The sequence below is a fragment of the Lygodium microphyllum genome, chromosome 6 (assembly GCF_053477565.2).
Source record: "Lygodium microphyllum isolate KBCC chromosome 6, Lygodium_microphyllum_v1.1.10, whole genome shotgun sequence".
In the NCBI taxonomy this organism is placed as follows: domain Eukaryota; kingdom Viridiplantae; phylum Streptophyta; class Polypodiopsida; order Schizaeales; family Lygodiaceae; genus Lygodium; species Lygodium microphyllum.
The window spans coordinates 154,239,088-154,311,176 of record NC_141140.1 but is presented as its reverse complement, the minus strand read 5'-3'; positions in this window follow the sequence as shown (position 1 = coordinate 154,311,176).

The following is a 72,089-nucleotide window of genomic DNA, read 5'->3' as shown; positions in this document are numbered from 1 at the left end:
GTTCTAAAGGTGTAAATAGTTGCAAGATATCACATTACGTGTAAATATGTGATTCATTACCTCTATGTACTATAAGGTTTGCAATAAACCTTTTCTTTTCTTGCTAAAGGCATGACAAATGACAATTTGGAGAATAAATTGCATAAAACCTACAAGGATTTACATCAAGGAACTATGCCTACAATCTTTTGTTTAATGCAATTGAATTTCAGACTTTAATATGATATGCAACCTCTTCTAGTTACAACTTCGATGAATGAAGTTCATGCATGACGAATATATAACATGCAACCTTTTCTAGATACAACTTCAATGAATGAAGTTCATGTATGGCGAATATTATAAGACTAATGTTGACTTAATCCATTCTTCAAGCATCTTCGCATGCAAGATGCAAGACCATGGTTTCATTTCCATGCTATGCAATTTTTTGGACAACATCTAACGGATGTTAACAAATTTTCCTCATGCGAATCACAACAAGAAAGTTATTTCCTAAATGCAATATACGCTTGTTCCTTCTTACAAGGAAGACCAAGGTGAATTTAAACAAAATTTTCATCCTTTTAACCTATGCAATATGCGTTTAGGTTTGTCACTTTAGAAATGCACGAAAAGGGCAATATGCGACTAAGCTCGTAAGACGAATAAGTAATTTACATTCATAATTACTTTGGAAATGCAAGCAAGAGCAACATGCAATTAAAACTTGTAAGATGAATGCGTAATTTTGTATTCATAACTTCTGCATGAAATTTAAGCGTGCCCAATGCGGAATTAAACTTCCAAGAACCTGGGTTTAAGGACTTGTGGTGATGTCCATGTGTAAGCTTGGATTCGAGGCTTTTGCGGGTGCGCCTTGCGTCTTTGGCTTTGGAGCCATCGTTGATGCAGTGGGCTTGAATTCCGTGATTTGTCCTTGCCTTTACATGATCTCCGAACTCCCTCCAAGATTGGAAAAACAGCCTTAAAATCTGTCTACTTCTCCCTTACGCAGGAATACCCCTTTACAGGGTGTGGGTTTTAAGAACTCGGGAAAAGAACCGCGTACACAAGGCTTATGAAAGCCTTATCCTTAGAAGCTTCTTTAGTCTGTCACATAGAATGTGACATGGAGGGGAGGGGATAATGATTGGAGGAGACGACGACGACGAATGGGAGGATGATGATGGCGATGGGTAGGCGGCTGCAGCGCAGCACTCAACGGCAGCAGGTGGACTTCACGGCGGCAGCCCTTAGCATGGCGATGGCGACAGCACAACTGAAAGGTGTCACAACAGCCCTCTTCTCTCTCCTTGTTCGTGCCTCCCCCCAAGGCTAAGGGGGAGGTTATATAGTGTGTAAGGAAGGGGGGGAGATCCACCACGTGGAGGCTTCATGCCTTTCATCCCTCATGCATCCCCACACCACACTCCTCCCTCTCTCCACTTAACTCACTCCTCCACACACTCCCTCTCCCGCTGCCATGCATCGGCTCAGGAGAGGGGTAATTAATAAAAAAAATTACACTACTTTAATAATTTATCCACTTGCCTCTATGTAAGGGGTGTCTCTTGTGCGGCTTGTGGATTTTAAGGCCCAGCCTCATTTGCACAATGCGGATGGGCTCATTATTGCGCGGGTGGGGTAAGGACTTTGTCATTATCATTAATTTGTTGTGGGAGATGACTTTGCATGGCTTTTGCACGGGCGTGTGGTGGTCAAGGTTCTTCAATATTTCGAGCGGAAATATTACATTCTCTCCCCCTTAGAAGAATCGAGATATCCTCATCTCGAGAAGAACTGGGGGTATTGTTGGTTGAGAGTACTTTCATCCATCCAAGTGGCATCCTCCTCGGGATAATCTTTCCATTGTACGAGACATTCTCTCAAGGTTTTGGATCTCAATTGTCTCTCCCTAACATCTAAGATCCTGTTAGACCGTATCTCAAGGACTCCTTGGCTAGGCATTACAACTTGTTGATCATCAAGTACATGGCTAGGGTTAGGTACATACCATTAGGGCCAAAAACGTTTCAAAAATGGCACTTGTAAGAAAATGATTAAGTTACTAATTAGTTGAGGTTTTAAAATAATGAACCCTCCAAATTTGGCCATTGAGACGTGATTAATGAGAGAATTTATTATTCATTTAAGAGGTTAGCCATTAAATGCCTAAGGACGTTAACTCATGTCAGAGGTCACTTTTCGGCCATTATTCTTTCTTTTTGAATATTCTACTATCACGTTTCCCACCAAAATCACGCTTCTTTTTTTGTCTGCATTCATTTGAATCATCGTTCTCTCCTCTTCACTTTGTTTCTTAGTTCTTAAAGCAGATTTTACTGTGTCGTAAAATTTCTCACCAAAATCACGTCCGGTTCTTACCAGCAGTGTGCATTGGTCTCCCTTTGTCTCCCTTCGTCTCCTTTCACAAAATCTTGAGAAGGTGATCAACAATCAAAAGAGTCTCTACACAGAGGGTCAATACCACTTACTTGCCGATTGAGCTATAGAGATATGGTCCTCCATGGACCTGAGATGAGATCATCTCGTTAGTTTTCAGCAGACCCAACTAGGTTGGGACATCCAAGCCGCATCTTTACTTCGACCCCTAAGATATCCATTCTATAAGATTTTGTTTCAACTAAATCCAAGCTTTTTCTTCAATCTCTTCAATTTGATTCATAAGAAAATGGGTAAAAGAGTCCCATGGTGTTGATGCAAATTGGTAGGGATAGATATACTAAGGATAATCCTTAAGCTAATAGAATAGAAAGTGAAAATTTTCACTTTGATCTTAACACTTGAAAATAGAATATCTTCATTATACAGTGTTGTAATATCAACTTTTTAGCAAGGACTAATTGATAAGACAAGGATAATATATTATAATTAGAAGAAAGGAAGTACTTTGATTTTTGGGAGATAAAAATATTTACCTAGTAATAGATTAAAAATGTTTATTATTCAATTTTGTCTCTTAAAATATAAAAAACATTAAACAAGTAATAGATAGAAGTATTAGTGATATTGTGTATCATATCAACCTTAGGACTAAGATGATTTTATGTATGCAGGATGCTTCAAAGAATATGAAGGATACAACTTCTTACTTGATATTAGCTCTTGGGAGTATTTTTCTCATCATACCCTCAACTATGATTAGCACTATGGGGTTTCAAGTTTCAATATCTTCAATTGTGATTCTTATTAGCACTATCAGATTTCAATACCTAAATGATGGCTTGATGTCATGGGATGATACTACTCATGCTATCATATTCTAGCAAATCTCTTAAGATCTCTTCCCTTGATTTGTAAGAAGAAATAGAAAGGACTTGACTCTATTTCTTTCTCTCAGAACTCTGATTCTAATGCAGACTGATTTTATAATTGAAAGCATCACTACATTATTGATGCTTTATCCTTGTATATATTTTTTCAAATGTAATATATCTCAATTTCACAAAAAAAAGACCATCAAAATAATCTTTGTGATTATAGATTTCCTTTACTCTATAGCATTCATGATCTTATTTATTTTTAAAAAATAGTTTAAAGAGTATTATATGATGTTATACAAAGTTCTCTACATGAAATAACATGAACTTTTGACAAGTCAATGAAGTTAGATAAATAAATAACATGAACTTCCTTGAGCAGAAGAGGATCTAGATTGATTTGTTGGTTGATAAAGTACTCTAGGGGAGATTGGAACCTTGACAATTGTCTGCTTTGTCCTTGTCATTATTGTTGCGCCTGAGAATATAACAGGAAGAGTAAAAAAAAACTATTCGCTGGTATGGTCGATACGACATGGAGAGGATAAGTTGATATGACGCGAGAGCAACAAAGCCAAATTTTTTCGCAGGGTCATATTCGCGCCGTATCGTGGAGCAGCTCATACGGCGCGAGCGTGGCAAAAAACATAATGTTTGGTACTATACTTCTCGCTCCATATCGTGGATGACTTGATATGGTGCGAGAGTGGTACAACAAAATCTCAGTAGGGGTCCTCCTCGCTCCGTATCGTGAAGGAGTAAATATGCGCGTGCAAAGTACACCTCCCTTGTAATGACTTATTTTTTGTGAGACCTTAAACCCATAAAAAAAATTCCAAATTTTTTCATAAGTTTATTAGGCTCTGAAAAAATTTTAGAAAATTTTTATGATTTTTTTGAGCTCGTTTGCTATTTTAAAACTGTTTTTAAGCAAAAAAAAAGGGCCTAAAAAAGATCCCAAAAATCACAAAAAAACCACCCAAAAATAGCATATCCGATACGACGTGAAAATGGGGTTTCGCGCCGTATCGGACATGCTATTTTTGGGTGGTTTTTTGTGATTTTTTGGGTCTTTTTTAGGCTCTTTTTTAGTATTTTCGCGTCGTATCGGATATGCTATTTTTGGGTTTTTTTGGTGATTTTTTGGGTCTTTTTTAGACCCTTTTTTGCTAAAAAACAGTTTTAAAATAGCAAACAAGCTCAACAAAATCTTTAAAAATTTTAAAATTTTTTCAAAGCCTAATGAACTTATGGAAAATTTTTTGAATTTTTTTGATAGGTTTAAGGTCTCACAAAAAATAAGTCATTACAAGGGGGGTGTACTTTGTACACGCATGTTTACTCCTTCACGATATGGAGCGAGGAGGACCCCTATGGAGATTTTGTTGTACCACTCTCGCACCATATCAAGTCATCCACGATATGGAGTGAGAAGTATAGTACCAAACATTATGCTTTTTGCCACGCTCGCGTCGTATGAGCTGCTCCACGATACGGCGCGAATATGACCCAGCAAAAATTTGGCTTTGCTGCTCTCGCGTCATATCAACTTATCCTCACATGGTTGACTTTATGACTTTATGAATTATCCTTACATTGTTGCTGCTCATGCTCATAAGATCACCCTAATGAATAAAGATTTTAATATGATTAGCAGAATAAGGTACCGAGGATGATGTTTGCAAGAGAAAAATCGATGTACTTGGACCTGTTAATTATAAGAGAATGGGTGAGGTGTATGGGCAAATGGTTATCAATGTTTCTTGCACTTCTGAGGAAGAGGACTATCTTAGCATATCTCATGAGGACAAGTCCATGCTAGTTGTAAAAATGATATTTAATTGTTAGATTCTGTAATTTATTATTGCATAAGGTAAGACATTTTGACTCTAAAAATTTTTAGTATATAGAATAATTGTGCTATTGATTGCAAATAACACCCCTTTATTTTTGCTATTAGCTTTAGGACATTGATTGCATCTCTTAGCCAATAAATATCTAAAATTATGTGTATTGTTGATCCACTGTTATCAATGGAATTTTTTTCGAGATTTCGTTCAAATATAGCAATGTCTTTCAAAGCTTTTGATTCCATCACAACTACCATATTTTTTTTAATTACATCGGATACACTCACCAAAGAAATTATCCTCATAAACTCTCTAAGTGGTATCCATGGCCAAGGAAGAATGTGGGTTGAATGTAACACTGCTTGCTTTTTGGTTAATTATTTATTTTATTTGATTGTCTATTTTAGTTACATGTTTCCATTTGCAATGCTGGCAGGCTCCTGACTACCTTCTTGGACACCACATATGAGGATATTGTTGATCCTAGAAAACCATATAACTCTCTCTAACAAGAAGTACCATTGCAAAGTTAGAAAGTAATACATATACTTGTGGAAAAAGAGTGCTTTTCAAATGTCTGCAGGACAATAGATTCAAAGATACTCAAGATAGATGGAGTGAATGTAAGTCTCTTTCATATTGTTGGTTTTTTTAGGGACCCTTTTTTACCAACTTGTTACATTTTTTCTTGTAGTGCTAAGATTACCCTAACTCATATATGCGATGGATAAGGGAGCAATGTATTGAGTTGATTTTGGATAGGGTAATCACACTAGTTGATTCCGATTCCCCTCCACAAAGCCACGAAACATGCATAATAAAAGAACCCACAATCTGATCAGCATAGATAATGTCTGTGAACACCTTATGAATCGCATGGAAGGTTCCACTTAAGCTTTCCATAGGTTGCCATTCCGTACTTGTTGATAGAAATATATCTACAACCAAGAATTCGTTATTAGTACTTGCTTAAATGAAAAAAAAAAACATTATCAACTCAAGTCTTACAATGTGTTTGCTGCGAAACATACTCGTTTGAAGGCAAGTGGATATCCTTCGCCATGTAAACATGTTGCAGTTTGATAAACCACCCTTCATGCATAATTTTGAAAGAAATGATACGTCCCTTCCAGTGATGTTTAATATCCTCTCGTTTTTTTCTTTTCACCTTGTGAGAGTCCTTTTGCAAGAGGGCAGCATGGCAACCTAATCGTTTATACTAAAGATCTTTGGCTCCCAATTTTCATCAACTCTGTGGCTATAGACAGTGCAAGAGTTTACTAAATGAGAAGAGCGCCTTCTGGATGCCATACTTAAATTAAATTTGCAGAGAAAGAAGTTCATCGAGAAAGATGAATGAACTAAAAAGTAGAGAAAGAAGCTCACTGAGAAAGGTGAATGAACTAAAAAGGAATATTAAGAAGACTAATGAAAATATATTGGGCGCCAAAAAGTTTTCGACTTTCAAAAAAATCATCATTAACTTCACAGCAACTTTATTATGTCATTTGTCAGATTTTATAAGTAAATAAGGACTTCGGGACTACCAAAACATGTCAGACATTGGAGATTTTGGCTAAAAAGGAGGAGAGAATCACGAAGTGGACTCTACTATCTCCAAAAAAGAGGAGACAAGAATACCATATTCTTGCACACGTGGCAAACTCTCTTTGGCCCTTTTCTTAATCCCGTGATTAACAAAAGTGCATTTTTTGAAGCGTTTTCGGCCCTAATGTTCTTCAGTAGGCTGATATGAAATACATTATGAACCTTTAGGTTCTCAAGGAGTTGAAGTCTATAAGCATTAGGCCCTAGGCACTTGAGAATCTTGTAGGGTTCACAATACCTTAGACTTAGCTTCTTGCATTCACCTAAGGATAGGGAACTCTTCTTTGGGTAAAGTGAATGAAGACCATATCTCCTTCAGCAAAGGTTCTATCTTCACGTTTCAAATCCGCGTATGCCTTCTATCTATCCTTGGCGGCTTGGATGTCTTGTCATATTGAGGATGTCATCCATATCTTCCAGCATTTGCTTTGAAGATTCAACTCTTAGGGTTGGATCTGAGAAGTTTAAAGGACTTCGACAGTCGTGCCCATACAATGCTTGAAAAGGGATCATCTGAATGCTTTGTTGGTAGGAAGCACTATAGGCAAACTCAACCAGTGGCAACCAGTGGCAACCAGTCGCAAGTATTGAATTCACTTTTGGGTTCACGGCAGTAGTGTGCCCTTAGCATATCCTCGATGACTTGGTTGACTCACTCCGTTTGACCATTGGTTTGAGGATGGTAAGCTGTACTAAAATAGAGTTGAGTCCCAATGGCTTGAAAGATAGCTCTCCAGAAGTGTGATGTGAAGAGAGAATCACAATCACTAATGATTCTTCTAGGTAACCCATGCAGTTTGAATATCTCCTTGATGAACAACCTTGCAATGTCTGAGGCTTTATAGTTTGTCTTAACAGGAATAAGGTTTGCAACCTTAGTGAGCATATCAACCACAACCATAGTGGAGTATCCTCCCTGAACTTAGGGCAGGCCAACAACAAAATCCATACTAATAAATTCCCATTTCATTTGAGGAAGGTCAAGTGGTTGCAACTTCCCTAGCATTTTGATATGTTCAGCCTTAATACGTTGACAAGACCAACACTCTGTGACATATTTGAGAATGTCACCTTTAAGCCTCTCCCAATAATAGCTCTTTCTGACTGCATTGAGGGTCTTGGCATTGCCAAGATGTCCTGAAAAAGGGGAGTCATGAGCTTCCTAAAGTATTTTCTGCTTAAGTGATTGGCTTGCCAATATACATAATCTTGTTCTATAGTAGACAAGTCTAATATTGATAGAAATTTCTAGATACTTAGCCTGTAGCTTCGGGTCTTGATCCTTGATGGGGATCTCCCTTAGCAACTTCTGATAGGTTGGATCATGGCATGACTCTTCTTTAGCTAGCTCAAGTATTGGGTTGTTTGGCATGGATACCTTTGTAGCTAGAGATGTAGCTGTTTTGATGGATCTTGCAGGATTAGAGAATTTAGAAATGCCTTGCAACTAAGTGCATCAGAAACTACATTCTTCTTCCCAAGCCAGTATTTGATTTCGAAATCATACTCCTCCAACACTTCAATCCATCGACGTTGCCTCATGTTGAGCTCATTCTGGGTAAAGATCCACTTGAGACTTTTATGATTCATCACTAGGATAAACTTGTTACCCAATAGGTAGTGTCTCCAAAGCTTGAGAGCATGGATGATAGCTAACAACTCCAAATCGTGGGTAGCATAATTCTTCTCATGGCTCTTTAGTTTCCTTGAAGAGTATGCTACAGGATGACCTTCTTGCATAAGCACACATCCTAAGGCAAGTGTGCTATCATCAGTTATCACTTCAAACTCGTTACTAAGGTTCGGAAGTTTCAGGATAGGTGCTGATACCAAACTTTGCTTTAGTTTATCAAAGCTAGATTGTTCAATAGTTGACCATACAATTGATGTTTGCTTCTTCTTTTTGGCATAAAGCTTGTGTGCCCTCATTGTCTCAAGGACAATGCGAAGCTGGGGTTCATGATCTTCTTCCTGTTTGGAGTATACTAAGGTATCGTCAAAGAAGACGAGTATAAAATCATCAAGATAAGGTCTAAAGATATCCTGCATTAACCTATTGAAGGTGGCAGGTGCATTCATCAGCCCAAGTGACATGACTAGGAAATCAAAATGTCCATATCTTGTGTTGAATGCCGTCTTTGGGATATCTTCTTCCTTGATCCTTATCTGATAATACCCAGACCTAAGATCAATCTTGGAGAAGATCTTCGCACCTTGAAGACGGTCAAGAAGTTCATCTATTCTTGGAATAGGGTACTTGCTCTTAATGGTAGATTGATTCAACCCTCTGTAATCAATACATAGCCGAAGTGTTCCATCTTTCTTCTTCTAGAACAGCACTGGAGCTCCCCATGGCAAACTACTAGGATGAATGTAGCCTTGGTCTAACAGTTGCTTGAGTTGCTCCTTCAACTCAATTGTTTCCGGGATGGACATTCTATATGGCCTCTTTCCAATTGGTGCAGCTCCTGGCACTAGCTTGATTTCATGATCAACTTTCCTTTGTGACGGAAGTTCTGTCAGCTCTTCAAGAAATACGTTTGCGTACTCCTTTAGCCATGAAGGTTCTTCACTAGACTCCTGATTCTGATCTAGCTTATTAAGCTTAATCAAATAGACAGATAGTTCCTTTCTAACTCCCTTTATTATCCGAGATGCTTTGGCCAATTGAATTTTCAGCTTTCCAGCCTCTCCTTGAGTTGTGACCAATTCCGCTTTAGAATTTCGAAAGGAAACTTGACCCTTTCCATAGTGTATGTGGGCATCATTAGGTTTAAGCCAATCCATTCCGAGCAAACACTCATGGATACCTAGGTTCATAACCCTGAATCTGACCGAAGTCAACTTTCCTCCCAGTAGGAATTCCACCTGAGGATGCACTTGGGCAATAAGTTTCTTTACGTTAAAAGTTGCTAAGCGTTCCTCACATTACATTTCATGCCCAATTCGGTTTTTAGCCAAGTGACCTAATCACTTAACTTTTTTTTATCAATACTCACAGTCAAGACAATCATTGATAAAAAGAGTCTTATTTCATTCATATGGGCAGAGCCCTTTCGGAGTACAATTATTCTTGGAAAAATGGAACAAGCAGATACATTAATTCAGGGAGAATAAGGTTGTGTTACATTCAGCTGTGAGAACTGGGTAATAATATGGATTTGGATAATGGATCTTCAGGAATTGATAGGTCATTGGAAGATTAGGGTATCCTTTCCTTTGGTACCTATTTTTCTCGTAACGTCCCAACACCTTGATTCTATCAGCAGGGATTATTCGGGTCACTTCTTTGTATACATACGTGTTCTACTTGAGCTTCCGACCTCTGACATGGAGGGTTGCGTTTGCGTGAGCCTCAACAAAGATGAACAGGTTCATGATCTGCAGGTCCTCTAACCACTTGATTCTCTTTAGGTTGGTTCGAAGGTACGCAAATCAGTGGGCAGCTATGTAATAGATTCCTGAATCACCCGTCCATCTCCATTCCATGTACAAGGGTGAAGGATTGTAGATGCGGGGAGGCATGCATCCGCGGCCATAAACATGACCTGGAACACCAAGAATCTGTTCCATGCTTCATGACTTTGCAAGTTAGCATTGATAAGTAAGTAAGGAAACGATCTTAACAGCAACATTTACTCTACTTTTCCTTATTAAGTTTTCTTGTAAACATTAGTTCCTCGTTGGTTCGCTCTAATACCAATTGTAACGTGTCCATCTCTTCTCTTGCAGGACACGTCTTAGCAGCCCATCGGAAAGAGAGTCTAGAAACTGCCGCCCCACACTCCCACAGAATGTTACAGGGTTTGTGATCTAGGTCTTCTTGAGTCAGCCACGTAGCGAAAGCATTCTGGTCGTTCCCACTTAGGACCGACCTGAATCAAGGTTTCCCTAATGGTCAAGTTCCTAGAGATTAACTAGCATCGAACCCCAAGTGAACTACTTTATGCAAAAATGTCATGGATTCATGCTACACTTGGTTCAAGGAGAATGGGAAATGAGAGGAATGCAAAACTCGACCTCTCTGCCCATAAGGCATAGTCCCATTTCGTTCCCCTAAAACAACATAAATTCGGTTTCTAGTAACCTAGACTCTAGGTCAATGTTCCTTGCTATTCATTTCCTTTGAGAAAAGTTCCTGGCCAATCGGGACCACCCATCCGTAGGACGGACCCATGGCCACATCCACCGCACTTTCCTCAGGGTTGCTTTAGTTATCTAATTACCTACCACTTTTAGTTGGATACGCATAAAATAGCTTCCTTAATTGGCCAATTAGTCAATAGTTCCTTCACGTAATCTTAGCACTTGACATAGAAAAATAGTGTCAAACAAGTTCCTTTTCAACAAGTTATCTTATTTATCTTTGGAATACATCATATAATAATCCAGCCCAAAGGCGAATCCATAATCCGGCCACAGGCAATCCATAATCCGCCCGAAGGCAATCCAGCAATCCACAGGGATTACTAATCCAAGTTTTCACCCATAGACTAGTATGCGAGCCTTGAGATCCAATCCCGAGTCATGTCGGCCTCTTGTGCAGGACCCGGAAGGCAAGGGTTTTACGGCCATAGCCCCCTGGCACCCAAGCGTCCTTCTGCTCATATAACATGTCCACCTCTTTGCTCGTAGGACACGTCTTAGTAGCCCATCGGGAAGAGAGTCTAGAAAGCATCGCCCGGCACTCCCACGGAATGTCACAGGGTTTGTGATCTAGGTCTTCCTGACTCTACCACGAAGCGGAAGCATTTCGGTCGTTCTCACTTAGGACCGACCTGAATCAGGGTTTCCTAATGGTCAAATTCCTAGAATGGCAGCTAGCGTCAAACCTCAGGCGAACTACTTTACGTAGAAACATCAGGGTCGAAGCGGATTCATGCTGCACTTGGTTCAAGGAGAATGGGAAATGAGAGGGATACAAAGCTCGACCTCTCTGCCCATAAGGCATAGTCCCATTCCGTTCCCCTAAAACAACATAAATCAGGATTCTAGTAACCTAGACTCTAGGTCAACGTTCCTTGCTGTTCATTTCCTTCAAGAAAAGTTCCCGGCCAACCGGGACCACCCATCTGTAGGACGGACCCATGGCCACATCCACCGCACTTTCCTTAGGGTTGCTTTAGTTATCTAATTACCTACCACATTTAGTTGGACACGCATAAAACAACTTTCTTAATTAGCCAATTAGTCACTAGTTTCTTCACATAATCTTAGCACTTGACAGAGAAAAAAAATGTCAAACAAGTTCCTTTTCAACAAGTTATCTTATTTATCTTTGGAATACATCATATAATAATCCAGCTGGAAGGCTAATACATAATCCACCCAAAGACAATCCATAATCCACCCGAAGGCAATCCAACAATCCACAGGGATTACTAATCCAAGTTTTCGCCCGTAGACTAGTATACAAGCCTCGAGATCCAATCTAGAGCCCCTCCTGGCACCCAAGCGTCCTCCTGCTCCAAGTAGCGCCCAACAGAGAGACCTCTCACAGCGGGTTTGGTCCATGTTCCTGGCGCGGCTAACAACCCCGTTGGTTAGGGTTAGGTAGACAGTCGAGGGTAACTGATGCTGTCTCTCCCTCCAGGCCTTCAACTGGAAGCATTATTTATTTTTCCATCTTTAGTTCCTTGAGCAAAGCAATACAAACAGTGCTCCTAAACTGTAGAAACACAATCAAGCCAATGGTCGTTTACTTGGCCAACTGCTAAGAAGTGAATCCTTCTCTCTGAATGCGTCCAGCATCCGATCCGGGATAAATTGCAACTTGGCAAGATCCTCAAGGGTTTTTTTGTTTACCCTTTTGTCCTTGGGTTAGGGTCATACCTTGTCAACCCAAATTAACCAACACCTTAGGTTTCTTAAGTTAAGACAGTAAATCCTGGCAACCATGTTGCTCTAACTTGATTTTTCAATTTCTTGCTAGGTAATTCATAGTTACCTTATCTTGGCAAATCAATCCAAGAAGGGTGATGTAGCAGGATGTCTACTCATCCTCTTGCACAATAGGCTTGCAATAAAACTTGCCAACCTTATTCCAAGGAGTGGCAAATCTATCTTGTGATTAAAACACAAGCCATGCGACATTGATGGGTAGGCGGTTGCAGCGCGGTACCCAGCAGCAGCAAGTAGACTTCACGGCGGTAGCCCTTGGCGTGGCGATGGCGATAGCACGATTGGAACGGCGGCACAACAGCCCTCTTCTCTCTCCTCATTCGTGCCTCCCCCCAAGGCTAAGGAGGAGGTTATATAGTGTGTAAGGGAGGGGGAAATCCATCATGTGGAGGCTTTATGCCTTCCCTCCCTCATGCATCCCCACACCACACTCCTCCCTCTCTCCACTTAACTCACTCCTCCACACACACCCTCTCCCCCTACCATGCATCGGCTGAGGGGAGGGGTAATTAATAAAAAAATTTACACTACTTTAGTCATTTATCCATTTGCCTTTATGTAAGGGGTCTTTCTTGTGCGGCTTGTGATTTTTAAGCCCCGGCCTCATTTGCACAATGCGGATGGGCTCATTATTGCTCGTGCGGGTTAAGGATTTAACTGCCAAAATTTACAATGTAGGAGATAACTTTGCACAGCTTTTGCGTGGGCATGCGGTGATCAAAGCTCTTTAATATTTCGAGTGAAAATATTACATTCTCTCCCCCTTAGAGGAATCTAGATGTCCTCATTTCGAGAAGAACTAGGGGTATTGTTGGGTGAGAGTACTTTTATCCATCCAAGTGGCATCCTCTTCGGGATAATCTTTCCACTGTACGAGACATTCTCTCAAGGTTCTGGATCTCAAATGTCTTTCACTAACATCTCAGATCCTCTCAGGCCGTAGCTCAAGGACTCCTTGGCTAGGCACTACAACTTGTTGATCATCAAGTATATGGCTAGGGTTAGGTACATACTTCTTCAGTAGACTAATATGGAATACATTACGAACCTTTAGGTTCTCAGGGAGTTGCAGTCTATAAGAATTAGGCCCTAGGCACTTGAGAATCTTGTAGGGTCCACAATACCTTGGACTTAGCTTCTTGCATTCACCCAAGGATAGGAAACTCTTCTGTGGGCGTATGCGAATGAAGACCATATCTCCTTCAGCGAAGGATCTATCTTGACGTTTCAAGTTCGTGTAAGCCTTCTGTCTATCCTTGGTGGCTTGGATGTCCTGACTTATTGACTTCATTTGGTCATCCATATCTTCCAGCATTTGCTTTGAAGCTTTAGCTCTTAGGGTTGGATCTGAGAAGTTTAAAGGACTTCGACAGTCGTGCCCATACAATGCTTGAAAACGGGTCATCTGAATGCTTTGCTGGTAGGAAGCATTGTAGGCAAACTCAAACAGTGGCAAGTATTGAATCCACTTTTTGGGTTCACGGCAGCAGTGTGCCCTTAGCATATCCTCGATGACTTGGTTGACTCACTCCGTTTGACCATCGGTTTGAGGATGGTAAGCTATACTAAAACAGAGTTGAGTCCCAATGGCTTCGAAGATAGCTCTCCAGAAGTGTGATGTGAAGAGAGAATCACGATCACTAATGATTCTTCTAGGTAACCCATGCAGTTTGAATATCTCCTTGATGAACAACCTTGCAATGTCTGAGTCTTTATAGTTTGTCTTAATAGGGATAAGGTATGCAACCTTGGTTAGCATATCCACCACAACCATAATGGAGTTGTATCCTCCCTAAACTTGGGGTAGGCCAACAACAAAATCCATACTAATGAATTCTCATTTCATTTGGGGAATGTCAAGTGGTTGCAACTTCCATGGAATTTTGACATGTTCGGCCTTAATGCGTTGACAAGACAAACACCCTGTGACATATTTGGGAATGTCACCTTTAAGCTTTTCCCAGTAATAGCTCTTTCTAATTGCATTGAGGGTTTTGTCATTTCTAGGATGTCCTGAAAAAGGGGAATCATGAGCTTCCCAAAGTATTTTCTGTTTGAGTGACTAGCTTGTTGGTATACATAATCTCGTTCTATGGTAGACAACTATTGATAGAGAATTCTTGATACTTAGCCTGTAGCTTTGGGTCTTGATCCTTGATGGGGATCTCCCTTAGCAACTTCTGATAGGTTGGATCATGGCATGACTCTTCACTAGCTAGCTCAAGTATTGGGTTGTTTGGCATAGATACTTTGTAGCTAGAGATCTAGTTGTTCTGATGGATCTTGCAGGATTAGAGAATTTAGAAATGCCTTGCGACTAAGTGCATCAACAACTACATTCTTCTTCCCAGGCTGGTATTTGATTTCGAAATCATACTCCTCTAGCACTTCAATCCATCAACGTTGCCTCATGTTGAGCTCATTCTGGGAAAAGATCCACTTGAGACTTTTATGATCCATCACTAGGGTAAACTTGTTACCCAACAGGTAGTGTCTCCAAAGCTTGAGAGCATGGATCATAGCTAACAACTCCAAATCGTAGGTAGCATAATTTTTCTCATTGCTCTTCAATTTCCTTGAAGAGTATGCTATAGGATGACCTTCTTGCATAAGCACACATCCTAAGGCAAGTGTGCTAGCATCAGTTATCACTTCAAACTCGTTACTAAGGTTCGGAAGTTTTAGGACAGGTGCTGATACCAAACTTTTCTTTAGTTTATCAACGCTAGATTGTTCAGCAGTTGACCATACAATTGATGTTTGCTTCTTCTTTTTGGCATAAAGCTTGTGTGCCCTCATTGTCTCAAGGACAATGCGAAGCTGGGGTTCATGATCTTCTTCCTGTTTGGAGTAGACTAAGGTATCGTCAAAGAAGACGAGTACAAAGTCATCAAGATATGGTCTAAAGATATCTTGCATTAATCTATTGAAGGTGGTAGGTGCATTCGTCAGCCCGAATGACATGACTAGGAACTCAAAATGTCCATATCTTGTGTTGAATGTCGTCTTTGGGATATCTGCTTCATTGATCCTTATCTGATAATATCCAGACCTGAGATCAATATTGGAGAAGATCTTCGCACCTTGAAGATGGTCAAGAAATTCATCTATTCTTGGAATGGGATATTTGTTCTTAATGGTTGATTGAATCAACCCTCTTTAGTCAATACATAACCGAAGTGTTCCATCCTTCTTTTTCTAGAACAGGACTAGAGCTCCCCATGGAAAACTGCTAGGATGAATGTAGCCTTGGTCTAACAGTTGCTTGAGTTGCTCCTTCAACTCAATTGCTTCTGGGGTGGACATTCTATATGGCCTCTTTCCAATTGGTGTAGCTCTTGGCACTAGCTTGATTTCATGATCAACTTCCCTTTGAGGCGAATGTTCTGTCAGCTCTTCAGGAAATATGTCTGCATACTCCTTTAGCCATGAAGATTCTTCACTAGACTCCTGATTCTGATCTAGCTTATTTAGCATAATCAAGTAGACAGGTAGTCCCTTTCTAACTCCCTTTATTATGCGAGAAGCTTTGGCCAATTGAATTTTCAGCTTTCCAGCCTCTTCTTGAGTTGTGACCGATTCCCCTTCAGAATTTTGAAAGGAAACTTGGCCCTTTCCACAATGAATGTGGGCATCATTAGGTTTAAGCCAATCCATTCTGAGCAAACACTCATGGATAACTAGGTTCATGACCCTGAATTTGACCGAAGTCGACTTTCCTCCCAGTAGGAATTCCACCCGAGGATGCGCTTGGGCAATAAGTTTCTTTACGTTAAAACTTGCTATGCGTTCCTCACATTACATTTCATGCCCAATTTAGCTTTTAGGCAAGTGACCTAATCACTTAACTTCTTTATCAATACTCACAGTCAAGACAATCATTGATAAGGCTTATTTCATTCATATGGGCATAGCCCTTTCGGAGTACAATTATTCTTGGAAAAATGGAACAAGTAGATACATTAATTCGGGGAGCATAAGGTTGTGTTACATTCAGCTACATGAACTAGGTAATAATATGGATTTGGGTCATAGATTTTTAGGAATCGATAGGTCATTGGAAGATTAGGGTATCCTCTCCTTTGGTACCTATTTTTCTCGTAACATCCCAACACCTATGCATACATGTTCCACTTGACCTTCCGACCTCTGACATGTAGGGTTGTGTTTGGGTGAGCCTCAACAAAGATGAACATCTTCATGATCTTTAGGTCCTCCAACCACTTGATTCTCTTTAGGTTAATTCGAAGGTACGCAAATCGGTGGGCTGCTATGTAATAGATTCCTAAATCACCCATCCATCTCCGTTCCACGTACAAGGGTGAAGGATTGTAGATGCGGTCTAGGATATTCATCATATCGATCCTTCGTCGATAATCCAAGGCATGCATCGCGGTCATAAACATGACCTAGAACACTAAGAATCTGTTGCATGCTTCATGAATCTGCAAGTCAGCATTGATAAGCAACTAAGGAAACGATCTTAACAACAACATTTGCTCTACTTTTCCTTATTAAGTTTTCTTGTAAACATTAGTTCCTTGTTGGTTCTCTCTGATACCAACTGTAACGTGTCCACGTGTTCACTCGTAGGACACGTCTTAGCAGCCCATCGGGAAGAGTGTCTAGAGAGCACCGCCCAGCACTCCCACGGAATGTCACGGGGTTTGTGATCTAGGTCTTTCCGAGTCTACCAAGAAGCGGAAGCATTCCGGCCGTTCCCACTTAGGACCGACCAGGGTTTCCTAGTGGTCAAATTCCTAGAATGGCAACTAGCATCGAACCCTAGGCGAACTACTTTACGCAAAAACGTCAGGGCTAAAGAGGAATCATGCTGCACTTGGTTCAAGGAGAATGGAAAATGATAGGGATGCAAAGCTCGACCTCTCTACCCATAAGGCATAGTCCCATTCCGTTCCCCTAAAACAACATAAATCGGGTTTCTATTAACCTAGACTCTAGGTCAATGTTCCTTGCTATTCATTTCCTTCGAGAAAAGTTCCTGGCCAACCGAGACCACCCATCTGTAGGACGGACCCATGGCCACATCCACCACACTTTCCTCAGGGTTGCTTTTGTTATCTAATTACCTACCACTTTTAGTTGGACACGCATTTAAAAACTTTCTTAATTAGCCAATTAGTCACTGGCTCCTTCACGTAATCTTAGCAACTGACATAGAAAAATAGTGTCAAACAAGTTTCTTTTCAACAAATTATCTTAATTATCTTTGGAATACATCATATAATAATCTAGCCCGAAGGCTAATCCATAATCCACTCGAAGGCAATCCATAAATAATGCTTCAGGTTGAAGGCTTGGAGGCCAACTGCTAAGGAGTGAATCCTTCTCTCCGAATGCGTCCAGCATCCGATCCGGGATCAATTGCGACTTGGCAAGATCCTCAAGGGTTTATTTGTTTACCCTTTTGTCCTTGGGTTAGGGTCATACCCTGTCAACCCAAATTAACCAACACCTTAGGTTTCTTAAGTTAGACAGTAAATCTTGGCGACCATGTCGCTCTAACTTGATTTGTCAATTGCTTGCTAGGCAATTCATAGTTAACTTTTGGCAAATAAATCCAAGAAGGGTGATACAGTAGGATGTCTACTCATCCTCTTGCACAATAGGCTTGCAATAGAACCTAGCAACCTTATTCCAAGGAGTGATAAATCTATCTTGTGATTAAAACACAAGCCATGCGACGTTGCAACTTGTGGCATCGACCGGAATGCTTGCGCTACGTGGCAGACTCGGGAAGACCTAGATCGCAAACCCCGTAACATTCTGTGGGAGTGCCGAGCGGTGCTTTCTAGACTCTCTTTCCGATGGGCTGCTAAGACATGTCCTGTAAGAGAACAGGTGGACACGTTACAACTTTCCAAAAGAATATGCCACATGGACTAGTGAGAGTACTCTCAACCAACAATACCCCCAATTCCTTTCGAGATGAGGACATCTCAATTCCTTAAGGGGGGAAGGATGTAATAATTCCATGTCCGCTATATGACCCCCCTCTAATTAATAAATTTATAATAATAATAATAATAATAATAATACGTCCCCCTTAATCATGTCATCAGCTGGCGAACGGAGGGGGTGCTGCTATGGATGACGTGATGGCATGGGGGAGGGAGGGGGGAGCTAGAGGGGTGGCCGACGGCTCTTGAGGATGACGGGACAACGTGGAGTGGTGAGGCATCGACCATACCCTACATGGCAGCCATCCACTTGGCTGCCTTGATGGGGATAGGGGGGGTCCATACCATACTATTTTCCCCCCCAATACCACTAGAAAATCCCCTTAGGCATAAGGAGGGACATTACGATCCTTACTCTTCCCTACTGTCAGAATAGAGGGAGAGAGAGAGAGAGTAAGAGAGAAAGAGAGAAAGAGAGAGAGAGAGAGAGAGAGAGAGAGAGAGAGAGAGATTTCCCCTTGGAGGCTTCCAAGCTTCCCCTTTCTTTTTTCCTCTCTTTGAGAGGGTTCTCACGGTCGATTTCCTTCCACAAGGAATCAACTTTCTTGTAGCCTGGGTACATAGCCGTGAAGAAAAAACCGAATTATATGATGCTTCCCAAGCGAAGTAAGGTCAAATCGTAGCTTCAATCGATGGAGCGTGAGCAAGGAACCACTACACTTGGTAACCAAGTGTGTCCCATAAATCCTACATTGATGGGAACTCTCAAAAACGTAGATCGACTTCATTGGGAAGTGAGAAGTATTCTAATAAAAATCTATGATAACTAACCACCAATTAGGTTGCATTTTTCAATCATGTTGGAAATTGTGTTTTATTGCACTCTGGCATGTTTAGAACAAACAACTTGCACAAAAGATTTTGCATTTGTGCACACTGAAATCAAGGACTTTATTTATTGTATTTGTAGTGCATTAGATTTATGCACTAGCATTGGCATGAGTGAGAGGTAAAAGAAACTAGAAAATGGGTTATCAGACGATAAAGCATATTCATCATTAAGCAAAAATCGTACTTTTTGCATCGCGAAATTTATGAAATTGGAAAGGTAGGAGTAAAGGCTTGAGTCAAGTCCATGAGGATCGTGAGTTGCTACGATAATGGTTAAGTATGTTTAGGTCATTGCAATACTAAGCTAGGTATTAGGCTCCTATAAACCTTTAGACAGAAGTAGTTCACACTTGGATTAGGCTTAATGACTTCGTGTTCCTCTCACAAAAGAAAAATAGAAGTCTCTATTTATGATTTGTAGAAGTGCATTGAGATGAATTTCCAAGAGTAGAGCTCCGACATTGCATCATCGTCTTAAGAAGGACTCACATCTAGATTGCATGGTATCATGGACAGTTTTAGTTGCACTACTAGGAATTCATATTAAAGATAGTTATAAGACACGCATATGAAGTGCTAAACTTAATTCCTCAGGGAAGTTCAATAAGATGAATCATATATACGCAAGGATAGGGCTTAACTCGATTTATCTAGGGTTTAAAAGTAAATGAGCCAAACTATTGTTACATTCATAAGAGGACCTTGAGACAAGTAAAATACTCATTGATCTCTATTCTACATCTGGCCCTCGATAAAGCTGAAACAACCTTGAAGATAAACACATCACAGGTGTGACAACAGTACAACATCACATTAATCTAAAAGAGGGAGCAAGGCTAGTGGTGCAACGACTATGACGGTTGGGAGTAGTTCAACAAAACACTCTACTCGTGGAGGTGCAGTGACTTTTGAAGGCAAGTTTCATCTATCCAATAGGGGACTCGAAGTGGGTTTCATCTGTAGTGGTAACACCCAAGAAGAATGGAAAATGGAGGATTTGTGTGGACTACAAGCCGCTAAATGTTGCAACAAAGAGAGATCAATTTCCTCTTCCCTTTATGGATGAAATACTCAATGAGGTGGTCAGGCATGAGAGATACACTGTTTGTGATGGGTATTCAGGTTATTTCCAGATCCAAATAGCCGAGGAGGATCAACAAAAGACCACCTTCATTACGCCTTGGGGGTGTTTTGCTTACAAAGTAATGCCATTTGGATTAACAAATGCTCCAGTTACCTTTCAGCGATTCATGAATTATGTCTTCCAACCATATTTTGGAAAATCCATCAGGGTCTTTATTGATCATTTTTGTATTTATAGTTCTAAGAACACAATATTAGTGAGTTTGGGAATCTCCCAATTTCCATTTTTTGAATACTAAAAAGGTGGCACCCGGATAACATTTCCATAAGTTTCTCAAAACCATATGATATGACCTATCATTGGAAAGCGCTTGAAAAATAGAATCTATTGAGCTATAGAGCACTCGATTTGGAGCTATAGTGTTCAAGTTATGATAAATCCAAATATTTGACCACGTGTCCCAAACTTATGGGAAATTCCCATATTCCCCAATATGGTGTTTAAGGCTCTACATTTAGGGAAGGTGGATGGAGCTTTCAACTGCCTCGCACAAATGGGGGGCAGTTAAACCATGAGAAGAGTTGCATTGGCAAAAGCAGTGTAACTTTGTTAGGGCATGTCGTAAGTGAGAGGGGTATTGAAGCAGATCCAAACAAAGTTAAGGCCCTATTGGCGGTGCCATCACCATCTTCTGTGAAGCAACTAACCTCTTTCATTCACAAGGTGCGATATATGGGACCATTCATTCATCTCCTCTCCCAATTAGTATTTCCACTACAACAGTTAACACACTCTGCGGAGCTCTTGTGGAGTGACGAAAGCGAAAGGTGCTTTCACGAGGTGAAGAAGGCTCTTAGCACCCTTGTTATAATTTTACAGCCTTGCTGGGATCAAGAGTTTTTTGTCAACCCGAGTTTTGGGGAAGATGCTCTAGGGGCAGCACTAATACAAAAGGATGCTAACCCATAGATGCCATCAAAATAAGGAAAAGGAGAAGGGAAAGGTAAAAGAGGAGACACGTCCTCTTGAGGAGCCGCCACGGATGGAGAATGCCCATGCCCTCTACTTTGATGGGGCCTACAAGCATATTAAAGATAGAGCAGCAGCAGGAATAGTGGTGTTCAGTCCTGAAGGTGACAAACTTTATGGAGAAGGTATCAGCTTGGAGGATGTCCATTCTAACAATAAGGCAGAATATCAAGCCTTGCTTTTAGGTTTGAGGTGGTGTCTCTCACATGGTGTCACTCGACTCAATGTTTTTGGGGATTCTATGCTAATTGTTAAGCAAATGAAAGGAATATGGGCTTGTAAAAATGATAACTTAGCAGTGAAAATGAGATAAGCTAAAACTCTCATGAGAAAGCTACAGAAAGCCAAATCTATTTTGTGCCAAGGCGCACAAATGGTGATGCAGATGCTCTAGCAGTTGAAAAATTGAAAGAGGTAATGGTGGGCATCATTCTAGTAAAGCTTCCTTTGTTTCAGGGTAAGTTTCAACTACAAGATGTGCTTTATTTTCTTGAGCATGGTGAGGCACCTACACATATGAGTAAGAGTGAGAAAAAGTGGCTGGCTACTAAGGCCACTAAATACTACTTGATAAATGATATGTTGTATTGCAAAGGAAAGGATGCAATGCTTAGAAGGGTGCCAACAACAAATGAGACTATGGATGTGATTAAGAGCTGCCATGATTGGGTTTGTGGCAGACATTTTACTCAAGAAATAACTAGCATGAAGATTCTACATGCCGGTTTTGTGTGGCCTAGTCTACATCAAGATGTGCAACATTGGTGCCGCACTTGTGACAATTGCCAAAAGGCCGGACCAAGGAAGCTAGTGCATGAGGAACAAAATCCCATAACTACATATGGCCCATTTGAGAAATGGGGGATTGATGCAATAGGGCGACTCCCACGAACTCAGTCTGGCAAGGAATACATCATAATGGGTGTGGACTACATGATGAGGTGGGCAGAGGCTTCAGCAACTAGTAGAATCACAGCCCAAGAAGTGGGAAATTTTATGTTTGAAAATATATGTTCCAGGTTTGGCACACCTTTGGAAATTATCTCTGACTGGGGTCTTGGTAGGGCCAACCTAGTAGAGGAGCTAATGGAAAGGCTAAAAATCAAGCACATGCATTCTACTCCCTACTACCCACAGTGTAATGGTTTGGTCAAAAAAGTGAATGGACTGATTTGTAAGATAATTACCAAGCAAGTACACATGCACCTCAAGAATTGGGATAAAAAATTGAGTGCAGCTCTTTGGGCCTACAAGACTTCATTCAGAATCTCACTTGGCTATACTCCATTTCACCTCATCTATGGCCAAGAGGCTTTGCTTCCTATAGAGGTAAAACTGGCCAGTTTGCGTGTTTTAGTAGCCAGTCGAGAGAAGAATCAATATAAGAAGTTAGAGGAAAGGATCTTGGATCTAGAGAGGCTGGAGTTTGATAGAGAAGCAGCAATCCAACACTATTCGATGCAGGCTAAAGAGAGGAGGAAGACATTTAATAAGAAGCTGGCTAGCAAACACATAAGGGAAGGATCACTTATGCTACGCTATGATAACCGCTTTGATAACAAAAAGAATGCTAAACTTGTGTTCAAGTGGGAAGGGCCATTCATGGTCATAAGAAAATATCCAAATGGCAGCTATCAGCTAGGTGACATGGATGGGAGAGTTCACAAGACAAGGGTAAATAGATGGCGACTGAAGCCTTATTTTCAAAGAAATATGAACGCTTTGGAGCACTCATTCAATGAAGAGCCACCAATGAGGGGGTACAGTCCTCCTTGCTCTATTGGACCATCATTAGCAAGCTAGAAGCATGAATGCCTCTAGCCTAAGGGGAGGGCTAATGATCCGTGTTTTTTACAACCCGGATTACTACCACAAAATTTGGCCAAAACCTATATCAAGAGCTTTACCATATCACTTTAGGTTTACTCTTCAAGCACTAGGTATGCTATATTGCTTCTCAATTATGATAACTCTAGCAAATGGGAGAAACAAGTTCTTAGGAGGGATGTCAATGTAAAGGGTAAAAGGGATGGTTATCTTAGTGAAGATGAAAATGGATTACACCTAGGAGTTGAGTGAGTGCATAGATTTTTCAAAGGACTAGCCTCCAACTACACATGGGTTCCACTTGCATCACTGAGATTTAGAATCTATCACCATCATTAGAGGACACCTCACCCTAGCACACAAGTCAATATCCACATCATGGTGTCATTTGGATCTTACATAAAAGCTTACAAGCATGGATCCCTTCTGTCACATGCTTATATGTATTTATAAATATATGGGGGACTAAAGTCAAAGCAGCTTTTGGAAGCCATTTTTTATAATCTCAATAACTCCCAAGGAAAAGGGAATTTCAAGAAAATTCCCGCGTTGCCGGATTGGTTTCGACCTGGTCTACAAAGTTGCATAAGAAACTGTTTCCAAATTCTTCACCGATTTGAAGCTATGAAGGTGCAGATTGCTGACTACATGCAATTTTCTTCTCTCTTTCACCACACCAACTTTCCATTCTATCCTTCTTGTAAATATATTACAATAATGTGCTTTGGGCACCCACCTCTTGTAATGTAGTTCACTTTCTCTATTTTGTCTACCACCACCTTTGACTTCTTGCATGATGACCAAGGTGGGGACTTGTCCCATCCACTATTCTCCATATTTTCAAAGATGCCATACATAATCTAGGATTATGTTAATCAAGAAGATTAGCTTAATCTAATCTCTCATGGAGGCTATATAAAGAGCCCATGGAGAATAGGAGAAGGGGGAGGAAGGACAATGACTATCACATGAGAGCACTCTAGAATACCCTCATGCAAGTCCATCTCTTTGAGGTGAGCTATGAGTGAGTTCTTTTACTATGTAGCATAATGGCAAGCTTACTCTACCTCTTCTCCTCTTATTTCCCTCTCTTCTCATCTTCTCATTCCATGTAGCATAATAGCAAGCTTCCTCTACCTCTTCTCCTCTTGTCTCCCTCTCCTCTCATCTCTCTCTCTCATATTCTAAAATGGTGTCTAGTACATATATTCTCTCTTGTAAATTTGTGTCTTGGTTCTTTTGATTCTCTTTGAGAAAAGGGATGTCCTAGCCCATCTTCCCTTTCGCTAGATGGTGCCCCTCTTTAGTTCTCTTAGTGAGGATTGGAGGTTGGATGGGTGAGAGGCAACCCGTTCATCATTTCAGCCCTATATATATATATATATATATATGGCTATAGTATGTAGCAACTACAAAGACTAAGCATGTGGAAAATCAAGTCCAGTGTTGTTCAACTCCCCTCATCTTCTAGCCATGTCATTGAGGTCCCATCCATTTGTCATGAAACATTTTAAAAGAAGTAAATTTCCTAACCCTTATGTGATGTAATTCATTTTTTTCTCTCTGACTTACCTTTATAACTTCTTTTAAAAGCAACTGGTTTTATCTTGGAGGGTCCAACTATATTAAATCGTCTATATAGTGTGAGTTCAAAGGATATAAAGAAATACCATTTCTTTACATGCTATAAGGCCTTTAAATGGCCCCTTTTACTTTACTATAATTACAATTTTTTTCAAATTCTAATTTAATTGAGATACAAGTCTTGTTCAAAAGGGAAAATTTCTGCAATCCGTGTGGATGCACCTTATTTCCTCCAAGATTCCGCCCTTGCACTAATAACAGGGGCCCTCAAGAATCTATCTCGAGTCATGCATATCATTTGAGTAGAAACCAGAGGTAGGGAGTCCACAGTCAGAGCCCCCCCTAGCATCCAAGCATCATCCTACATTCAAACCAACCCACGGAGAGACCTCTCGTGGCGAGTTCGGTCCACATTCCCATCACAGCTATTTAGAACCCCCTTGGGCTAGGGTTGGCGGCCAGTTGGGGGTGGTTTGGCATGCCTTCCAAAAGTTTAACCTGATTCATTATTCCCATTTCTTTTATGTGTTTGAGGTCATACAATCTTTTTACAAGTGGTGTTCCTAAATTTATAAGCACAAACAATGGTGTAGGCAAGTGCTCGGGACATCTACTAAGGTGGAGTCCCTATCTTTGATGCTTAGCATTTGTCTTTAATCTTGCATTGGTGGAAATTTCCAATACCCTGTGAGGGATAGGGAATACCTTCTCTTTGACCCCACTCTCATATTATAGGAGTGAGCAATTATGCAATTGGATCTATATCCCCGATGGTAGCTGTCCTAGCTTGCTAGCCTTTAGTCCAAGGTTCTTTTCTTGGAAAAATGGCACTCGAGTTCTCTTGTATTAACATCGAGTTGTGTCATGGTTAAATGTGATAATAAAAAATAAAAAGTGCATAGTGTTTTATCACCACTTCCATGTAGGTTGCCTTCTCCTCAACTGATAGATCCTTAGCCAACATTTTTTATAACCCCTCCTTCTCGACCTTTGGAAGCTGTTGCGGAATTTCACTACTAGAAGGCCCTTTTAATGTAATCCCCATCACTTCTAGAGAGCTTTTTTCCTCCTCATTAGAAGACTCTCCTCTGTCATAGATGACCAACCCTAGCTGGAACTCCATTCATCAGCGATGGTCTCTAATACAAGATCCTCCTGTCGGCCCTCCTTCATGTTGTAGATAGTGCTCTTTCATTTTTTCTGCATCCCCTTCTGTGGCCTTAGCTCTAAAGTCCTTGTCTCCCAATCTTGTTTGGCTTTCATTCCCATTAGCCATGGTTGCTGAGAATGAGCGGATAGCCATCCCCCTTCACTAGCATCACATACATGTCAAGCTCCAATTGCACTCCACACACCTTTACCTTGACATTCTTTATAACTCCCAAACAATTTACTACTACATTGTTAGCCATTTTAGCCCCAAATTTAGTAGTTTCATTTACCTCTAATCCCAAACGATGCATCAACTTTTCCGTCATGACAAAAATCTCTCCACCTCCATCCACATATGTCTTTGACACTCTCTGCCCATTGATTTCAGCTTCCACTAGAGGCACAATATCTTTCATCTTTCTAGCCTCGATTGCATTCACATGTCTATTCTTCATGGGTCTAATGCTTACCATCTTTGACCATTGTCGTTGCACTGTTGGAGATAGATGTAGTAATTGTGGCCATGAAATTTTTGGCCCTTGATCTCTCACATCAGCAAGCAAATCATAAGCTCTAGTGCCTTTACCCAAGGAAAAATCATCTGGCTCAATGTGTCAGCATGAGCAAGCCCTCCTCTTTTTACTGTTGCGTGTCTTTGCAGCCTTTGAAGACTCTGCCTCCTCTTCCATATTTTCAACCTTCTCTGGTGGTGTGGGCTCCATTCTCTCAATTCTACGGGCTTTCTTCACCGGCATTGCTTCAACCTCTACTACTTTGGCCTTCCCTTTGACATCACTCTCATCTAAACTAATTATCCTGACATCATGATTCTCTGGCGGCTGGACAGGCAAGGGCGACACCTCTTCAAGTGGTCGAGGATACTGGAGAACTTGAACTGGTGGTGGAGGCCCTGGATTCGGTGGAACAAGCCTCTCCCTAGGTGGTATCACTTGTTATCCCCTCCTTCTTGGTTAGAACCCATTTCCTAGAAAATGCCTAGGATGAGGGCAAAAGTACATACCATGGCTAGTATCCCCACAATTATAGCAAACATACTCTCTTTCTTGTCTCCTTGGACCTCGATTGCCTTCATTTATGAGGGGAGGGGGACCGTACTCCTTGCACCAAATTTAACGAAAGGCCATCAAGTTGATTAGTAATGCCTTGTAGGAGCTCTTGCTGTGGTATGTCTGGTTCACGTGGAGCCTCTACTATTTCTCTAGGACTTGGCATGGTTGGTAAAACCTGTATGGGCTCAACTCCCCCCTTCAACTGGGCTTGATACTTAAATTTTCTATCTTTCTCCCTGGCATAAGTGACTGATTCTTCATAGGATATGGGAAACTTTCCTTTGATCTTATCCCTTAGTAGAGGGTGGAGTCCGGCTAGAAAATAATCTTTCTTAAGGCAATCGAGTACTCTTTCTCCCTCGGCTAAGGAGGCTATCCATTTATCCCACAATTTTATAAACATACCTTCATAGGCTTTGTACTCCCTTGGTAAGGTTTGGCGAAGATCTAAGAGTTGTCTCCAAATATCTTCAGGTGGCTCTATATCTTGGTACTTGTGCATGAATGCGGTCCTGAGATCCTTCCAATTACCCCTTGTAGCCTCCGGGAGAGCTTGATACCACATTCCAGCATCACCCTTTAGCTAAAGAGAAGGCCCATACTTTGGTTGCTTCATTATCCCAGCCTGTGACTAGGAATGCCATCTCTAAGTCATCCAAAAAGTCTAGAGCTTTCTCCCCTTTGTGCCCAAAAAAGCTTGGAAATGCCATGTTGCCTTAGTAGAGTACAAAGATGAACACGTTTAGACTTAAGTTGTATTTTATGAGAGGAAGGATGAATGGGTTCACAGATGCATTGATTTTAGCAAGACGTCTAGGCCCCAGTATGCTTCTAATAATGCCTTGGAATCTAAGCTTTGTGCTGGTTACAATATGCACAGTTTGCATAGCAAGTGGACAGATAGGTCCATACAACTCGTGATGATTCATGAGAAACTATTATAATAAGATAAAGACATGTACATTGAAGGATGCATTGTAGTCTAGCATTGGAAAGATTATAGGTTCTGGTTATACAAGAATCTCCCTGAATCTTTCAGCCCCAAAGTACATGACAAGACGCTGCTGGAAGAAAATCTTCCTATTGATGCATACATTAACTCGGATGTTTTGTATAGAGTGAAAGGTGTAGAAATTCGAGCCATTATTATTATTCATGAGTGGAGACTACTTAAGGGAGTAGAGGGAATACACTTTCTTGAATTATGATGGCTTTTCCCCAGAGTGTTTCTTTCTGGAACCCACCAACTTTGCTATATAGAGAATTTGCTCACCAGTGATTGTTCTTGCCTTAGTGTGTCTATCCTCCTCTGTGACATATGGCCACCTTTTCAACCACACCCAACCTTCGAGCTAGCAATAGTTGAAGGTAGTCTCCATACTTTGCACCTCTATAAAACTCCACACCGTTCATGCATAGTTGTCCTCCATTGATGTTGATTAGGCCAGAGAGAGAGAGGGATTTGATGATTTGGAACTGAGGATCTCCTAGAAGGGCCTTCACTTTGTTTGCAAAACACTCACCACAATTATGAGAAGCTAGCAATTGATAGCAACATGATTATTTTCATTGTGAGAGAATGGAATTTCTAAGGTGAACACCTTTTACCCGCATACGTGTCATCATCCGATAGGCATGCTTCCTTTCTTGGGCTTCCTTGGGAGACCATTGTGGGAGTTGTGGACTTCGACCAGCTTCAAAAAGAGTTGGTAAAGGCGTTGAAGAAGAGCCACTTGGACACTTGTTGTAGAGGATGCACCACTATGTGTTGTATCGTCCTGCTTAAGGAGATAGAGAATTGTGGATGAGAATGTCCTCAGCGGGGAACACTAAAAATGAGGGCTGAAATGATGAACGGGTTGCCTCTCACCCATCCAACCTCCAATCCTCACTAAGAGAACTAAAGAGGGGCACCACCTAGCCAAAGGGAGGATGGGCTAGGACATCCCTTTTCTCAAAGAGAATCAAAAGAACCAAGACACAAATTTACAAGAGAATATATGTACTAGACACCATATTAAAATATGAGAGAGAGATGAGAGGAGAGGGAGACAAGAGGAGAAGAGGTAGAGGAAGCTTGCCATTATGTTACATGGAATGAGAAGATGAGAAGAGAGAGAGATAAGAGGAGAAGAGGTAGAGTAATCTTGCCATTATGCTACATAATAAAAGAACTCACTCATAGCTCACCTCAAAGAGATGGACTTGCATGAGGGTGTTCGAAAGTGCTCTCAAGTGATAGTCATTGTCCTTCCTCCCCCTTCTCCTATTTTACATGGGCTCTTTATATAGCCTCCATGAGGGATTAGATTAAGCTAATATTCTTGATTAACATAATCCTAGATGATGTATGGCATCTTTGAAAATATGAAGAATAGTGGATGGGACAAGTCCCCACCTTGGTCATCATGCAAGAAGTCAAGGGTGGTGGTAGACAAAATAGAGAAAGGGAACTACATTACAAGAGGTGGGTGCCCAAAGCACATTATTATAATATATTTACAAGAAGGATAGAATGGAAAGTTGGTGTCGTGAAAGAGAGAAGAAAATTGCATGTAGCCAGCAGTCTGCGCCTTTGTAGCTTCAAATCGGTGAAGAATCTAGAAACCGTTTCTTATGCAACTTTGTAGACCAGGTCAAAATCGATCGGGCAACACAGGAATTTTCTTGAAATTCCCTTTTCCTTGGGAGTTATTGAGATTATAAAAAACGGCTTCCAAAAGCTACTTTGACTTTAGTCTCCCATATATTTATAAATACATATAAGCATGTGACAGAAGGGATCCAGGCTTGTAAGCTTTTATATAAGATCCAAATGACACCATGATGTGGATATTGACTTGTGTGCTAGGGTGAGGTGTCCTCTAATGATGGTGATAGATTCCAAATCTCAGTGATGTAGGCGGAATCCATGTGTAGTTGGAGGCTAGTCCTTTGAAAAATCTATGCACTCACTCAACTCCTAGGTGTAATCCATTTTCATCTTCACTAAGATAACCATCTCTTTTACCCTTTACATTGACATCCCTCCTAAGAACTTGTTTCTCCCATTTTCTAGAGTTATCATAATCGAGAAGCAATGTGGCATATCTAGTGCTTGAAGAGTAAATCCAAAGTGATATGGTAAAGCTCTTGATAGGGGTTTTGGCCAAATTTTATGGTAGTAATTCGGGTTGTAAAAAATTCGGATATATATATATATATATATATATATATCTCCTTGTACCATGGAAGCTGGTGCCTCTTCTTTCATCCACTATGAAACACTCTATAATCAAGCTTATATTTCTAGATATTGGATAGAAAACAAGCAAGGAAATAAATCTTGATATGAGAGTTGGACTATCAAGAACTAGGTGAAGAAAGAGCATATGCTCTGAGTCATGGCTCGGTGTTGGTGTGCAAGTAGACTAAAGGCCTTATATATATAAAATAAACAAGAAGAACTTCTTGAGTAGCTCATGCATCATCACACATTTGCTAAGTTAAAAAATTGAAATATTGAAGCAAGTCCTCCATTGTTCGTAACACATTGACTCAACTTAAGCTACCCCAATAAGAAAAGCAAGCTTTTTCTAAGAGAACCTCTTTGATGATGATCTTGAATAATGGTGATAGAACAACATCAATCAATTAGTCAAGAATTTCTATTATATTGGGTGTTCATCAAAGGAATATAGTGGTTACAAGTTCTTAGTTGGATATGAAACATGAGAATGAAGTGTTGTGTTAACCCTAGTGCAAGAAATAAAAAAAATAAAAAAAGTAGTAATTTTAAAAAATATATATATAGGCAAAGTGGAAAAAGGTGGCCCATAGCATAAATAAGAGGAAAGAAAGGCCAAAACTGCAAAGGCATCTTAAAAACCCAAGGCAAGTGCGAAAATAGAAGAGGTGCATTTTAAAATGCAAAGGCATCCCTAAATCTTTGTAAAAGAGCGCCAGCCCTCTCCTGTGTAATTTATAAAGAATAGATGGGGATGGATGAAGCCACAATGTAAATAGAAGGGAATAGGAGAAGAGGACCTAGGCTAAAATGGCCGGTCATGTAAAAAAGGTAAGGGTGTCCAAAGGGGATTAGGGCATGTATAAAAGCCAAAAAGTGAATAGAGAAGCTCATTCTTGTGTGTGGCCAAAATTAGCTCTCCTCTTCTTCTTCTTCTTCTTGCTCTTGCTTGCCTGTGCTTGTGCCTAAGAGAGGGAGTGTGAATATGTGAGAGTGAGCGACTGTGGTGGAGAAGCTCTCAATCTTCTCCTCTCTTCTTCTCTTATCTTCTCTTATTTTGTCTCGCATGTGCGGCAATGGAGCATGGAGCTTGGAGCTTGAGGATTGAGTTCTCTAAAAGCTTGCACTTGGATCATGGAGCTACCAAAGTGCTTGAGGGAGGAGGCACCTCAATTGGGCATGGAGGTAATCTCACTATACTTGTAGGCTTGAGAGTGTACACGACTAGGTGAGAGGTAGCCATTAGAATTTGGCTTGAAACTCTGGAAACAATAAGCGGTTTTTGGGTCTTGGTGGTCAAGCGTGAGCTCCTATATTTTGGCTCCATTGGAAAGATAAAATAAATCAAGCTTTGACTGCTTGCACACTCTGAATTGAGCATTGAAATAGAATATTCCCTGAACTAGTGCTTGAGATAGATAGGTAGGATGCGAGGGAGTTCAAAGAGGTATTCAATCTCCTTAGCAAGTAATTTTTTGAATTTTTGGATTTAGATGAGTAGATTGGATTAGTGTAGACATTTGCTTGCGATGTGAATGCATTAGGATGAGAAAAAGAAACTAAAAAGCAAGTTATACACAATACGGTGTTACGTGAGTGGTGATCGAGAACAAGCCTCACTCACAACCCGATAACGAAATGTTAATGCACAACACAACTTAAAAAATTCAAATATTTGATAATACACCACAAGCCACATATAAAAATAAGACAAAACACAATGCCTCTTGAAGCTCAAAATAACTAAAAACCCGAATGTGGGTAGAGCATCACACAACCACAACACAAGAAAATACCAACAATTCGAAAACAAACCAAGTGAGATATATTTTCGTACCTTAAAAACCTTGAGCCAATGCTCGGCGCTTTGACACCCAAAAGCTCCAACTTCCAAATTGGCATGACAAGAGCTCACTCTAGCATGTGACCCTCCATTCTCCTCTCTCACAAAATACAATTGTAATCAAGGTGAAAGGCCCTTAACTCTCCATTAATCTCATCTCCTTATATAGTTTTCTATCCATACTCGCACATATTAGGCTTTTTGCTTTCAGCTTTTGGCTTTTGCTTTCCTATTGCTATTCACTATTTTCATTTTTTCTGCTCTATGCCTATTTACAACTTGTTTGGATCATAACTTCATCATTTGAACTCTGGATATAGTTGATCGGATACTCAAAATGATCGAAACGCATTTGATCGACAAGCCAACACGGGTAGAATTACAAAAATCTATAAAAAATGAACAAAAATACTGATTTTCGTAAATTGCTTCATTTTTCTCCATCTTTTATCTTGGACGACTTGTTCCCTTCCTTGGCCTATTGTTCTTATAATTATACACACTTTCACCACACATGTTCTCTTTTCCTTTAAGAAATACTCGCTGACAATATAAAACGCACGACCTTTTCCTTTGATCCTTGAGTCTTCAAAGTAAACATTCTCCAGATATTAGCCTGTTTTTTATGCAGTGTGTCCTAGCAAGAATATGGTTTTTTGAAATAAACTCCGTCCCCAATCATTCATGATTTGGAAAAATATGCAATGTTGGATCCATGATATGCAATCAATCAATCCATGCTCACACAAAAATAATGTATGCATTTGAAGAATTGTGCCTAGCCTATCTAGATGTGATCGTGCATCATGCAAAATGCAAACAAAACTACTTGTTAATTTAAAATTCCTTATCCTCACCTCTCAATTCTCTTCAATAAAATATCAATATTCGCTCCACCCATCCAAAATCTCACAATCACTCAAGAATTTGATGGTCCTCAAGATGTTGACCAAATATGAACAACCCTTCTCACAATTGGTGGCATCCTTCACGACCCTTGAACTCACCCAACCACCTTACACTCTCAACCAGAGGTTCCTAACTTTGTGATGAACATCCCAAATGGTGCATGCAAGAAATGTGCGTGCTCAATGACAAGTGGTCTCTCATGTGCGCGTGCATCTAAGATTTACTGCATATAGCTACAGTGCACCTCATGCCATGCTAGTGCATCAACAAGTGTAACGTGAAGTGCTCGTGAACCCATTATCCCCGTGATGTGCAAAAGTCTTGATAAGAAAACATACCTAGCTCCACAATGTTCAGTAGCTATTGACAAACATAAGCTTTATCTTGTCCAAAAAAATACCAAGCTCGACTCAGGCTATCAAGTTTCACACTCAATAAGTTAAACAAAATGATAAATCCTATGCTAGTCAAACACAAGAAATCTAATTACAAAATAACAAAACAAACTGTCACGCAAATAACTAAGCTAGCACAAATCAAACCTAACTACAATTTGACTAGGGCTTTTCAGTTTTCAAAAAAACACTTGGTGGGGGCACCAAAAAAGAGATGTTATGTGAGTGGTGATCGAGAACAAGCCTCACTCACAACCTGATAACGAGATATTAAGAAGTGTCGGTTGGGTAATTGAAAATATCCAGAGTATTCATCACAGATACTATACCTTTTAGAACCTACAACTGAATCTAAGATTTCTTCTACGAATGGAAGCAGATAATGATCCCTTTTTGTGACAGCATTTAGAGGCTTATAATTAACACAAATTCTCCAACCTCCCATTTTCTTTGATGCTATAACATTGTGCTTACCCATTCTGAATCTTCTACAGGATAAATAAATCCTACTTGCAACAATTTATCTACTTCTTCTTTCAAGACTGATATTTGTTCTGTAGTCAGGGGTTTTAACTTTTGACATAGTGGCTTGGCATCTTCTTTCAGTTCTATTTTTATCCCTTCCCCTTTCATTCCTCTGATTTCTAAGTATGAAGTTGCAAAAAGGTTGGGATATTTATTTATGAGTGACTGATATTGTTTTCTTTCTCCACCTCTCAAATCTTGACTTAACAGTTTTTCCAGAAACTCTCTTTTTTTTATTGAAACTTGAGGTAGTTCCATTAATTTTTCTAATTCCTCTAGTTTCCCTTCTTCATCATCTTTAAAAAACCCATCTTTTTTATTTCCTTTGGTTTTAACATTTATGATTTGGAATTTTTGTGAATGTTCTTCTTCTTAAGTTGATTCTTCATCCTTTAACAGGAACAAAAGTCCTTTTTCTTTAAAATGAAGATTTAAATTAGGACTTTTTTTGTTTCTTGATACCCTTGAAACTATTGATGATTCTATATGAGTTATTGACTTCACTCTATTTTCTAGGGATATTTCCTTCTTCTTTTTATTATTTTTTTCAATTATTATAGATGAAATTTTTTTAGTTGAATCACTTTCTGAACTTCCCTCCTCAGTTTCATCTTCTTCTTTAGTACTATCACTTTTCTCTTCTTCTTCCTCGCTAGTATCCTCATTCACTAATTCCTTTCTCGAGGCCATATCAAACTTCTTTGCTACTCCTCTACGGTCATAAATTGTTAGAGTTCCTTTTCCCCAATCTTGTATCGCTCCTGCTTTCCTAAGCCAGGGTCTACCTAGGATAAGCGGAAATGCTCCTAATCTTGCTGGCATAACATGACAAGTAATTTTCATAGCAACTCCATAAACCTTGACTTCAAGATTCTGAATTATTCCAATGCATTTCACTTTAGCATGATTTGCAAGCCTAATTCAAAAATCGGATCCTTCCACTATTCGAAGTCCAAACTATTCTACACATGCTTGGGTAATCACACTGACTTGTGCTCCTCCATCTATGTATGCCTCTCCTATATTTTGATTTTTGTACCAAGCATCAACTACAGGACAAATATTCGGTAACTCCTCTACACTCAAAACTCTTACAGTACCTTTTTTTCTTTCTCTCCCTTTTAGATTTACTAATTTCTTCCATTGTCCTCTCATCCTAGGGTACAACTCCATCAACTGAGCAAAAGATATATCAGCTTTCCTACCCATCATATCTTTCTTTAGATCATAGTCACTTTCTCCTTCTCCCAAAGGAATATCAGTAGCATGATAATGTTTTCTAGGCGCTCTCGACCTATTTTCTTCTTTCTTCTCTACTCTCTTTGTTTTTCTTCCTTTTTCCTCACCAACCTTACTAGTTTCAGGTTCACCTCTCTCAGCATCTCTTCTTCTTTTAATTGCATGCATAACATCAACACTTTTATTTTCTTTTTTTTAAATTTTCTAAAAGAATACAATTTATGGTACTTTTTCCTTTCTCTTCTTCATTTAACTTAGATTCTTGAGAAGTAGATTCATTTTTTATTTCTATCCCAAAATCATTCTATCTGTTAGGCAAATTTTGAGGTAAAGGATACATATCCCCCCTTACTCTAGGTGGATATGGACAGTTTGTACTTATATGACCTATCTCTCCACATGAATAACAAGTTACCATTGGTCTACGAAAATATCCTCTACCATTTCCTCCTCTTCCACCTCTCAAATTTTCTTGATTAGACTATCCCATTAGTCCTCCATTACCTCTTCCTAAGGATCGACCTCTCAAAGCTCCTAACCTCATGCTTTGCATTTGTCCTTCTTCAACTTTTGGTGCTAGTTGAGCATTTTGTCTTGCTAAAATTTGATAATTCTGCTCGTCCCTTTGCCAAGTTTGGTCTCTATTGTCAATAGGTGTTTTAAATTACTCTCTTTTTTTAAATTTCTCAAATTTTCTCTCTTTTTCTATGGCAATCATTACAGCTTCATCAAAAGTACTGGGTTCTTTGATTTCCAATTTTTTCCTCACCTCTCCTTGCAAATTTTCAATGAAATTTTTAATTTTCAACATTTCCAAGGCTCTCTCTCCTGGGCCTTAAGATACATTCCAACGATCCCAAAGTCTAGGGTACTCTATGGCAAAAATTCTATGGTGTGGTCTTCTCCCTTTTGGCAAGTTTCTATTTTTCTCCAAAGGTCATGGGAAGTCTTAGTTTCTTTGAAATGGTCAAGGAACGCCTATTTAGTTGCTTCACATTCCATAGGAACAGCAGGATTTCTTAATCTAAGGATCTTTTCATAATCTTCAAACCAATTACGACCTTCATCTAACAATTGAAATTTCAAAATTTCGAGTTTCAAAGTTGAGTCATTTATTCGCTGGATAATACATCCAAGCTCTAGTTTTTCGAGGAATTGCTGAGAGGATCCTCTCCCTTTTTACCATAAAATTTAGGAAAAGAACTAGCCATCTAAAAAAAGGATTACAAACAAGAAATAAATCCACAAATCATGAACAAAGTCAAAAAAATTTCGGCACTCCTTAGTGGGGGCACCAAAAAAGAGATGTTACGCGAGCGATGATCGAGAACAAGCCTCACTCACAACCCGATAACGAGATGTTAAGGAGGTGCCAATTGGGTAATTGACTTTGTCAAATGCATAACACAACTTGAAAAGTTCAAATATTTGATAATACACCACAAGCCACATATAAAAACAAGACAAAACACAATGCCTCTTGAAGCTTAAAACAACTAAAAACCCGAATGTGGGTAGAGCATCACACAACCACAACAGAACGAAAATACCAACAATTCGAAAACAAACCAAGTGAGATATATTTTTGTACCTTAACAACCTTGAGCCGATGCTCGGCACTTTGACACCCAAAAGCTCCAGCTTTCAAATTGGCATGACAAGAAATCACTCTAGTATGTGACCCTCCACTCTCCTCTCTCACAAAATACAATTGTAATCAAGGGGGAAGGCCCTTAACTCTCCATTCTCATCTCCTTATATAGTTTTCTATCCATACTCACACACATTAGGCTTTTTGCTTTCAGCTTTTGGCTTTTGCTTTCCTACTGCTTTTCACTATTTTCGTTTTTTCTACTCTATGCCTGTTTGCAACTTGTTTGGATCATAACTTCGTCATTTGAACTCTGAATATAGTTGATCGGGTACTCAAAACGATCGGAATGCATCTAATCGACAAGCCTATCAAAAATACTAATTTTTGTAAATTGCATCATTTTTCTCCATCTTTTATGTTGGACGACTTATTCTCTTCCTTGACCTATTGTTCTTATAATTGCACACACTTTCACCACACATGTTCTATTTTCCTTCGAGGAATACTCGCTGACAATATAAAACGTACGACCTTTTCCTTTGATCCTTGAGTCTTCAAAATAAACATTCTCTGGATATGAACCTGTTTTTTATACAGTGTACCCTAGCATAAATATGGTTTTTTGAAATGAACTCCGTGCCCAATCATTCATGATTTGGAAAAATATGCAATATTGGATCCATGATATGCAATCAATCAATCCATGCTCACACAAAAATAATATATGCATTTGAAGAATTGTGCCTAGCCATTCTAGATGTGATCGTGCATCATGCAAAATGCAAAAAAAAATCCTTGTTAATTTAAAATTCCTTATCCTCACCTCTCAACGCTCTTCAATAAAATATTAATCTCCACTCCACCCATCCAAAATCTCACAATCACTCAAGAATTTGATGGTCCTCAAGATGTTGACCAAATATGAACAACCCTTCTTACAATTGGTGGCATCCTTCACGACCCTCGAACTCACCCAACCACCTTATACTCTCAACCAGAGATTCCTAACTTTGTGATGAACATCCCAAATGGTGCGTGCAAGAAATGTGCGTGCTCAATGACAAGTGCCCTCTCATGTGCGCGTGCATCTAAGATTTATTGCATATAGTTGCAGTGGACCTCATGCAATACTAGTGCTCAATGATGGTCCAAAACATGCATAATCCCAACCCATGGCATGGAAGTATTTGATAAGAACAAGAGATAACCCCCGAGTGTAGTGCATCAGCAAGTGTAAGGTGAACTGCTCGTGAACCCATTATCCCCGTGATGTGCAAAAGTTTCGATAAGAAAATATACCTAGCTCCACAATATTCAGTAACTATTGACAAACACAAGCTTCATCCTATTCAAAAAAATACCAAGCTTGACCAAGGCTATCAAGTTTCACACTCAACAAATTAAACAAAATGACAGAAAAAAATCCTATGCTAGTCAAACACAAGAAATCCAATTACAAAATAACAAAACAAACTGTCACGCAAACAACTAAGCTAGCAGAAATCAAACCTAACTACAATTTGACTAGGGCTTTTCAATTTTCAAAAAAACACTTGACAACGGTTGCTGCTGTTATAAACATGACAAACAGGAAAAAAGAAAGAGAAAAAGAGCTTTAAGGTGTAATGCATCAAAAGGAAGAAAGGGGAAAGATCAAAACTGAGTAGAGAAGGGCTTTAATAGGCCAGGAATAGGTGGGAGAGCTCATTTGCTAATATGAGAGAGAGAGAGAGAGAGAGAGAGAGAGAGAGAGAGAGAGCTACAAAGGCAAGATTTGAGATTTTGCTTAGTGATCTTCTTCGCACTGTGTTTTGGCCCTCTAGGTATGTTCTAAATGTTACTTGATGCTTGTTGATTAGTGTTAACACCCTAGTTGTAATCATTAGCAAGGCATGTGTAGGATTTTGGATATTTTTTGTCATTTTGTGAACTCAATGGATCTATCGACCAAAACCGTAGCTTGTTGCACCTAAAGTAAGATAATAATCAAATAAGAGAGGAAAATTCTACCTAAAAGCCATGTTCCTTGTTGTGACTCGATACTCAACTGTGTTAGGACTGTGAGTTATTTTTTATGTCCAAGTTTTGCCTAGAATCCTTGTTACATAATCCTCTGATGCATTTCTTATGACGTACGTGCTTTTGGTATGTCTCAAATCCTTACATTCCTTGAACATGTGTGCAAAAATTGCAATTGGTATTAATCAACTTAGATGCACATTCTTTGAGCCCGTGCTTGGCTTCATAGAATTCAATATGTTTGCTAAAATTTTTGTGCCATACATGTGCAAAATGTCGCTACTACACAATGGCCATTCTATGCTATTGAGATTCGATATGCGCATAGACTCAAGGGTTCCATATTCTCGACTCCCATTAACCATATGTACTTGGAGTCATATAAAAAAACAAGGTCCTCTACAAGCTACTTAGTTGTATGCCCCTCAAAGAGCAATCTATCGATTTCAAGGTGGTAACAATGCAATTCGATACTGTAATATTTCTGCTCGAAATATTAAAGAACCTTGATCACCACACCCCCGCACAAAAGCTGTGCAAAGTCATCTCCCGCAACGGATTAATGATAGTGACAAAGTTCTTACCCCGCACGCGCAATAATGAGCCATTCTGCATTGCGCAAAAGAGACCGGGGCTTAAAAACCGCAAGCAGCACAAGAAACACCCCTTACATAAAGGCAAGTGGATAAATGATTAAATTAGTGAAAAAAAAATATTAATTACCCCTCCCCTCAATGGATGCATGGCAGGGGGAGAGCGAGTGTGTGGAGGAGTGAGTTAAGTGGAGAGAGAGAGGAGTGTGGTCTAGGGATGCATGAGGGAGGGAAGGCATGAAGCCTCCACGTGGTGGATCTCCCCCCCTTCCTTACACACTATATAACCTCCCCCTTAGCCTTAGGGAGATGCAGGAACAAAGAGAGAGAAGGAAGGACTGCTGCTTCCACCGTGCTGTGCTGCCACTTCCCGTCGCCACTCTGCCATGCAGTCCACCTACAGCCACTAGGCTGCCGCCCATACTCCTCGCCATCATCATCATCAATCATTACCCCCCTTCACGTAGGTTTTTCTGAGAAGCAGAAGCTTCTAAAGGCAAGCGTCCTTAAGCCTTGTGCATACGGCTTATCCCCGAGGTTTAAAATCCAAGCCTCCAAGGCCCTGATCCTGTGCAGGAGAGGAAGATCGCGGTCTGTGAATCTTCAGGTCGCGTGAGTAACCCAATGAAAGTTGCTACAATAAAAAATATATGTTGCGTAAATGGCCCCAAAACAAAAGATGCAAGGTGCACACGCAGGAGGTTCTTCCCTGAGTATACGCATGGACATCCCCACGAGCCCTCAAGCCCAGGTTCTACAAGTTTAATTCCACGTAAAAGAAAGGCATTAGCCATGCTTAACTCCATGGGAAGAATGCATTTACGCTTGTCTCTAATTCATGTAGTAAAGATAAAAATACATTTGAGAAATTATCTCCTTGAACGATGGACAAGGGTTGGTGCATGTCATGCAATAAGGTTTCTTGCATTTCCAAAGTTATGAATGTAAATTACTTATTTGTCTTACGAGCTTAGTCGCATATATTTCCCTTTTCGTGCATTTCTAAAGTGACAAACCTAAATGCATATTGCATAGGTTAAAAGGATGGAAAATTTGTTTAAATTCACCCTGGTCTTCCTTGTAAGAAAGAACAAGCATATATTGCATTTATGCAATAACTTTCTTGTTGTGATTTGCATGAGGAAAAATCGTTAACATCCGTTAGATGCTATCCAAAGAATTGCATGGCATGGACATGAAACTATGGACTTGCATGTTGCATGCGAAGATGCTTGTAGAATGGATTAAGTCAACATTAGTCTTATAATATTCGTCATGCATGAACTTCATTTATTGAAGTTGCATCTATAAAAGGTTTCATGTCATATTAAAGCCTGAAATTCAATTGCATTAAACAAAAGTTTGTAGGCATAGTTCCTTGATGTAAATCTTTGTAGGTTTTATGCAAGTTATTCTCCAATTTGTCATTCGTCATGACTTTAGCAAGAAAATAAAGGGTTATTGCAAACCTTATAGTACATAGAGGTAATGAATCGCATATTTACACGTAATGTGATATCTTGCAACTATTTACACCTTTAGACCAAGTTTAGCATCTCTAAGAAGAGATCGTTTCTTGTCGCAAGACAAGTAGACCGATTTGGTTAGATCACTTGTAAGGGTATAACCCTCAAGGGATTCGTATAAGCATAACTAGTTAGTACGACGAACACCTCAAGTGCTAGCTAGGGTTTAGCACGTTAGAAATTCTGCCTAGTATCTCACTTGAACGCCAAGTTGAGACCTTCAAACCCAAAGGTCCTACCCACATTCATGGAATGTTTGGGTTAATTGGATACCCATACAATAACGATCTAGGGTTTTTACCCTAAGGATAGAATGACCTAATACTAAAATTCCGATTGAGCCTAGAAACCCTAGGCCCAAACGTTATTGGCCTAGCAAGGTTAGCGTTGGGTTGGGTAAGAAGACATTCCAAACCCTACATGTTGACTTAACATACTTCTTGACCAAGGAACGTCATTGATAGGAGATTGAACCCATAAGTTAGATGCGACTCCTATGCAACAAGATTGCAATGTCGCATGGTTTTGTGTTGAATCATGTTGAGATGACAAGCTCAACACATGCGGACATTGATGATGGACCGCCTGGTTAGATGGGTCCACACATCTACACTTAGCACGTCGGTGGTCATTATGACTCTCACATGGCCATTGACTCATTACTTATTATATTCAGGTTGTTACACCTATTTACCGCTGGCATAGTTAGAGCGCCAGTCGACTAGTGTAGTCGGTTATGCATTGTTTGACTTAGTAGGCCACTTTCCTTCAAGTTGTATCTTATCTATACTTTGTGTACATTGTAAAGTGTGTGGAAAAAGAAGAAAAAACTAGCAAGAAAACGTTTTGGCCTCCATCTCTCTTCTTATCTCTTGAGTGAGCTTCTCCTTGTGCATTCTGTGTGTGTTCGGTGCAGCATCTTGAGCAAGTCCCCCCACCACATGATTCTTGACGTGGTATCAGAGCCGCGCCATTGAGAGAGGCTGATTTTGAAGGCTGAAGTGAAGGAGAAGAAGCAAGGTTCGAGCAAGCAAGCCACGGGTAAGAAGCTCTCCCATCCTTCCACTCTCTCTCTTGGATAGTGCCTTTGGAGGCACCTGAAGCAAGGCAGAGCCAAAATCTCAGGTTGCAGTGAGATTTGGTGTGTGCAAAGAGCATTGTGCATTCTACAGAACAGCCCTTTAGGGCTAACCTGCAGTTATTTTGGGCATCTGAGGCCGTTTTAGGCCCCGTTTTAGAGCCGCAAGGTTGCGGACAGTAGTTCGAGATACCCTGCAATTTCAGTTGTCTGCCGTATACAAGTGCATAGGTTATAGATTTAAAATTTGTAAGTTCAAAGGTGTTTACTAGCAAATAAACACAAGGTTTATCAGGAAACTGGTTGTAGATTGCATGTATTGTTGAGCAGACAGTGAAAAAGGCTATCTGGTATATTACTAAGCACTACAAGTCGAGGGTTGCAGAAGATTTGCTTGCTCTTTGGTATTAGTTTTGTGATAATGGCAGAGAATAGTGGAAACCCCATCATTGAGAAGATCGACAAGAACAACTATCCTTCATGGAAGTTCTGTGTCACGAACTTCCTTATTGAAAAAGGCCTGTACGAGTTTATTTCAGGTGAAGAAAAGGAGCCAGAGTTGAGTGATCCTCCAACTGCAGAAGAGACAAAGGCACGAAAGGAATGGAATGCAAAAGACAAAAAGGTCATGTATTGGCTATCTGCAGTAATTGACAATAATGTGCTGGGACATATTAGGAATGCAGAGAATTCATATGCAGCTTGGACCATACTTGAAAGTATGTTTTCCATAAATATAAAAGCACGAAAGATTCAACTCAAGCAAGAGTTGAATACATTGAAGAAAGGGAAGATGTCTATCAATGAGTATGCACTAAAGGTAAGGAGCATTGCAGATGCCTTGGCAGCGATTGATGCAATGCCCGATGATGATGATTTGGTGTCGTCTAGCTTGGGTGGACTTAACAATGAAAAGGCTTGGAAGTCTTTTGTAACTTCTGTATATGTCAGAAAGCCATTTCCAGATTTCAATGAGTTGGTCTCCCTTATGATCACTGAAGAGATCAACATGCAGAGTGAGACATTTGAAAGAAGTGGTGAACAGGTCCAAGCTTTCTACTCCAGTTCAGGAAGGGGACGTGGTAGGTTCTCTTCAAGAGGCCGTGGTACAGGATATGGTAGTGACAACCAGCAAAATAAATTGAATCGGCAATTTGACGATATGCAGGTTTCAGGAGGTCGTGCTAACTTTAAAGGCAGGGGGAGCTTTAGAGGAAGAGGTGGATGCAAGAACAGAGGTTCTAACAACTCTGGTATTGTGTGCCACTACTGTGGCAAAACAGGTCATATTGTAGCCCAATGTTATGCTAAGAAAGATAATATTCGTAGTGGTAAGTTGCAGCAAGGAAACTGTACATCGTCTTCACGACAGAATGAAGACAAAAATGAACATCTGTTTGTTATGCAGCATATGCTGAATGCTGTTACAGGAAAGGAAACACATGATGATGTTTGGTATGTTGATTCAGGTGCATCCAATCATATGACCATTCATGCTGAATGGTTTGGAGAGATGCAGGATTTGCAAAATGCAGGTTATGTGCAGACGGGTGATGATTCATGCCGTCCAATTTCACACATTGAAAAAGTTTCCTTGTCCTTGCATGATGGTAAGACAAAGAGTCTTTCAAATGTATTACATGTGCCATCTATTACAAAGAACTTGGTGTCAGTCGGGTCAAATGGTAGAGCAAGGGCTGCAAGTCAGATTTAATGCAAAGGGATGCTTTGTAGAAGACTTTAATGACAAGTGCAGGTTGGTAGCAAAGGGAAGTAGAGTTGGACGTATGTTTACTCTGGATGCTGGAATTCCTACTATGAATGCTGCTATGTATGCTAAAGGAAAAGGTGTTGTTGGAGATATTGAAATTTGGCACAAACGCATTGGACATGCAAATGTACAAAGGCTGAAATTAATGCAGTCCAAAGGGTTGGTTACAGGTTTGCCTACATTTAGAGTTGCAAAATTTCATAAGGTATGCGAAGCATGTCAGTTTGGTAAGTAGGCAAGGCAACCCTTTTCACATGATAGAGATGTAAGCAGAAATATCCTTGATGTTGTCCATATAGATATTTGGGGGCCTACACAAAATGTATCTCTTGGAGGATGTTCATACTTTGTCACATTCATTGATGATTGTTCTAGAAAACTGTGGGCATATTTTATGAAGGAAAAGAGTGAAGCGTTTGAGCACTTTAGAACTTTCAAGGCTATAGTTGAAAGAGAAACATGCTTGAAAATAAAGTGTTTGAGGTCAGATGGAGGGGGAGAGTACCTCTCGAATGAGTTCAGTGATTTTCTGAGATCTCATGGGATAAAGAGACAGTTCACATGCAGGTATACCCCACAACAAAATGGGATTGCAAAAAGGAAAAACAGGCACATTGCAGAAGTTGCACGTGCCTTGAGGGCTGAAAAGAATATGCCTAAGAATTTTTGGTCTGAGGCTGTTTATACTGCTATTTATATTATGAACAGAACTCCCACAGCTGCAGTTCATGGGATGACTCCTGAAAAATGCTTTACTGGCAAGAAGCCTAATGTATTGCACTTGAAGGTATTTGGCTGTGTTGCATATGTTCATGTGCTAGATGAGCTATGGAAGAAGCTTGATCCAAAGGCAGAAAAATGTGTTTTTATTGGATACTCTTTAGAGTAGAAAGGGTATCGCTATTATAACCCTGTCGCATGTAAATTCAGAGTGAGCAAGGATGTCATATTTGATGAAATGAGCAGTTGATCTAGTGGTGATGCATTGGATGATGATGATGATCATGACACTCATGTGTAGGCTGAAAAGCAAGAATCACGGACTCTTAGTGGACTAGAGACATCATTTGGTAGTCCTTGGTCTGGGAGACTAAGGAGTAGCTCTACATCTTCAGGTGCATCTAGTAGCACTACAGGTAAAGACAAAGGAAAGAATAAAGTGTCAGATGGCATTGATACAGTTCTTGATGGAGACTCCAGTGGCTCAGAGAGCTTAGATGATGAGCTTGGTATTCCTTCTGTCAGGACTCAAGACACCAAGTGTAAAGAGAGCTCATAATAATGTAAAGGCTCCATTGAGTGATCTGGTGGTACGCAGATCTAGCAGGGTCAGATACCCTGTTAAAAGATTTGGTTTTGAAGGTTATGCAACTCACCATTATGCTTATATGGTGAAACTAGTTGAGGATGCTGAGCCCACTTGTTTTGAGGATGCTGTTGGTCATACTCATTTGGATGCAGCAATGGATGAGGAGATGGCTGCATTAGAGGCCAATAAGACTTGGGATCTAGTATCATTGCCGAAGGGCAAGAAAGCTATTGGATGTAAGTGGGTTTATAAGATTAAACACAATGCAAATGGTTCTATTAGTAGGTACAAAGCTAGACTGATTGCAAAAGGCTATGCCCAGACATATGGCATAGATTATGAAGAAACCTTCAGTACAGTTGCTAGGATGGCAACTATCAGATGTGTGATTTCTTTGGCAGCAGAAGGTTGGAGGTTGCAGCAAATGGATGTGAAGAATGCCTTCTTGCATGGTAATTTGTAGGAAGAAGTGTATATGGATCAACCAGCAGGTTATGAAGATTTAGAGCATCCCACGTATGTGTGCAGGTTGAAGAAGGCGCTCTATGGGCTCAAGCAAGCACCTAGAGCATGGTCTGACAAGATCAGAGAGTATCTTGTCAATATTAGATTTTATATTTCTGATGCTGATCACTCACTTTATGTGAGAAAGGGAGATGCAGGTTTGGTCATCATAGTCATTTATGTGGATGACTTGATTATTACAGGTGATTGTGATAGTGGGATTGCTGAAGTCAAGGACTTTTTGAAGAAGAAGTTTGAGATGAAGGATTTAGGTGAGCTAAGGTTTTCCTTGGCATTGAGTGATCAGATGTGATGATGGTATATGGTTGTCCCAAAGATAGTATGGCTTGAATATGTTGTCCAAGTATGGTATGATAGCATGCAAACCACTTTCAGTCCCATTGGAGCAGAATGTAAAGTTGAATGCTGATGTTGGGGATGAGATAGAAGACCCTACTATGTTCAGGAGGATAGTGGGGAGTTTGATCTACATGACCATTACAAGGCTAGACTTGATCTACGCTATTGGTCTTGTGAATCAGTTTATGCAAGTACCTAGAAAGCCACATTTGGATGCAGTCAGACGCATATTGAGATATGTGAAGTTCACATTACATTATGGACTTTTCTATGAGGCAGGTAGAGATGTACAAGTGTTTGGATACACAGATGTAGATTGGGATGGTAGTGTGCCTGATAGAAGATCTACCAGCGGATACATGTTCTCTCTTGGTGGTGCAACAGTTACTTGGAGCAACAAAAAGCAATCTACAATTGCTTTGTCGAGTACAGAGACTGAGTATAGAGGTGCTGCTATTGCAGCATGTGAGGTAGTATGGCTACAAAAGTTATTGGCTGATTTAGATGTGTAGGTGGAAGGTCCAGTTGTCATTTATTGTGACAACATGAGCAGTATACAGTTGGCTAGGAACCCTGTGTTCCATGCCAGGATGAAACATATTGAGGTACACTACCACTTTTGAGAGAGAAGGTACTAGCAGGTGAGATTGACTTAGTGTATGTCAGCACACACGATCAGATAGTTGACATCTTCACCAAGGCATTGGGTACAGAGAAGCTTTAAAATTTTTGAAGCTTACTTGGAGTTGCAGAGATGTAGTTGAGCTTCAGGAGGATTGTTGAGATGACAAGCTCAACACATGCGGACATTGATGATGGACCGCCTGGTTAGATGGGTCCATACATCTACACTTAGCACATCGTTGGTCATCATGACTCTCACATGGCCACTAACTCATTACTTATTATATTCAGGTTGTTACACCTATTTACAGCTGGCATAGTTAGAGCGCCAATCCACTAGTGTAGTCCGTTATGCATTGTTTGACTTAGTAGGCCACTTTTCTTTATGTTGTATCTTATCTATACTTTGTGTACATTGTAAAGTGTGTAGAAAAAGAAGAAGAAACCAGCAACAAAACGTTTTGGCCTCCATCTCTCTTCTTGTCTCTTGAGTGAGCTTCTCCTTGTGCATTCTGTGTGTGTTTGGCGCAGCATCTTGAGCAAGTCCCCCCACCACACGATTCTTGACAAATCACAAAGTAGAGTTGCCACTCCTTAGAACAAGGTTGGTAGGTTCTAGCGCAAGTCTAACTTGCAAGAGGATGAGTAGTCATCCTGGTAGTAAGTTGCCAAGTTAAGACAACGAGCAATTGACAAATCAAGTTAGAGCGACAAAGTCGCCAAGATTTACTGTCTTAATTTAAGGAACCTAAGGTGTTGCTAATTCGGGTTGACAGGGTAATCAAGCAACGAACCCTTCGGGATCTTGCCAAGTCGCAATTGATCCCGGATCGAATGCTAGATGCATTCGGAGAGATGGATTCACACCTTAGCAGTTGGCCAAGTAAACGACCACTGGCATGATTGTGTTTGTATAGTTTAGGAGCATTGTTTGTATTACTTTACTCAAAGAACTAAAGATGGAAAAATAATTAATGCTTCAGGTTGAAGGCCTGAAGGGAGAGGCAGCATCAGTTACCCCCGACTGTCTGCCTGACCCTAACCAAGGGGGTTGTTAGCCACACCGGGAATATGGACCAAACCTGCCGCAAGAGATCTCTCTGTTGGGTGCTACTTGGAGCAAGAGGACACTTGGGTGCTAGAGGGGGCTCTGGCCGTAAATCCCTTGCCTTTCAGGCCCTACACAAGAGGCCGACATGACTCAGGATTGGATCTCAAGGCCCACATACTAGTCTACAGGCAGAATCTTGGATTAGTGATCCTTGTGGATTATGGATTGTCTTCGGGCGGATTATGGATTGCCTTCAGGCGGATTATGGAATAGTCTACGGGCTGGATTATATGATGTATTCTAAAGATAAATGAGATCAAATGTTGTAAAGGAACTTGTTTGACAATGTTTTTCTATGTCAGTGCTAAGATTATGTAAAGGAACCGATGACTAATTGGCTAATTAAGAAAGTTGTCTTATGCGTGTCCAACTAAATGTGGTAGGTAATTAGATAACTAAAACAAACCCGAGGAAAATGCCGTGGATGTGACCATGGGTCCGTCCTACACAAGGGTGGTCCCGGTTGGCCGGAAACTTTTCTTGAAGGAAATGAACAGCAAGGAGCATTGACCTAGAGTCTAGGTTACTAGAATCCCGATTTATGCTATTTTAGGGGAATGGAATGGGACTATGCCTTATGGGCAGAGAGGTCGAGCTTTGCATCCCTCTCCTTTCCCATTCTCCTTGAGCCAAGTGCAGCATGAATCCGCTTCGACCCTGACGTTTCTGCGTAAAGTAGTTTGCCTGCGGTTCGACGCTAGCTGCCGTTCTAGGAATTTGACCACTAGGAAACCCTAATTCAGGTGGGTCCTAAGTGCAAATGGCCGGAATGCTTCCGCTTCGTGGCAGACTCGAGAAGAGCTAGATCGCAAACCCCGTGACATTCCATGGGAGTGCTAGGTGGCGCTTTCTAGACTCTCTTCCCGATGGGCTGCTAAGACGTGTCCTACGAGCGAACAGGTGGGCACGTTACAGTTGGTATCAGAGCGAACCAATGAGGAACTAATATTTACAAGAAAACTTAATAAGGAAAAGTAGAGCAAATATTGCTCTTAAGATCGTTTCCTTACTTATTTATCAATGCTAACTTGCAGAGTCATGAAGCATGGAACAGATTCTTGGTGTTCCAAGTTATGTTTATGACCGCGATGCGTGCTTCAAATTATCGACGAAGGATCAATATGATGAATATCCTAGACCGCATCTACAATCCATCGCCCTTGTACGTGGAACGGAGATGGATGGGTGATTCAAGAATCTATTACATAGCTGCCCACCGATTTGCGTACCTTCAAACAAACTTAAAGAGAATCAAGTTGTTGGAGGACCTGAAGATCGTGAAGCTTTTTATCTTTGTTGAGGCTCACACAAACACAACCCTACATGTCGGAGGTCGGAAGGTCAAGCTGAATACGTATGTATACGAGAAAGTGACTCAAATAATCCCTGCTGACAGAATCAAGGTGTTGGGACATTAGGAAAAGAACGGATACCAAGGGAAAGGATACCCTAATCTTCCCATGACCTATCGATTCCTGAAGATCCATGACCCAAATCCATATTATTACCCAGTTCCCGTAGTAGCTGAATGCAACACAACCTTATTCTTCCTGAATTAATGTATCAACTTGCTCTACCATCCCAAGAATAATTGTACTCGAAAGAGCTATGCCCATATGAATGAAATAAGACTCTTTTTATCAATGATTGTCTTGACTATGAGTATTGATTTAAAAAAAGGTTAAGTGATTAGTTCACTTGGCTGAAAGCTGAATTGGGCATGAAATGTAATGTGAGAAACGTTTTAACGAGTGTTAACGTTAAGAATCTCAATGCCGAGGCACAACCTCAAGTGCGGATCCTTAATCCAACCCCTACCCCAAGTACGGCCGTGACTCAGGAGAAGAAGTTTCTTCTCAAGAAAATCAAGCCACCAGAATTTGATGGCAAGGGAAGGACCGTCCAAACTGATGCCGAGATCTGGATCGAATTCATGGAAGATTACTTTGAAGCGGCACGTACTGCATCCACCAACCAAGCAATGCTCGCCAAGCTGAAGCCTACCAGCGAAGCAAGAATTTGGTGGAAGAAATGGTGTAGAGACTAAGGGATCTCGGAAGGGTCCGTTACTTGGGAGAAGCTGAAAAGAGCTGCGCAAGGAAGATATCTACTACCTACCTACTGCAGGCAGAAGATGAACGAGTTCTATGAGTTAAAACAGCTTGGTCTATCTCTTGACGCATACTACTCAATGTTCGTCTCTCTTTTGAAGTATGCACCACAAATGGATATGACACAACAGGTGTCGAAGTTTTGTGTCAGATTAAACCCACCCGTAAACACCTGCCTCGAGTCAATGCGCCCAATAGACCCACTCATTCGAGCTGCGCCCATAATTCAGGAAGTGCAAACCAGGCCAAGAAATAACAAGACTTGGTCTTGTAAGGATCAGAACAAAGGAGTATATAGGTCCTAGGCGAAGAGAATTCAAGGTCAAAACCAGGGACAAAGGAAGAACGCTAGGACCAACAATGTCAATAATTTTGTACCGACCCAAGGTAATGGCCGCAACCTCGATTGTTTCCATTGCAATGAGCCCGGTCATTTCAAAAGGCAATATCCCAAGCTTGGCAGAGGACAACGTCAAGGACCATTCCAAGGAACCGCCCGTGGCCAAGGGGCCGCCACCCGGTGTCAAGAATCGCGTGGTGGGGGGACTTGCTCAAGATGCTGCGCCGAACACACACGTAATGCACAAGGACAAGCTCACTCAGGAGATAAGAAGAGAGATGGAGGCCAAAACGTTTTCTTGTTGGTTTCTTCTTCTTCTTCCACACTTTTTACAATGTACACAAAGTACAGATAAGATATAACATAAAGGAAAATGGCCTACTAAGTCAAACAATGCATAACCGACTACACTAGTCGACTCGTGCTATAACTATGCCAGCTGTAAATAGGTGTAACAACCTAAATATAATAAGTAATGAGTCAGTGGCCATGTGAGAGTCATAATGACCATCGACATGCTAAGTGTAGACGTGTGGACCCATCTAACCAGGCGGTCCATCATCAATGTCCGCATGTGTTGAGCTTGTCATCTCAACACCCGGGGCAGAGGAAGAACCACCTGTATTGCCAACATGGAGATATGTGAAGAAGAAGACCCGACCATGGAAGCAGACTTTGAGAGGGCAACAGTCCATACCGCCCTTCACGAGAAAGGCCCGAATGGCCAGTTTTTGGTGATTCAGACACCATCAGATTATCAAGGTAAAGGCTTCAAAACCTTGATTGATTGTGGCAGCACACATTCCTTTATTTCACCAGCTTGTGAAAGAAGATTAGGAATAGCCACAATAGAAGCACCTACCTTGCTTGTGGAATTAGCAAATGGTCATGAGGTCACTTGTACGAGGCAAACTGCTAAGGTGAAATTCTTACTGGGAGGAAAGTCAACTTCGGTCAGATTCAGGGTTATAAACCTAGGTATCCATGAGTGTTTTCTTGGAATGAATTGGCTTAAACCTAATGATGCCCACATTCATTGTGGAAAGGGCCAAGTTTCCTTTCGAAATTCTGAACGAGAATTGATCACAACTCAAGGAGAGGCTGGAAAGCCGAAAAATCAATTGGCCAAAGCATGTCGGATAATAAAGGAAGTCAGAAAGGGGCTACATGTCTATTTGATTAAGCTTAATAAGCTAGATCAGAATCAGGAGTCTAGTGAAGAACCTTCATGGCTAAAGGAGTACGCAGACGTATTTCCTGAAGAGCTAATAGAACTTCCACCTCAAAGGGAAGTTGATCATGAAATCAAGCTAGTGCCAGGAGCTGCACCCATTGCAAAGAGGCCATATAGAATGTCCATCCTGAAAGCACTTGAGCTAAAGGAGCAACTCAAGCAAGTGTTAGACCAAGGCTACATCCGTCCTAGCAGTTTGCCATGGGGAGCTCCAGTGCTGTTCCAGAAGAAGAAAGATGGAACACTTCGGCTATGTATTGATTACAAAGGGTTGAATCAATCAACCATTAAGAACAAGTATCCTATTCCGAGAATAGATGAACTTCTTGACCATCTTCAAGGTGCAAAGATCTTCTCCAAGATTGATCTCAGGTATGGATACTACCAGATAAGGATCAAAGAAGAAGATATCCCAAAGATGGCATTCAACACAAGATATGGACATTTTGAGTTCCTAGTCATGTCATTCGGGCTGACGGATGCACCTTCCACCTTCAATAGGTTAATGCAGGATATCTTTAGACCATATCTTGATGATTTTGTACTCATCTTCTTTGACGATACCTTAGTCTACTCCAAACAAGAAGAGGATCATGAACCCCATCTTCGCATTGTCCTTGAGACAATGAGGGCACACAAGCTTTATGGTAAGAAGAAGAAGTGTGCATTCTTTAAGCGATAGATTGAATATTTGGGATTCATTGTATCAATGGAAGGAATCTTGGTGGATCTGGCCAAGGTTAGAGATGTTCTAGAATGGCCAATACCAACAATTGTCAAAGAAATAAGCAGTTTTCTTAGATTGACGGGATGGTACAGGGTCTTTATCAAAGACTATGCTTTGATTGCAATGCCTCTCTGACGGATCTAGTGAAGAAGCAAACATCAATTGTATGGTCACCTGCTAAACAATCTAGCTTTGATAAACTAATGCAAAGCTTGGTATCAGCACCTATCCTGAAACTTCCGGATCTCGGTAAGGAGTTCAAAGTAACAATTGATGCTAGCACACTTGCCTTAGGATGTGTGTTTATGAAAGAAGGTCATCCTGTAGCATACTCTTCAAGGAAACGGAAGAGCCATGAGAAGAATTATGCTACCCATGACTTGGAGTTGTTAGCTGTCATCCATGCTCTCAAGCTTTGGAGACACTACCTGCTGGGTAACAAGTTTACCTTAGTGACGGATCATAAAAGTCTCAAATGGATCTTTACCTAGAATGAGCTCAGCATGAGGTAACATCAATGGATTGAAGTGCCGGAGAAGTATGATTTTGAAATCAAATACTGGCCTGGAAAGGAGAATGTAGTTGCCGATATACTTACTCGCAAGGCATTTCTAAATTCTCTAATCTTGAAAGATCCATCAATGGCTAGACCTTTAGCCACAAAGGTATCCATGCCAAACAACCCAATACTTGAGCTAGCTAGAGAAGAGGCATGCCATGATCCAACCTATCAAAAGATGTTAAGGGAGATCCCTATCAAGGATCAAGATCCAAAGCTACAGGCTAAGTATCAAGAATTCTCTATCGATAATGGACTTGTCTACTATAGAACGAGATTATGTATACCGGCAAGCCAGTCACTCAAGAAAAAGATACTTTGGGAAGCTCATGACTCCCCTTTTTCAGGACATCCTGGCTATGCCAAGACCATCAATGCAGTCAAAAAGAGCTACTATTGGGAGAGGCTTAAAGGTGACGTTCTCAAATATGTCACTGAATGTTTGTCTTGCCAACATATTAAGGCCGAACATGTAAAAATGCCAGGAAAGTTGCAACCACTTGACATTCCCCAAATGAAATGGGAATTCATCGGTATGGACTTTGTTATTGGCCTACCCCAAGTTCAGGGAGGATACAAATCCATTATGGTTGTGATGGATATGCTCACCAAGATTGCACACCTTATCCCTGTTAAGACAAACTATAAAGCCTTAGAAATTGCAAGGTTATTCATCAATGAGATATTCAAACTGCATGGGTTACCCAGAAGAATCATTAGTGATCGTGAATCTCTCTTCACATCACACTTGTGGAGAACTATCTTCGAAGCCATTGGGACTCAACTCTGTTTTAGTATAGCTTACCATCCTCAAACAGATGGTCAAATGGAGCGAGTCAACCAAGTCATCGAGGATATGCTAAGGGCACACTGCTGTCGTGAACCCAAAAAGTGGATCTAATACTTGCCACTGGTTGAGTTTTCCTACAATGCCTCCTACCATCAAAGCATTTAGATGACCCCTTTTCAAGCATTGTATGGGTACGACTATCGTAGTCCTTTAAACTTCTCGGATCCAACCCTAAGAGTTGAAGCTTCAAAGAAAATGCTGGAAGATATGGATGACCAAATGAAGTCAATAAGATAAGACATCCAAGCTGCCAAGGATAGACAGAAGGCATACGTGGATTTGAAACATCAAGATAGAACCTTCGTTGAAGGAGATATGGTCTTTATTCACGTACGCCCAAAGAAGAGTTCCGTATCCTTAGGTGAATGCAAGAAGCTAAGTCCAAGGTATTGTGGACTGATGGGATCTAAAACGGGCCGGCACTGGCTCATGCACTAGCCGGACCTCTATCACGCACTCAACAACCCCACGGCCTCGCGGACCAGGAGCGTGGATGACATATACATCATCTTCCTAAACATGTTTGTATCACGTATCATAGTCTAACTCTAACCCAATTAACACTCCTCAGAGGGAGTCCCTAGCACATTTCCCAATGACATGAAGTACAAACATAGGAGGTTCTCCAACAGCTGACTGCCGCTACCTCACTGCGGCTCTCCTACATCTTGGGGATTGGCCCCTCGATGCGTCACTAAACATATATAACACAGTATCGCATATATTTCCACTCAAGGTACCAATTGATCGTATCCAGGAATGTACCATACCTCACTTTACTTTCCCCTTAGACCCACGTCTAGCCTACAGCTTGGACAACCTCACTCACTCAACGTTGGTCACGACCTCTAGAAAGCAATTGCCATGCATCCAGGAGGTATTGTCTGATACCTTTAAGTTTCTTTATGATTTATGCAAGTAGTGAATGCCCATACGCTCAAACAATTAAGAAAAATCAGCATTGTGCTTAGTGCAAAAGCATTCTTTCAATGAATTTCACTATCACTTGTATACGGCATTGCATGAACCTAGCACCGAGAAACCCTCGTGCTACTCGGTCCTTAATTTTTAATTATCGCCCAACCTAAATGGTATGCATAGAAACCAGCAAGCTTTTCATCATTCCATTCAGCATTTAAACACCTTTTATACACTCTACCCCCTCACCCGTTTAGGTTGTGCATTATTGATCGGTTCAGGGTTCATTTTCCACATTTTTATTGTATAAAAAGCAATAAAAACTCGCTAAAACATAAAGGTAGGACTGAACTGAGGCTAAACCTCATGCTTCAAACCTCCCATACATCCACAAATATGAATCTTATTTTTCCTTAATTTTCGGCACTCAATATCCATTTTTTCCTTATTTTTTCATATTTTTCCTATTTTTCTCATATTTTTTGCAATATTAAATAACTAAAAATACAAAATGAGTTGTGGGCTGTGGCCCTTAGGTTCATTTGCAGAAAAAACACAAATTTAGTTGGTGTGTCTTATTATATTTTCCATTTATATCTCAAAAACACCCAATTTTCCCATATTTTGTGTGTTTTACGGGTTTTACACTATTAATTTCAGTCACAACACTTATGATTTTTTTATTTTCTGAGCATAAACTGATCAAACTCATAGCAAACAACAACATAATGCATAATCATCCCATGGGAACAAATATTCATGAAGCAAATTGCATAAAACATCAATTTCCTTTGTAAAAATGAAATTGCCGTTCTTTGCGGGTTGCGGGTTTTTATTTGCCATGTCTCGGGACTGATTTCCAGTAGCCATTAATGCTCATGACAGTCCACAATCAGCAATCTTCATTCCTCTTGAACCACGGAGCAATCCGGTCTTCATCGGACAAGCATCCGTCATCCATTCTTCTCCTTCTTCTTCACCACATGAATCTGCCCTTAGAGAAGAGAGAGGGAGGAGAGAGAAAGACTGAAATCAGAGATCTTCATAGAGACTGCCATTGGAGGAGCGAAGCACGGCGAAATGATCAGCATCCAGGGGGGAATGAAGGGCAATGATCACTTGGTATGGTTGTTTGCAGGCTAGAGATCATGATCAACAAGAGCATGGCGAAAAATGTGCCAGCATGCTGTCGCCATCTTCTCCTCTCTCTCTCCACGATTTGCTCCCAACATTTCATGTGGCATTTCATTCTTGGGTTCCCAAGGGTCACTTACTCATTTTGGCCAAATTTTGTCCACCCCTTCGTATCTTGCCCGGTTTCTTGGCCATTTTCCTGTTCGGACTCCGAATTGAGCTTTGAAAAATCCTGGGCATCCGGCTCGATATCCCGCATTGGTTGGTAACTCGTGTCAACCCACACGATAGTCTGAAAAATTATGAAAAATCAACAAGTGTTGCTCGGGTGCCTTTAAAGCACTTTGGCGCTTAAAATCATCCTAGATCGAGCCGCCGCCTTCGACGTTGAATATTTTTCCCTTGATATTCGTAATTTTTAGCTATTTTTAAGCACTTCTCGGTATTAAAATTCCACTCTCATGGACCCTACAAGATTTCTCAAGTGCCTAGGGCCTAATGCTTATAGAGTTCAACTCCCTGAGAACCTAAAGGTTCATAATGTATTTCATATCAGCCTACTTAAGAAGTATGTACCTAACCCTAGCCATGTACTTGATGATCAACAAGTTGTAATGCCTAGCCAAGGAGTCCTTGAGCTACGGCCTTACAGGATCTTAGATGTTAGGGAGAGACAATTGAGATCTAGAACCTTGAGAGAATGTCTCTTCCAATGGAAAGATTATCCCGAGGAGGATGCCACTTGGATGGATGAAAGTACTCTCAACCAACAATACCCCCAGTTCTTCTCGAGATGAGGACATCTTGATTCTTCTAAGGGGGAGAGAATGTAATATTTCTGCTCGAAATATTAAAGAAACTTGATCACCACATGCCCGCGCAAAAGCTATGCAAAGTCATCTCCCGCAACGGATTAATGATAGTGACAAAGTCCTTACCCCGCATGCGCAATAATGAGGCCATCCGCATTATGCAAATGAGGTCGAGGCTTAAAAACCGCAAGCCGCACAAGAAACACCCCTTACATAAATACAAGTGGATAAATGATTAAAGTAGTGCAATTTCTTTTACTAATTACCCCTCCCCTCAGCCGATGCATGGCAGGGGGAGAGGGAGTGTGTGGAGGAGTGAGTTAAGTCGAGAGAGGGAGGAGTGTGGTGTGGGGATGCATGAGGGAGGGAAGGCATGAAGCCTCCACGTGGTGGATCTCCCCCCTTCCTTACACACTATATAACCTCCCCCTTAGCCTTGGGGGGAAGCAGGAACAAAGAGAGAGAAGGAAGGACTGTTGTTGCCGCCGTGCCGTGTCGCCACTGCCCGTCGCCACTCTGCCATGCAGTCCACCGCCTACAGCCACCAGACTGCCGCCCATACTCCCCGCCATCATCATCATCCATCATTACCCCCCTCCACGTAGCTTCTGCTGAGAAGCATAAGCTTTTTAGAAGCTTCTAAAGGAAAGTCTCCTTAAGTCTTGTGCATACGGCTTATCCCCGTGGTTTAAAATCTAAGCCTCCAAGGCCCTAATCCTGCGCGAGAGAGGAAGATCGTGGTCTGTGAATCTTCAGGTCACGTGAGTAACCCAAGGAAAGCTGCTACAATTAAAAAAATACATTGGGTAAATGGCCCCAAAATAAAAGATGCAAGGCGCACACGCGGGAGGTTCTTCCCCGAGCATACACGTGGACATCACCTCAAGCCCAGGTTCTAGGAGCTTAATTCCACGTAAAAGAAATGCATTAGGCACGCTTCACTCCATGGGAAGAATGCATTTATTCTTGTCTCTAATTCATGTAGTAAAGATAAATATACATTTGAGAAATTATCTCCTTGAACGATGGACAAGTGTTGGTGCATGTCATGCAATTGAGTTGCTTGCATTTCCAAAGTTATGAATGTAAATTACTTATTCGTCTTACGAGCTTAGTCGCATATTGCCCTTTTCTTGCATTTCTAAAGTGACAAACCTAAATGCATATTGCATAGGTTAAAAGGATGAAAAATTTGTTTAAATTCACCTTGGTCTTCCTTGCAAGAAAGAACACGCCTATATTGCATTTAGGCAATAACTTCCTTGTTGTGATTCGCATGAGGAAAAATCGTTAACATCCGTTAGATGTTGTCCAAAGAATTGCATGGCATGGAAATGAAACTATGGACTTGCATGTTGCATGTGAAGATGGTTGTAGAATGGATTAAGTCAACATTAGTCTTATAATATTCGTTATGCATGAACTTCATTTATCAAAGTTGCATCTAGAAAAGGTTGCATGTCATATTAAAGCCTGAAATTCAATTGCATTAAACAAAAGTTTGTAGGCATAGTTCCTTGATGTAAATGTTTGTAGGTTTTATGCAAGTTATTCTCCAATTTGTCATTCGTCATGACTTTAGCAAGAAAAGAAAGGGTTATTGCAAACCTTATAGTACATAGAGGTAATGAATCGCATATTTACATGTAATGTGATATCTTGCAACTATTTACACCTTTAGAACAAGTTTAGCATCTCTAAGAAGAGATCGTTTCTTGTCGCAAGACAAGTAGACCGATTTGGTTAGATCACTTGTAAGGGTATAACCCTCAAGGGATTCGTATAAGCATAACTAGTTAGTACGACAAACACCTCAAGTGCTAGCTAGGGTTTAGCATGTTAGAAATTTTGCCTAGTATCGTACTTCAACGCCAAGTCGAGACCTTCAAACCCAAAGGTCCTACCCACATTCATGAAATGTTTGGGTTAATTGGACGCCCATACACTAACGATCTAGGGTTTTTACCCTGAGGATCGAACAACCTAATACTAAAATTCCAATTGAGCCTAGAAACCCTAGGCCCAAACGTTATTGGCCTAGCAAGGTTAGCGTTGGGTTGGGTAAGAAGACTCCCCAAACCCTACATCTTGACTAAACATACTTCTTGACCAAGGAACTTCATTGATGGGAGATTGAACCCACAAGTTAGATGCGACTCCTATGCAACAAGATTGCAATGTCGCATGGTTTTGTGTTAAATTACAAAGTAGAGTTGCAATTCCTTAGAACAAGGTTGGTAGGTTCTAGCGCAATTCTAACCTGCAAGAGGATGAGTAGTCATCCTGTTAAGTTTCCAAGTTAAGGCAACGAGCAATTGACAAATCAAGTTAGAGTGACAAAGTCGCTAGGATTTACTGTCTTAATTTAAGGAACCTAAGGTGTTGCTAATTTGGGTTGACAGGGTATAAACCTTAACCCAAGGAGAAAGGGGTAATCATGCAACGAACCCTTGGGGATCTTGCCAAGTCACAATTCATCCCGGATCGAATGCTAGATGGATTCGGAGAGATGGATTCACACCTTAGCAGTTGGCCAAGTAAACGACCACTGGCATGATTGTGTTTGTACAGTTTAGGAGCATTGTTTGTATTGCTTTGCTCAAAGAACTAAAGATGGAAAAATAATTAATGCTTCAGGTTGAAGGCCTCAAGGGAGAGGCAACATCAGTTACCCCCGACTGTCTGCCTGACCCTAACCAAGGGGGTTGTTATCCGCGCCGGGAACGTGGACCGAACCCACCGCGAGAGGTCTCTTCGTTGGGTGCTAGTTGGAGTAGGAGGACACTTGGGTGCCAGGGGGGCTTTGGCCGTAAATCCCTTGCATTCCGAGCCCTGCACAAGAGGCCGACGTGACTCGGGATTGGATCTTGAGGCTCGCATACTAGTCTATGGGCGGAATCTTGGATTAGTAATCCCTATGGATTATGGATTGCCTTCGGGCAGATTATGGAATAGTCTACGGGCTGGATTATATGACGTATTCTAAAGATAAATAAGATCAAATGTTGTAAAGGAACTTGTTTGACAATGTTTTTCTATGTGAGTGCTAAGATTACGTGAAGGAACCCGTGACTAATTGGCTAATTAAGGAAGCTTTCTTATGCGTGTCCAACTAAATGTGGTAGGTAATTAGATAACTAAAACAATCCCGAGGAAAGTGCGGTGGATGTGACCATGGATCCGTCCTACGAAAGGGCGGTCTCGGTTGGCTGGGAACTTTTCTCGAAGAAAATGAACAGCAAGGAGCGTTGACCTAGAGTCTAGGTTACTAGAATCCTGATTTATGCTGTTTTAGGGGAATGGAATGGGACTATGCCTTATGGGTAGAGAGGTCGAGCTTTGCATCCCTCTCATTTTCCATTCTCCTTGAACCAAGTGCAGCATGAATCCGCTTTGACCCTGACGTTTTTGCGTAAACTGGTTCGCCTGGGGATTGGATTGATTGGGATTTAAGATTATGATTGTTTGGTTTTGTGGGTTGTTTTTGGTTTTTTTTTTTTAGTTTGGTTTGGTTGTATTGTTTGTTTGTTTTTTGTAAAGTGTGTTTTGATGTGTTTGTTTATTTGTTTGTTTTTTTTTTTAAAATGACCTGGACATGAAATTTCAGCAACCAATCATGAGCATCAAGTGTAAAGAAGGTGATCGGATTTAATTCATTTTTTTCAGCTCATTTGTGGGATTAAAAATGATTTTTTCATTGATTTTTTTAAAATTAGGGTTTTGGCTCCAATTAATACTTTTGCCAATTAAGGGAAGCATTTTCAATGAGAAAATATTGGCAAAATGTACAAAAGAATTTGTAGAATTTTCAAAAAAAAATTCTGACATTATTTCGGCATTTTTATGAATTTGTTTTCCATTTTTTAACATGTTTTTAAAAAGAATTTCAATTTTTGAATTTTTTGTACTTTTTTTGATATTTTATTTTGGAAAAATATGTCAATTGTTTGTAGAAATATTGGGAATTTTTTAGGAATTTTTTAAATTTTTAATTGATTTTTAATGAATTTTTGAATTTTTAAATGTGTTTTTAGGGTTTTTCGGGAATTTAAATTAAAAGGGCAGTACCCGACTGCGTGTGAACAGCTGATAAGGACTACGTGTGAACGGCTGGTTGCAACACACCACCGCACGGACAAGGCGGAAGCGCGTCCTCGCGCGTGAATGACCGGTAAAACAGAGCATGAACACGATCACAAACACGCAGAAATAGTGTGGCAGGCCCACATGAGAACAGCCACCATGTGCACACCCTGCGTGTGACAGGGGGCCTAGAAGGGGGTGCGGGTGTTTTTGTTGTTTTTTAAATTAAATTTGTGTGTTCTGCTCTTCGGGAGGGGGGGGTGGGAAAGGGGGCTTAGGAGGGGGAGGTTAGGGGGGGGTGGGTGTGGTGAGGAGGGTTGGGGGAACTATGGTTAGGGGGGAGGGTGGTTTGGTTGGGGGGGGTGGGTTGGGAGGGAGGCGCCGTGAGGGGGAGGAGGTGGGAGGGTAGGGTGGGTGGTGAGAGACAAAAGAAGGAGAGGAGGAGGAGAGCAAGAAGAGGTGGAGGAGGAGGAAGAAGAGCAGGCGGCGGCGCGACTGTTAGCGGGGCATCTCAGGAGGCTCGGCGGTGGCGCTGACTACCCGGCGGCGGCGCAACTGTTAGCGGGGCATCTCAGGAGGCTCGACGGCGTCTACGACCAGAGGCGGGCGGTATAGAGACGTCAGCGGCGGCGACGACGGCGCGCAATCGGCGGCGACCACTAGGAAACCCTGATTTAGGTCGGTCCTAAGTGGGAATGGCCGGAATGCTTCCGCTTCGTGGCAAACTCGAGAAGACCTAGATTGCAAACCCCATGACATTCCGTGGGAGTGCCAAGCAATGCTTTCTAGACTCTCTTCCCGATGGGCTGCTAAGACGTGTCCTACGAGCGAACAGGTGGACACATTGCATATACTTTCAATGTCCCTTCTATTCCACAAGTAGGAATTAGTGTACCTTGAATCCCTAAGACAAGCCCCTCACACAAGTCACTATTAAGCGTTCTACTAACCAATCCACGCACCATGCATCAATTACTGAGTTATCTAGCCTAGTCAAACCATAACCTCCCATAGGCCTTAGACCCTCTTATGAGGGTGTTTGGATGCCACCTTCATTGTGCTTGCTAAAAGCTATGAGCGGTTGGGACTTAGGTCTCTTAGAAGAGTCTTTAGCAACTAACATACACACACTGCCATGCACTCAGAAGAATGTGAATTCATGTTCATTAAAGTTTCCATGCTAGGCAAGCACATAATTTTCCCAATGAGATTTCTTGAGATCAAGCTCGTAAACGGAGGCTAGTCACCTCCTATAGCAAGAGCAAAGTTGATGCCACAAGCCAAGAGCTACAAGAACTTAAAATGATGGCCAACATTGACTCTTCATTTCTATGTAAATGGTATGCTCTCTGTCTCCAATGGGAACAAGAGGGCTACCCAATTATGACCAATGCCGAGTAGAGACACACCATCAAAATCTATGACTATGACCCCACTTATGTAGCTTCTATCTCCTTGAGAATATTGGCCATCACTTGCAATCAAGCCTTAGTGGATCATGTCAAGGCCCACCCCTATTTAGATCAAATTCTTACCAAGGAAGAGCTGCACATCACTAGTAGGATCAACTTTAGTGATTTTCTAATTGATGTATTGACCTACATTACACGCATATCCATTCAACCTCACGACATGGACCGACATGCTCACTTGGAGTATAACCCATGCTTCTATTCTTGGCTCATACAAAAGTGAAGCACCACAACATGTGCTTAATTCCCTTAACCCTTCATCCTCGAATCCTAAGAAGGATTCATATCATTCTTGGGGGGAGGGGGTAAGGTGGAAAAGAAGACACGTTTCAAAATCTCAACTGAATTTTAAACACCAAAAAGATGAATGAAGGTCAACTTATGATTAAGGAAAAATATACGAATTTTTGATGGAATGTGTGGACTTTTTGAAGCAAAAGTTTTCATTCTAGACTTAAGAATTTCACCTTGTTGCAAAGAGTTTTCTTAAGAAAACTAATGGTGAGCTATGATGTTGTGACAGGAATCTGACATGGCAGGTCAAGAAAAAGGTAGTAAGCTTTTGTTCACAGAAGAAGAGCAAGAGAAGTACGGCCTAATGGTAGAAATAAGGACCTACAACTAGTTTAGGTTCAGGAACATCTTGAACTTGGAAGATGTGGCCATGGAAGAATAGGTTGTGAAGCAGATTGCCGACCAATGCAACATGAGAAAGGTCAAATAAGTTGTGGATTACAACAAATGCACAGAATTCCTACAAGCTTTTGATGCTAAAATAGGAACTATGGCATTGATGGTGAGATAAGGAGAAGAAACCCACAATGTCAAAGTTAAACTGAGCCTCTAAAATGGTGGAAAGAGCTTTGGGATTGGTCAACAAAGTTGAGAGGCGGCCTAAAAGAGATGTCTACAACATGCTAGGAATAGACAAGGCCCTAGTTTGTACCAATAATGGAGTAAACCTAGCCGACATTCCAGACCTTAAGGTCAAGGCTACAGGAAAAGATGATCCATGCTCTGTTCTCCAGTCACATGTACAATGCTTTAATGATTAGAATTGGAGTGCCATTGCTAGAGAGCCTCGTGGCCAAGTCCTTAAATGAAGTGAATTGTAATTAGACTAGCAAGTGGGGAGTCCTTGGCTTCCACAGTGGGCAAGACATAGAGGAAACCATCAACCAAGGCCTCAAGCATAGGATTTGGAGATATACTCACCACAATTATCCAGGAGGGAGTTGGAGACCTGGAAAAACTTGTAGTGGAAGAGACTTTGGAGCACTCCCTTGCCCATGAATCACCAACTCAATCACCATTACCGATATAGACTCTAGTCTCCTTCTCCATAGGAGACCTAGGAGATGAAGAAGCAGCAAGGGTGCAAAGAGACAAAGCTGAGTAAGCTACAAGAAAGAGGAAGCAACTAGAGAAGAAGGAGAGCTTGAAAAGAAAAGAAGATGAGTAGTTGGACCTAGCCATGAGTCTCTCAATTGAGGAGGCCTCCCACCCTCAAGAGCTAATAGAGAGAAGCCCAATGGAAGAACCAGGATCAAGCACCACTGCTGTAGAAGAGAGGGCTCAAGAACTTGTTGTGCTGGGCAAGGGAAAGACCTCACTACACCCACCATCTCCAGCCTTGATTCTCACACCTACAACCACTCAAGAGACCTCAGAAGTCAGACTCGACCAAAGCAACATGGTGGCATGGGTGTAGTAGTTTGCTGAGCTCAAAGCAGTCAGGCCCAATGCATAGTGGTTGAGGTCCTGTGATAAGGACAAAGAGGCCGGCTCGCAGAGGATATTGAATCTAGAAAGGACCAAAAGACACCCAAAGTAGAAACATTAATGACATCCATGTCGCTAGCCTTGCCCACCAATGGCTAATTATGATGAATATGTACAGGAGCTCCATGATAGCTAGAAATGATGAAAGAGAAAAGAAAGGCTGCTATAGCAGAGCTAGAGATTGAAAAAGAGGCATTTGCTACATATCGACTCGAGAAGATGAAGCCGATGACTGTTAAACAAAGGTACTTGAATGACCTAAAGAAGGAGTTAGAAGCCAAGAAGGAGGCAGAGGAGAGAAAGGAAGAAGAAGGCATATAAGAACTCCAATTGCAAAGAATAGAAAAGCAGGATGAGGAGCTCCAATTGGAGAAGGTAGAGGATAAAATGAGCTTGGAAATGGATTTTTCAAGTCTCATGTAGGGATAGAAGGACATGGAAGAGGTCCTGGAGCAATTGGAGAAGACCCGAATAGGCTCATAGAGGAGGTGAAAAGAGTAAAGACTCAAGCTTATGAACAATACCATAAAGAGAGAAGACAAAAGGAACAATTGCTCAAGGAGTTGCAGGAGGCAAAGGCCCAAAAGGACAAGGAGTCAACCAAAAAGCTACTAGAGGCAGAGAACCGACTCCTCGAGACTCTCCATGATCAAGAAAGACTACAAGAAGAGATGAACCACCATAAACAAGACAAGGAAAAAATGTTGTCAACATGGACAGAACAAGAAGAGGTGGGGACAACACTGTCATAAGGGTTGCAGTTGAGCCAAGGCAAGATGGAGGAGAAGGCTAAGGCTTGGGAAGAGAGAAATCTTGGAAGGGTTAGAGACCTGGCCACCAAACTCCTCACTCTGGTAGTGAAAGGATCATGATAGAGGCAAGGGCTAAAGCAGTGGAGGTGGGGCTAGAGGCAGGCTTTCCTAAAAGGTGTGCTTCATGTAACTCGATCAGAGATGAGGAAGATGTAAAAGGCCTAAAGAAGAAACAGAAAATCACAAGAAGAGCCATAAAGTATGGGTGCTAAGAACACACCCCCAGAACTAGCCCAAGCCCAATTCTAAAACAAAAAAAAAAAATTCTACTACAAGCATGGCTCTCTAGAGAAGACTTGGAGCACCTCAAAATTAGAGGCCAAGGATAGCAGGAACAATCGACTACAACCACCCAAGAAAAACCACCATGAAAAACTAGGGAGAGAGACGAAAAAATAGTATGCTTGAAGGGTAGCAAACATTCTCCTTTGTCAATCCATTATCTTCCGGACTCATCCAAGAGTTAGTACAACACACCACACATATGAAGATCAAGTAACCTAGATGTAACTATGGTTAAGTTAGTATGACTCAACCTTATTCAACTAGGATAGACAACTGAACCAAGGACTATGAGCTTGACTCTCAACCCTTCCCCTCAAGCTCAAGTGTGGTACTTCACTCCAAGTAGCTCTCTAAAGTGCACAAACTTATCTTTACCCAATGACTTGGTAAATATATCTACAACTTGGTCTTCTATCCTCACACGGACCACAAATCAATGTCACCTACAATCGCTTTTTCTTTGATAAAGTGATAGTGTACCTCAATGTTCGTAGTCCTAGCATGATAGATAGGATTACTGGCTAGGAGCACACTACTCATGTTTTCACAATAGAGTGTGACAAGCCTGACTTCCTACATGCCCAAATCATCAAGAAGCTTCATGAGCCATGCTGCCTCACATGCAACTAGTGCAACACCTCTATACTCTGCCTCAATACTAGAGAGTGCAACTATAGGTTTCTTCTTACTGCTCCAGCTGACCATAATACTACCAAGGGTAAATTCATAACCACTAGTAGATCTCCTATCACAGGCATTCCTGCCTAGTCACAGCATCTATATATCTTGTAAGCTCCAAAGGCTTACCATGCTCATAGAATAGACCATAATCTATGTAGCCTTCACATATCTCAAGATCCTCCTCACTGCATCCAAGTGAGCCTTCATATGCTTCTGCATGAATTGGCTAATCTAACTGAATAGCTAAGGTCTAGTCTAGTAATGGTAAGGTAAATCAGGCTACCCATCATTTGTCTATACATAATGACATTCTCAATCTCATGTCCAATATCTGCAAGTAGCTTAACATTTTGCTCCAATGGAGTGCTCAGAGACTTGCAATCCAACATACCATACTTGGTTAACATATCTTATGCATATTGCTTTTGCAACAACCAAGTACCATGAGGTGTAGAGAAAATCTCAATCCCAAGGAAATAATTTAGTTCACCCAAATCTTTGACTTGAAATTCAGCATGTAACATTTCCTTGAATTCTTCTATTCCCATGACATCATCACCTATAATGATCAAGTCATCCACATAGATGACTAATATCACATAACCAACCCTTTTTTTCTTTGTGAATAGGCTATGATCAGCCTTGCCCATAGTGAAACCAAGTTTCTGTAAGCATGCACTTATCTTAGCATTCCAAACTCTAGGTTCTTGCTTCAACCTATACAATACTTTCTTCAATCTACACACACATATAGGAAAACCTAGATGTACATAGCCCTCAAGCTAATCCATGTATACTTCCTTAGCCAAATCACCATTGAGAAAAGAATTCTTCACATCCATCTAATACATACTCCATCCTCTAGATGCTGCCAATGCAATCACTGTTCTCACAATTGCCATTTTAGCGACAGGGCTAAATGTCTCCTCATAATCAAGACCATATTGGTGTGCATACCCTTTTGCCACAAGTCTTGCCTTGTATCTTTCCAATGTGCCACTTGATGTGCACTTCACCTTGTATACCCATTTGCAACCAATAGGCATTTTGGCTTCAAGAAAATCAACCAAATCCCAAGTGTCATTTTTAGGCAATGCTGAATATTCCTCATCCATTGCCTTACACCAATGATCCTCCAAAATAGCTTCAGAAAACTTTGTGGGTTCCTTGAAGCTAGTGACTTTTGCCATACATGTATTGTAATATTTTTACAACGAAATATTAAAGACCCTAGATCTCGCGCAAAAGCGATTCAAAGTAATCTCCCGCAACAGAAAAACTTTGGACTAAGTGCTCCATCCTTGTGTACTAACAAACACCCACCCCCGTGTTGTGCATAGGAAACCGTAGCTCAAAACCGTAGTTCACTGCGGGAACACCCCTTCACGGGAAAAAGGATAATGAATTATTTGCAAATTTCTTTTAAATAACTCCCTCTCCTTCACCTGTTGCATGGTGGGGAGAGAGAGAGGGAGTATGTGTTGGAGTGTGGAGGGGCATGGGGAGGAGGGCATGCAACTTGCCACTTGTGTGGGCACCCCCCCCCCCCCCCCTTCACCCCATATAAACCCCCCCTCCCAAGCTTGGGAGGGGCATTCTGGAGCTGCTCACCGTCGTCTTGCTGCCACCGCCATCATCGTCGTCGTCTTCGTTATCATCATCGTCGTCGTCATCATCATCACCCTCATCATCATATTCATTATCCTCACCAACACACGTCATGATCTCCCTGTTCATCTAGAAGCTTGAGAAGCTTCTATTGAAGCTTCTCTAGGCCAAGTTCACACGTGCCTCCCGGTTTTTTTTAACACCGCGTTTTGCAAGGCCCGATTCCTGCACAAGGAAGGAGATCTCGGGCAGTAGTAACCTCGAAGCTTGTAAGGGAGCCAAGGGAGAGTTCACCAAGTCGAAATTTACTTCGTCAATGGCTCCTAAGCAAAAGTCGAGGGGAGTGCATGCGGGAGCTTCCACCCAAAGTATGAGAGTGGACAACACCCCGATATTGAATGCTCAGGTTCCGAAAAATATTCCTGCATGGAAAGGATGCACAAAGCATGTTTTAATTCACATAGGAAACTTAAATGCATTGGAAATTTTATATACTCGCTCGATTTACAAAGTGTAGTTGCACAATGAGTACTTGCATTTGCTTGCACTTCCATGGTCAAGGGTAGTCGCATTTTTGAACATATGATGCATAGGTTAAAAGACGAAATTGTGCAAAGGCATCCTTGTTGCATCTCGCAAAGGATAGGGCTTATGACACATACTATACTTATATAATAAATTCCCGGTTGTGTCTCGTGTATAAGGTAATCGTAGATGGTCATTAAATGATGTCTAAATAGTTGCAATGAAAGGAAAAGATTTATGAACTTTGGCAATAAAGCATATATTATGCAATTCGCATGCAATGATAGTTACATTTTAGGTTGCGATAAGTGATAAAAGAAGGATTAAATCAATGATGTATTCATTGGTATCTGGTCATGAAAGAATGATGCATCCATGCATGGAGTTCTTTTATCAAAGTTTGAATTTGGGAAAGGATGCATCTTCATTAAAATACTAAATCTTGAATTCGATGCATAAAACATAGGGTTTATAAGAATAGCTCTAAATGTCAATCAATATCGCATATGACAAGGAAAATAAAGATCACTATAGATCCTATAGTTGCATAAAGGCAAAAGGTCTATGGTATTGAAATTGCATATTCGCATGGAATGATACATCTCACTCATCTTGTAGTTATTTACATCTTTTAGGAAAAGTACTTTCAAGTTTAGAAGAAAGTATTCGCATCTTTAAAGGGAAGATCATCTTTAATCATGGGTTGGTTAGATCAACTAAGTAATTTGCGTGTAATTGAGTACCTTACATGCAATTCATAAAGGTATGATTAGTTAGCATATGACGATCACCTCAAAGTGCTAGGTAGGGTTAAGTTACGTGAAAATTCTACCTAGTATCGCACTTAGGGTGCCAATTTAATATTTCCAATCTTAAAGGTCCTACCCACATTCTCGAAAATGTTAGGATTATCTAATCGCCCGTGCAAGAATGATCTTGGGTTATCACCCTAAGGATCAGTTGACCAAATGCTAGACCTCCGCAAGAAATTTAGGGACCCTAGGGCCAAACGTTTATTGGCCTAGTAGTGTTAGGGTTTTGGATTGGGTCAATAGGACTCCCAAGCCCTATACCTTGATCAAAGGTATTCTTGATCAAGGATTACCATGTGATGAGAAAAATAATCCCACAAGTTAGGTGCTGACACCTATCTCATACAACAAGCTGTAATGTTATATGCTCTTGCATCTAAATTACAAAATAGAACCCCTACACCTTAGACCAAGTTTGGTGAGTTCTAATTGCAAGTTAAATTTCCTAGGAATTGAGTAGTCCTCCTGCTTCAACACTCTTCCTTGAAGACTGATTTATCAAGCCAAGGTAGTAATGAATCGCCAAGAAAGCAATTGACCAACCAAGTTAGGGCGACGAGGTTGTCCAGGATTTATTGACCTTAATATAAGGAAACCTAAGGTAGTGACAATTTGGGTCAACAGGGTATAAACCCTAACCCAAGGAAAAAGGGTAAACAAGCAACTCAGCTTACGAAACCCTTGGGGTCTTGCCAAGTTGCGATTGATCCAGGATCGAATGTTGGAAGTATTCGGGGAGAAGGAATCACACCTTAGCAGTTGGCCGTACAAACGACCACTAGAATGCTCGTGATTGTACACTTAGGTGCACTGTTTGTACTTCTTTGCTCAAGGAACTAATTCAGAAAAAACAACTAATGCTTCGGGCGATCCCTGAGGATTGCTGGGATAGCCTTCGGGCAGGTTATTTGATGTATTCCAAAGACTATGATAAATAAAGATCAAATGTTGAAAAAGGAACTTGCTTGACATTTTTTTTCTGTGTCAATGCTTAAGTTACGTGAAGGAACCAATGTTTAATTGGTTAATTAAGGAAGCTCTTTTTGCTTATCAAACTAAATGTGGTAAGTAATTAGGTAACTAAGCAACCCGAGAAAAGTGCAGTGGACGTGACTCTGGATCTGTCCTACGGAAGGGTGGTCCCGGTTGGCTGGGAACTTTTCTCAAAGGAATTGAGAGCGAGGTATCAATGACCTAGAATCTATGGAGCTAGAGTCCTTATTTATGCTGTTTTAGGGGAATAGAATGGGACTATGCCTTACGGGAAGAGAGGGCGAGCTTCGCATCCCTCTCGTTTCCCATTCTCCTTGAACCAAGTCCACCAGTATATCTCCTCAACTAAGGTGTAGTAAGAGACTCTCCTCTCTCATGAGGTGGTACGTATCTATGTCTCACACTAGGAGTCACAACTAATGGAATACCAAACTCACTATCCAAGTTATCAGTGCCAGGTGAATCATAACCCCAAGTGAGGGGCCCTATAACATCATCAAGTTTTCCTTTGCCTTTATCCACATTTCTCCCCCTCACTGACATACTCGTGTCAGTGGATAATGATGCTAAAGTCCTCAATCTACCTATCCAAGGACTAATAGATGTAGTAGCATCTTTAGAAGGCTGATAAATTTTTGCACTCTCATTTGTACCTGCATCTAGATAAGTCTCCTAACAAACATCATCATCATTCATCAAGATGGTCTTCTTTTCATGCCATGACTTCAGCTCATCAAATGCTACATCTCTTGAGACCAATATCTCATGAGTAGAAGGATTGTAGCATTTGTAAGCCTTTCTATCTTGTGCATACCTAATAAAGATGGCCTTTTCTACCTTTGGATCAAGCTTCTTCCTCTTTTCATTTGGAACATGTACATATGCCAAACATCCAAAAACCTTAATATGGCTAATGTCGGGCTTTATCCCATAAAGCCTCTCATGAGGAGTCACCTCATGTATCCCTGCTATTGGTGTATGATTCATGACATACACAACAATCATTATAGCATGTGCCCCAATATGCATTTGGTAGGTCTTCTCATTCAACATGGCTCTAGCCGCACCCCCTGTTTTTTGTTTCTCCCACACCATTTTGTTGTGGTGTGTACCTGCATGTCAATTGTCTCTTTATGCTGCATATTATTTAGCTTTTGAACATTTATATGACCAATCCTTTTATGCCATATCTCAATGTCCCTTATTGCAGCATTGTCATGTGAGTACATAACAACATTCAATGTTGGAGTTTTTGTATCCAATGTAAATATCCTACCATTTCTTTTTCCTTTAGCAATGAGTTTGCATCCTTGACCATACTCTTCAACGTAGCATCCATCTCTATTGAATCTAATGTGTAGATTCTGTTTAGTCATTTGTCCCACAAAAAACAAGTTTTTAGTTATGGAGGGTACATGTAACACGTCATAGAGACTCTTTTTCTTTTCACCATGCATTATCAAGGGAACAATACATGTATGCTTAATGTCATGCTGCATATCATCCCCTATGCAAACATATCCATGAGCACCTTCTACCAATGTGTCAAACCACTCTCCACGAGGAGTCATGTGGTTAGATGCCCCTGAGTCTATATACTATACATCATCTGATTTTCCTTGTGTAGGCAACCCCTTCTTCACATGTTACATAGAAAACAACTTGTCATCCTCCTGCATACCACTAGAAGAAGCATAATTACCATGTTTCCTTCCTCCTGATCTTTGATCATTTTGCTTTTTGTAGCAATCTTTAGCTACATGCCCATATTTGCCACAACAGTGACAATCCTTGTTTGCATTTGATTGATGTCCATGACTCATTTGGGGCTGCTGCCAAGTGACTCTTCCTCTAGATGTGTAACCCCCTCTTCCATGAGCATTTGAGGCACCTCTATTTTCTTAAGACTGCCTATTTTTCCATCCAGTACCTTGCTGTCCATGGGCTATATATACATTTCTAGCACCTCTTCCTCTACAGTTTGATCTTCCTCTTCCACCTCTATCCCTTTGATTTGAGTAGAAGACACTGTCCTTGCTATTTTTAGACCCACTAGAACTTTTATTGAGTCCAAGTTTCACTTCTTCATGCAATAGAAGTGCCACAAGTTCATCAAAGGTAGGTTGCTTCTGATGTATTGATATGGAAGTGTCAAACTGCTTATACTTCTCTCCAAGACTATTGAGGATAGTGTCCACCAAATCATCATCCTCAACTTCAGCTCCAATTGAGGCTAGTTGTTCTGCAATGGTTCTAATCTCACTTACATAGTCTTCAATAGACCTTCCATTTCTGGATATGTGGCTGAAATTCTCAATACATTATCAACTCCTCTCTTATAAGTGTATTCATAATAACCAGAAACATTCTGCTCTTCAGTGCCAACCTTCTTCTCTGATCTGCTGAAAGGTTTGTAGGCATAATTTCTAACTTCAGGAAATGCAATATCTGGTCATAATATGAATTAGGATCAAGGACCTGAACCTCAAAAAGTTCAACATTAGGTAACTAATCCAAAACTCCAACTTCAGACTCATCATTTTCC